This window comes from Aedes albopictus, chromosome 2 (assembly GCF_035046485.1).
Source record: "Aedes albopictus strain Foshan chromosome 2, AalbF5, whole genome shotgun sequence".
Lineage (NCBI taxonomy): Eukaryota > Metazoa > Arthropoda > Insecta > Diptera > Culicidae > Aedes > Aedes albopictus.
The window spans coordinates 223,551,762-223,623,850 of NC_085137.1; positions in this window are offsets into that span (position 1 = coordinate 223,551,762).

The window sequence follows — 72,089 nt, forward strand, 5'->3', positions numbered from 1 at the left end:
TGTATCGTGGAGGTCTATTGCCTCTACTTCCTCTGCCTTGGTTGTAGAATTGGGACTGATTACTGGAATCAAAATTTCTCTCTTGGTAGTGATTCTGGTAGTGGCCTCTGCCACGTCCATTACCTCTACCACGGTTATTCTGATATCCGCGATATCCGCCATATCCTCTACCACCTCTGGCACGAAAATTACCATGTCGTCCGGACCCACTTGATGAACACCACAGTGCCATCATGTTGTCATTGGTGTCAGTGTTAGGCGTTGCCTGGCACTCTAAGGCATCAGATATTGCCTTGTTCAAAGTTGGTGGGTTTCGCGCTTTGAGAAAAAATTTGGTTGATGGATCCTTTAATCCATCAATGAATGATTGAACCGCAATTGGTTCAACAATATTAACTGCTGCCGCCTCATTCGCAAATGTGCCCATAGACACATGTGCGGCGGCTAACTTTGCGAATAATTTTTCCATTTCGGAGCCAAAGTCGGATATCAACTTTTGGCTCTGTTTTAGAGCGTTCATTTCGTTTTGAACCGCTCTCGGTGTAACCCTAATTGCAAATTTTTGTTTTAATGCTTGTAGGGCATCTGCGACGGTTGCAGATCCATCAATCGCACCGTGCGCAGATCCTATTAAAGTTGTCTTCAAAAATTTTAATAATTTATCTTCCGGAACCCCCTCAGAGTAGTCTTGGAATAGTTCTACTCCTTCGATGTAACTGGTCAGCTTTGTGACAGTTCCATCGAAAGGCTGAACCACCTTCATAGCTAAACTGAGGTCAAGTTTCGGGGCCATCCTTCTAAGCTGCTCTTCTAACCCTGATTCTGAGCTTGTTGAATCCTCTGTATAATCTTCACTGTTTGTATAATCTTCACTATTTTGGGCTTCACCCTCTTTCTCTGGACTGAACAACTTTCCCAGAAACGATTCGTCAAGTGGTGAATCTAATAAATCTAAACAATCATGAATAACTGCTCTCAACTTTTTGTACCTAGCAAACAAATGCTGTCCAGATACGTAGTCTACGGAGCTGTTTTTTACGATTTCTCTTAGATTGTTTTTCAAAATTACCAAATTCTTAACTTTCTCATTTTTGGTTTCTGTTTTAAATTTATTGTATTTTTTCAGACTCAAATGCAATTTAAAAATTGCATCCTCGATTCTGAAAAATTCATCCATTCCATTTTCACTATTGCCTAAATCTTTCACTCACCATTTGATTGAATTTGGTGGCCCTGTATGATGTTAGCTCGCTATTCGTGCTGGTTGGCCCGGCCGGTTGGCCTCGCCGAGCGGGCCGCTCGGGGCTTCGTTGGTCTCGCCGAGCGGTCTGCTCCGAGACTTCGTTGGTCTCGCCGAGCGGTCTGCTCCGAGACTTCGTTTTTTTTTTTCACTCGAATAGCTCCATTAAACCATACTAGTCACTATGGTTTCGATAATGTTCACGATGGTTTAGTCTTTATTGATATTCTTTTCACACTTTTGCTCATCACACTTTTTACTGTCTGGTTTAATTGTTCCTCGTTTTTCAACCTTTACGCTTGCTGCACTTTTGAGTTATTTAGCACTATAGAAATGCACAACGTGGCAACAAATTATTGACGATTGCATAATTTTGTCATTGTTCATAGTTCACACAGCGGCTAGTCTTACGGCCCGTTCTGCCACTCGTTCCGTTCTTCTCTTATGTGCCTTTAGCACGGTTCTTACGATGATGTAGCCCACGGCCACTCCGGCTATGACGCAAAGCGCCACGGCTTGAGCCACGTTATGTGGTTCTGTGTTGGTGGTGCTGATGGTTGGGGCAATTACCTCATCAGCGCTGAACCATCCCATTTCGGTAAATTGCTACTGGTTCCTGTGGCACTCGTTGAGTTTTGTAATCGCACAATCACAGTTTGTCGAAAATTCCACTGCACACTAATCACTCTTGTATCGAGCTGGGTGGAACTCAGATCTGTTTGATTAAATTATAATTACTGCACAACTGCACAACTGGCGAGGATCGCCATGCTTTGCTTTGCTTAACGGGCAGTGATCGTCAGTAATGAGTCCGACTTCGTTGGTGACTTAAACGATTCTGAATCTTTATTTCGTTCTTAACTCTATCGCGCTACCGAGGCTTACACGCTGTTTCGCTGCGTATGCATTTCGGTAGGTTATCGTTCTCGAACCATGAATGTTTATGCTAACAAAGCATAACACTTATCGTTCGATTCCACGACCTCCTTCATGCCGCACATAGGCGTAAACAGGAGGTGTAGCTAGGCACCACAGCCTCTTAATCGCTGTAAGAGTCTATTTCGGCCGTAGAGCACCGGGTATGACCTATGAAGCCGGCTCCGAACCCCTGGACCACGTTTTTACCGCATCTAAACTTGCCATTTTCCGAGACGCGCATTCAAGCCAAACTCATCCCTACACATCCTCTGGACAAGATTGTCCGGAGTTGTGTCCACTCCACATGTGGTAAGCACGCGGTCACGCATTGTGCGAAAACGAGAGCACACGAACAAAACGTGTTCCTCCGTTTCTTTCTATAAACCAGTACAAATAGGGCATTCGGGAGAATCCGCATGGACAAAACGGTGTAGATACTGCCGGAAGCAACCATGGCCTGAAAGGACCTGTGTCAGGTAGAATGTTACTTCCCCATGGCGCCTGGTAACCCAACTATCTACCATCGATAGACACCATACCAGTAATGATGCAGAGAGCGTCGTACGACACGGTACGGTACGCGCTTGCAACCCTTATAAGAATGTAAGTGCTTTGCTGCTTACGATGGTAGCATTCAGTACTTAGCGCAAGGACCCACGTCGGGGCACCTTAGTATGGACGTAGCGGCACTAGCCAGAAGCTTGCGCTTACTGGCATACACCGCAGAGCTATTGAACATCATCCGGGACAGTGCCGCAATAGCTGTGGAGGCTGTTTTACAGGAATAATCAATTTGGCTACCGAAGGTGAGCTTATCGTCGATCATCACGCCCAAGTGTTTGACGGAGCACTTCGATGGGATAGTGCAATCGACTACACTGATCATAACTTGCTGCTCTGACTTCCGGTTATTCACAACCGTCACATAAGTTTTGTGGTGAGCCAGCTCCAGTTTCCTGGACCTCATCCACGCCTCCACAACCTTGATCGAGTGGTCGGTAGTCAACTTTCCTTCTTCGATCGTTTCACCGTAGACTTCGAGCGTAATGTCGTCGGCAAAGCCGATAATCTTCGCTCCCACTGGGTACTCTAACCTCAACACCTCGTCGTACAAAACATTCCAAAACACCGGACCCAGGATGGAACTTTGCGAGACTCCCGCGGTTATGTGAAAGCACTTCCGATCCTCTGTGTCGTAAACTAGTACTCGATTCTGCAAGTAGCTTCCGAGAATCTTGTACAGATACCCGGGTATCCCCAGACGAAAGAGCCCATCGGCAATAGCTAGTCAGCTGGCGCTTTTAAACGCATTCCTTACATCCAGAGTCACTACTACACAGTAGCGAATTTCCCTTCTCTTAGGCTCCAGCGCTTTCTCGGCGGTTTTTGTAACCGACAAGATATCGTCTACGGTCGACCTCCCCTTCCGGAAGTCGTACTTGCTACTCGAAAGACCATTTTCACCCTCGGTGTATCTCAATATTCTATTGAGGATGATCTTTTCGTGCACCTTTCCCGCCGTGTCAATCAAGCATATTGGTCTATATACCGACGGGTTTCTGGGTGGGTTCCCCGCCTTTGGCAGTAGAACCAGGCTTTGCCTCTTCCATGCATCTGAGAAAACTCCGTCGTGCAGGCATTTCTGCATAGCAGACCAGAACATCTAGGGAGCCTCTGCAATACTTAGCTTTTTTTAAGGCCAGGTTCGGAACTCCGTTCGGACCTGGGGCCTTACCTACGCTACGGGACTTTGCTTTCCCCGCAAGTTCCACATCGGTGACCCTCTCCTCATCGCCAGCCCCAGTCCCCGGCTGTCCTACGAAAGTAGGCCAAGGCTAGGATCATGACGCGAAAAGCCCCTCGATGATCCCCTCCAACATCTCTGGAGATTGCTCTGTAGGAGCTATTACATTACTCTCGTCTTGGCTATCACCATCCTGTAGGCGTCACCCCACGGGTTCGCATAGGCACTCTGGCAGAGACCCTTAAAGCAGGCCGTTTTGCTTACTCTTATCTCGGCCTTCAGCGCGGCTTTTCCAGCGGCGAACACCACCCGCCGTTTGCTCTTCCTATGATCGTGCTCACCGCATTCGCCGCCTAGCAAGCCGTCGGCCTCCCATTTTTAGGGTGGAATCGCCTTAGCATGGTCGCATCAGAGCACCGCTTCCAGCTCGTCGCCGTCTAAACTAAGCAAGTTTGGCTCACGGAGGAGCGCCCCCCTAAATACCCCTTCGTCAAAGTATTTTTTTTTTCTAAACCATAGGGGGATAATCTGCTCAACAGACACCCTAACAGAAGGTTAGGATAGTGTAGGTTTGAGGCCGTCTTCTACAACAAAAGTAAAAGCCAGGACTACTCTCTCCTCGTACCCACTAAAGACTAAACCATTCCTATGCTCGCCAAAACCCTACGTCTCTCCGGAACCACCAAGAAGGTATTGCTTCAGAGAGAGGCTAGTGCACATCGCACCCTCAAGGTTAGCTGCGTAGCCTAGCAGCAACGAACATCGATGACTCGCTCTGGAGAGTCCATCACGGTAACATGCTGGCGCTTAACCAGTTTCCCGAGTGGTCCTCGCCACTCCCTTTTTCCTCGGAAGGCGGGCAAGGTAAACCCCGCCCGCGCCCAACTGCTTTGCAGACATCAAGAACTGATGCCCACGTGCAACCCGATCTGACCTGCTGAAGGCAAGGGTATCACTACCCTTCAGGCCCTATCAGCTGCACCAGAAGGTTGCTGACAGCAGGGTCTCCACCTGCCTAGACCCTTGCTGGGAAACCCTTTCCAACCGCGGGCTCGGATCCAACCCAGTAGACCGACGCCACGACAGCACCGCTACCGGGACTTCCTCTCCGCGGCCACTTAATCTCTGTAAGGGTCGATCACGACCGCAGGGCACCGTCGAAGTATGATGTTTTCCATCTGTGAGGGCTTGGCCTTGGCCTAGCCGCCTCTTCTTCTACTCGTTGCCTGCTGTTGTTGTAGTCGATACTGTAGCGAACCGCCAGGTGATCGCAGTGAGTGTAGCTATTGTCTTCTCTCCAGTTCAAACTACTTGTTAGGCCAGGATTACAAAAGGTCACGTAAATAATTGACTCCGCACAGTTTCGACTAAAGGTACTCTTGGTACCGATATTAGCCAAGTCGACATCTAAGATGGCCAGTGTTTCTAGCAGAATCTGACCCCGCTGGTTCGTGAAGCGACTTCCTCATTCCACGGCCCAGGCATTAAAGTCATCCGCTATTACCACCAGCCTTCGCCCTATTAGCACGGACGTAATGTGGCGCAGCATTTGCGTGAACTGCTCGATCGGCCACCGCGGAGGCGCATAACAGCTACAGAAGAAGACCCCGTTTACTTTGTCGACCACGAAGCCCTCATAGGTAGTAGACACCAACTCCTGGACGGGGAATTTACCCGTCGTCCATATCGCCGCCATTTTTCTGGACCCATCTGCGACCCATTTGCTGTTGCCGGCGGGTATTCGGTATAGGTTCGCTATGATGGCGATATCCGTCTCCCACTCAGAAACCGCCTGACAAAGCAGTTGCTGAGCCGCGTCACATTGGTCCAGGTTCAGCTGCGTTACCTGCACTGTAATTTGTTCACTGCGGTTTTCTTGAAGGCCGGGCACCTTGTATCACCCGTTGGATGCCCGTTGTTCACGGATTTCCCGGTACAGATCATACAAATAGGTAAACTTGTGCAGCCTTGTGCCTTCTGACCTTCAGCGCCGCATCTGATACACAGTTTGCGCCGGACAGGGCCTTTGTAGTCCCACGACTTGTGTCCTGGTTTAAGACACCTAAAGCAAACCTCCGGTGGCTCGTGGAATGTCAGATGACATACCCACCAGCCTACTTTTATCCACCCTACTTTAACGGACTTTTTGACGTCCGCCACAGGTAGCTGATCCAAAGCTATCTGTGTCCTTTCTCCTTCCGTTGCCGCGGTGCCGTGACGAGCTCTTCCACTTCGGTGACCTCGTCTAGGTCTTTGACTTTCAAGAGCCGCCTCATGTGCGGCCCTCACCTCTACTCCCTCGCTAAGGACCTCTTCTGTCAGCCTCGTGTAGACGGCGCCTTTGCGATCCTAATCGCGCTTGCGCTCCAGGATCATCTCACCCGTACGAGTACGTCTAATATTGCGCACGTCGGCTCCCAGACCCTCGAGCTTGGCGTCGCTTCGCATCGTCTTCAAGACGTCCGAATACTTCGACTGTTCCGTCTTAATAAGAGCGCATCCCCTTTCACGCGCTTGGCACCTGCTTTCTTCCGCCTTGCTTTGGAGACCCTCTCTTCTACTTGCGGCTTCGGCTTCTTCTTCTTACGTTCTACCTTAGTCCATGGGGAGGCCCTTGATTAGCCTTACTCTGTGCAACTCTTTGTTCCCATCCTTCCGGGACGGGCCAGCCCTAGGACCAGCCTTGTCAAGCCCACGCTTCCCAGCTTTCCGGGAACCCTGACTGGGGTCCGACTTACAGGCATTGCTGCCGACCTTCAGGGTTATTATACGCCAGACTTTACGGGCACCGCCAGACAGCTCCTCACCTGACAGCTGCCTCGCCCGCTTCTGCGAGTGCATATCACGAGCATTCACATCCACCACACTTCTTGGACAACCTGCAAAAGCGAAGGCGGGTATTGCGTGTTCCTGCTTGGCCTCATCCATCGACACACGAAGTCGATACAAGGCCGTTTTGAGGTCCTTGTTAATGTTCAGTGCTTTCGTGTGTCCTCGAAATGCAGCGTCGCGAAAATACTTTCCGTATAGATTATGCGGCTATCCCCAAGAAACCCTCATACGAGGAACTTCACCACTTCGTGGGTACCGTGCTCGGCTTGAAACGCGAGGATGTGCAACGTCTGCAGTGCAGTAGATATCATGGTTGTGCCTTCGTTAAAGCGAGCAGTTTGGATGTAGCCGAACGTATTGTTCGCGAACACGATGGGAAACACGAGATGGAGGTCGACAAAAAAATTTATCCGATTCGCCTGTGGATGGAAGACGGTGGGGTGGATGTTAAGCTCCACGACCTATCGGAGGACGTGAATGACGATGTCATTCGTGCGTTCATGCTTCAATACGGTGATATCCTCTCGATTAGGGAGCTGTCTTGGGATTCCAAGTTCACCTTTGGCGATATTCCAACCGGCATTCGTGTGGTTCGCATGGTAGTAAAAAAACATACCATCCGTCATAACCATTGATGGCGAAACCACGTGCGTTTCGTACACCGGGCAGCTGCATACGTGCCGACATTGCAACGAGCTCGCCCACAACGGAGTCAGTTGCATTCAAAACAAGAAGCTACTGCTCCAAAAGCTGCATGCGGACAAAATTTCGTATGCCAACGTGGCGAAGCAGTCCAATTCACCAAAACCTACAGCCAAAAGAACAACCAACACTCCACTCCACAGAGACGCACATACAGCTGAAACCGATCACCCTCACAAACGCAGATCATCGGCCTCGTCAACGAGGAGTTTCCCAAGCTCAACTCTGCAACAACAACAAGCAATGCCGCCTCCGGCGTTCCTCGTTCCCCCAACAGTGCCATTCCGTGCAGAGTCTGACTTTCCTCCACTAGCAAGGTCAGCATCTCAACCAACGATGGAAGATCACAGCGTGCAACGAGCCGATGAACATGAGTCAGACGGTTCAACGTCATCCAACAACAGTCGTCGACTGCGAAGCAAGAAAATGCGCCACGAGAACGACGTCAAATCAAACACCATGGCTTAGAAATGGATCTGATCAGTTACAACATTGCCACTATTAACATCAACACAATCACAAACGAAACAAAGATTAACGCACTCTGCACGTTTGTGCGAACCCATGCTCTCGACATCGTATTTCTCCAGGAGGTCGAGAACGACCAATTGACGATACCAGGCTTCAACGTTGTGTGCAATGTCGACCACTCAAGAAGGGGTACAGCCATAGCATTGAAACAACACATCGCGTTCTCCCACGTTGAAAAAAGTCTTGACGGCCGACTAATCGCGCTCCGGATAAACAACGTTACCCTATGCAACTGTTACGCTCCCAGCGGAACAAATCTCAGACCGGAGAGAGAACGGTTTTTTAACCACACTCTTGCGTATTATTTCCGACACAATACACCCAACGTGATTTTGGCTGGGGACTTTAATTGTGTAGTACGAGCATGCGATGCATCAGTAAATAATCACAGCCCAACACTTCAGCGAACCATACAACAACTCCAACTCGTAGATGTCTGGGAAAAACTACACCCGCGAACTGAAGGCCCAACACACATCTCGCATAACTCATCGGCTAGGCTTGATCGTATTTACGTCAGCCTCAACCAATGCAGACAGCTGAGAACTATCAACACACACGTATGTTGTTTTTCTGACCACAAAGCGGTCACTATGCGAATGTGCCTGCCCAACCTCGGTAGAGAAGCGGGCCGCGGCTTCTGGAGCCTCCGCCCACACCTCCTAACTCATGAAAACTTGGAGGAATTTTGAGTCCAATGGCAATTTTGGACGCGCCAGAAAAGAAACTACTCGTCCTGGATGAAGTGGTGGATCGATCACACAAAACCAAAAATCAAAGCTTTCTTCAGACGCAAGGCGAAGATCGTCCACGATGTCTTCCATCGCGAGTTTCAACGCTTATACACAGAGCTCCAACAAGCCTACGAGCGTTATCAGCAAGATGCGACCGCACTTGCCGTTATCAACCAGGTTAAGGGAAGAATGCTTGCACTTCAGCGAGAATTCACGCATACTTTTGTCCGGATCAACGAGCCATACGTTCCCGGCGAAGCTCTGTCGGTTTTTCACATAGGCGAACGAAGGAAGAAACGAACCATCATCACCCATATTCGTGGCGAACAAGACGAGAGCTACGACACGTCCGAATCGATTGAACGTCATCTCCACGAATATTACCAACAGCTGTACTCTGAAGGGGAAGGAGAAGAACCTCAGACGATCGACAATGCGTTCGAGTGTGATCGAGTCGTTCCTGAAAATGACAGAACAAACGAAACGTGCATGGAGAACATCAGTTCGGCCGAAATATTCTCAGCAATACGAGCTGCAGCGCGGAGAAAATCCCCAGGAAGCGACGGAATACCAAACGAGTTCTACCTGCACCCTAAAATGAAACAACACAGGCTTGTGTACAATGTACACAGGCTTGTGTACAATGTACACAGGCTTGTGTACAATGTACACAGATTTGTGTACTACTAGATCAGCCTCCACCCCTGTGTCAAATGTACACAGTCACTTTTCTGGCTCTAGCGCTGGTATGGGAGCAAAGTTCATAACTAATTTTCTCTGAACGATGACATGCATTATCAGGAATCGATCAGTGCAAAAATAATTGTTAATTTTGTTTTCATGCCAGCGCTGGAGCCGGAAAAGTATCTGTGTACATTTGACACAGCGGTGAGGCTGATCTAGTAGTACACAAATCTGTGTAACTTCTGTAACCGTGTGAGAACATACGGCATCATCCACCGAGAGCTCAACTTAGTGTTGAACGAAGCGCTAGCCGAACGTTTCCCCCGGGAATTCGTAAACGGGACAATCGTGCTCGTTAAGAAAAAAGGAGGTGACGAAACCGTGCGATCGTACAGGCCGATTTCTCTCTTGAACAGTGATTATAAATTGTTCTCACGCATTCTCAAAACCCGCCTCGAGAACGTCATTCGCCCGCATCGCATTTTGAGCAATGCTCAGAAATGCGCTAATCCACCGAACAACATCTTCCAAGCTACCCTCTCTATCAAGGATCGGGTGGCACAGATGATCCGACAAAAACAGAGAGGCAAATTGATCAGTTTTGATCTAGAGCACGCTTATGATCGGGTCCGTCACAGTTTCCTCCATCGGACCATGTGCTCACTCGGTATTAATCGGAATTTCGTTAGCCTCCTCGCTCGCATATCTAGCCTCTCGTCATCTCGGTTACTCGTTAACGGCCACCTATCAGCTGCCTTTCCGATCGAACGGAGTGTTCGGCAAAGCGATCCAATGTCCAGTCTCTTATTCGCTATCTATCTCCAGCCACTCGTCCGCAATTTGGAAAACGTTCGTGGAAACAACCTTGTCGTTGCGTATGCCGATGACATTAGCATAATCTCAACAAGCACTCAAAGTATCATCGACACGAATTCTTTATTCTCTCGTTTCGGGAGAGTAGCTGGTGCAAAACTCAACCTAGAGAAAACGCTCGCAGTGGACATCGGCGACACCAGCGGACCAAATACTCTCAACGTCTCGTGGCTGCGAACAGTTAACACTGCCAAAATTCTCGGTATCATTTTCGCCAACTCCATTCGCTTGATGGTCAAGCTAAACTGGGACGCAATGGTTAATAAGTTCTCCCACATAGTCTGGCTGCACACCCTTAAATGAAACAACACAGCGCACGAGTAACTTTCACGCAGCGAGCAAAAAGACAAAAGAATTTTCACGCAGATTTGTGTAACACCGGATCAGCACATTTTTTGTGTTGATCCGGTGTTACACAAATCTGCGTGAAAATTCTTTTGTCTTTTCGGTCGCTGCGTGAAAGTTACTCGTTGCGCTGTGTACATCGAGTTCTGCGTGCACTCGATTCGTTCTCTCCCGCTCCATGAGAAGGCTTTTCTTCTAAACACGTTTGCCACTTCTAAAGTCTGGTACCTCTCCTCGGTGCTCCCACCCGCAGCAGTACACATAGCAAAGTTAACTAAAACCATGGGTAACTTCCTGTGGAGGGGGGTCCCAGAAAGGATCCCAATGTATCAACTCGCTCGTTCTCGAGAAAAAGGAGGAATAAAGCTACAACTCCCCAGTCTCAAATCCAAAGCGCTGCTACTGAACCGTTGTCTTCTTGAGATTGATGCCACTCCCTTCTACAAGTCCCTGCTGTTCCCAGCGATCGGTAGCCAGCCCCCATGCCCCGCCGATCTACCTGACGTGAAATTGATTCGACAACAACTGGAGAGCGTACCTGCGCACCTGCTGCAAAATCCTTCCACCGAAGTGTTTCATCGCTTCCTCACGGAACAAACCGACCAACCGAGAGTGGAGAGAGTGTACCCAAACTACCGATGGGCCAGAATTTGGAGAAACATTGCTTACAATCGTCTGTCTTCCCAGCAAAAGAGTACCATCTAGGTACATGATAATCAACGAAAAAGGTAACCATCGGAAACTATACCACACAATTGGACGAGCGGATAGCGATGTTTGCACACACTGTAACCAAGCTGTTGAGACAATTGAGCACAAGTACAGTGAGTGCCCAAGGGTCGCGCAGGCATGGAGATACCTTCAACGACGTTTCGCAGCGATCGCACCTGGTAGACGAGAGCTACTCATCGGAGACCTACTAAAACCCACTCTCTATGGCAGGGGTTCCCAACCTTTTTGAGGTGGCGACCCCCTTTACGAATTGTCGAAACATCCGCGGCCCAATGAAAATTTTTAGAAAAAAATATGAATTAAATGAACGAAACCGAGTTTTTTGTGTACAGTGACGAAGCCAGAAATTTACTGTGGGAGGGATTTTCGACGATCAATGACACTAACATATCGTAAAAATGATGTCCTGAACATTCAATTTGAATCATAGCCGAAAAATAGCGGCGCAGCCGAAAATTTTTTCTTCTGACGGCGTTTTATACTGAAAATTTGTTCCTCAAATTGTGGCTTTTGGGGGTGGCGGTATACAAAATTAAAAATTGATATAATTTGCACAAAATAGAATAAAAATTGAGGAATTTTTTTGGTAACATCGCGGCCCCCCTAGACTGGCTTCACGGCCCCCCAGGGGGCCGCGGACCACCGGTTGGGAACCCGTGCTCTATGGGATTCCCTACGCAGCGAGAATCTACACTCTAAAATTGTTCATCTCCTACATTAATTTTGTTAATGCTAACGAAAGGATAGATGTAAATGCTTTAGATTTCTATCTCTCATGTGAAGTTTAATTCAATTTTCAAGGTAATTATTTTATAACTTTCACGACCAATAAACGTTTTATAAAAAAAAATAAAAAAAAAAATGTTCGACTTCGTGGACGCAAAGCGCTTGAGCTGCGTACGAAGATTCCCGCGCCTAATTCCTCACTTCTCCTTACAGGAGACCTCATCAACCCGCTCATTGCGAAGGGGTTGACAGCACCACTACTACCTCCTCCTATGTTCTGATTTTGTTTGTTTTAAATTTTCATTCTAGATCCAATGAGTTGCACGGGAGAGCCCTGCATTAACGCGTTTAAGGAGGAATTACTTTGAGGGGTGCCTAGGTACCCCACAGGCTCCGTTAAGGTGAATATACAGGGGATACTCAAAATAACTGGGACAGGTAAAATTTTCACTTTTCAAAAAAAGTTCAACTAGCTGTAACTTTTCGAAAAGGGCATCAAATATTCTCAAATTTTTACTGTAAGTTCATCACCTAGTTGTGTGTCAGTGGTCCAATTTTGGGAAAGATCGGGCTATTCTACACAAAGCTAGAAAGTTTATAGAAAAGGGTATAATTATTCGATACCCAACTTTGAGCTGTTATATCTCCGGATTCAACAAACCGAATGCATTAAAAATTTGATCGTTTATGACTTATATAATGAGCTATCAAAAACTTTTGACTTAACTTAAAATTCTTCATACGAAAGAAAATTACAACAATTAGATTATTTTTCTAATATAACACCAATTTATCCAAAACATTATCATCGTTTCAAAATTCGAAATAGTAATTATAGTTCATTTAAATTCCCTCTAATTGACTTGAATATATTTATGTTTCAAAGGAAAGCAACCAAATGGCCGGCATTAAATTGAAAAAGTAATGGAATGCATATGAAAAATAGATAAATTTACTAAAAAAAACATAGAATAAATGAAATCACTTAAGTTATAGTTCTTATTAATAATATCAATTTAAGTCAAATGCTTACCAAAGTTCATTATATTAGGCATAAACGATCAAAATTTTATTGCATTTGGTTCATTGAATCCGGAGATATAACAGCTCAAAGTTGGCTATCGGATAATTACACCCTTTTCTAGAATCTTTCTTACTTCGTGTGGAATAGCCCGATCTTTTCCAAAATTGGACCACTAATACACAACTAGTTGATGAACTTACATTAAAAATTTGAGAATATTTGATGCCCTTTTCGAAAAGTTACAGCGAGTTGAAAATTTTTTGAAAAGTGAAAATTTTACCTATCCTAGTTATTTTGAGTATCCCCTGTATGACGAAGCCACAGCCAAAATTTTCAAAAGCACAAATCTGAAGAACCACTGGACGGTTTGCTCTGAAAAGTTGATCGATTGGTCACCACCAGCGGGTAACCAATCGATCAACTTTTTAGCGCAAACCGAAACGTGGTTCTTCAGATTTGTGCTCTTGAAAACTCGGGCTGTGGCTTCGTCATATCTTCACCTTAAAGATCGAGCATCTTTTTCACCCCCTCGATCACCCATTCCTCGACACAGGTCGCTTGGCTACGTTTGACACTTAGCCGGCGACTACGCGGCTGACTCGCAAGCGGGGGGGTTCGTCAGGCCTATAATCCCTGCTGCCCCATAGGGGCACGCTTTGGTACACCTGTTCCGTTATCGCCAGATTATGTGCAGATATGTGCATCAGTCTACATTGATTGCTTTAAGAATCGTTTACTTTTCCTGAATAATGAATCAATAAGGTTGCGTATCATGGAATTAAAAAAAAAACTGTTTAACAGTTACTGTAGTTTTTTTTTTTGCATAAACGAAAAATGTTAATTTCCTTGTCTGACATCAATCTGTAACCTTACGTTTCGCGTCTTTCGTTTGCTCTGGTTTTAAATAAAATCCGGATACGCTCGCATTAGTAACTTGCTCAGCTCGTTCCCTTCGGTCGTCGAACACCAGCACAAGGCACACTTACTGGATTGTGCCATCATCATCGTTCTCAGTTTTAATACATATGTATGAGACTTTAATTCAATTAAATTATCTCGCCAACCCCTTCGTCACATTGCTGTCCTGTCCTTGCGCTACTAACAGCCTCGCAGCTGAGGAAATTTCCGGTCTATGGCTAAGACAGGATGCCACTACCATCTGATAGTGAATATATCCCTGCGAAGTGGTTGTTCAACAACGTCTAGGTATGCGCATAGGTATAGAAGAGCCGTGCCGTGCCGAGTCTTGGGCGCGCGCAACAGAAAGAGAAAGTAAGTTAAGGCAGGCTTCCTTGTTGAGCGCGATGATGTTGAGATAAAAATGTAATTTCTCGAGCTCGCCCTACTACAACAACTGGAAGCGAACGGAAACAGTCGCTTGATTCATAGACTGGCGGACGGGTTTGTCGTACAGATGGGCTACGTATTACTGCAATGTTGCCTGTTCCGAAGATAGACCTCATCATGTTTGCAGAGAAATTTGTCTGCAAATTAAAATCATGCAAATTGAAGGTGAATCGAGGCGGTGGAATGTCCGGGAAGTTTGTCAATTTGGTTCGCACGAGAAACTGGATTGAAAATTATTCACTGGATGAGATCATTTCTCTTCGGGAAGCAAGAAGCAAACGAGACGATGTGAATCTGGGCGTATTTTAATTGCCCGGCCCTATGTAAATGAAGAGTCAGGTTGATAGGTGTGTTCTGTTTGGATAGGAAGGATATCAGTTTGAATGAAGCTGTATGATTTCTGTAATTAAAATCTCAATACGTCCTTTGTTGGTGTAACGACAGAGTTTTGAAACTTTTTGAATACATGTGGAAATTGAAGCAGTCCTTAATGAGATTGTACTTATATGGTAGCTTTTTTTAGTTATCGCAATGTGAGCAGTAGTATAACAGAAGATTTGGTGAAACACAAAAAGTGGGATCAAATCTGACTCCCTTTAAACTCATTTTTTTTGTTAAATTAACGAAAGGTACAGAAATACTTGTGTAGATATTATGTAAGCCCATACTAATAATATCTGGTTTCGTTAACAACACTTGTACCTGCTTCATGATACACGAAATCAAGTGGTCAATTGGTGTAGAAAGCTCTCAACTAATAGCACTTCCACGATCATCAAAATCTAGACAGCGGAGCAGGGTCTTTCTCAGTTGGGACGTTGTGCCAAAGGGAGAAACAAGGAGTTCAAGAACAATAATAATTTTGTCCCCGAAAAGCTTCAAACGAGACGTCACACAAATTCAAAAAGCTACTCTTTGATTGGGTGATTCATGTTCACTACATGTCTACTTATGAAAAGACTTTCACAGAAAACCGAACCTCTTACAAAAGTTAACTGCATGAAGTACCGTTTACCAGCAACAAGCACTAGGATGATGGCCATCATCATCTCAAATCACTATGACTGCACTTCTTACCTGGTTAGGAACCACCTGGCAGATCTACCATTAGAGCGAGTGTCACTTAGTTAGAGAGGATGTGTCAAGCCATTCATTGACGTTAACATATCCAGGAAGCCGAACGACGACGAGACTGCACGGAGAGACGAAACTACCCAAAAGTGAGTTCTTTCCACCCAACTTCGGGGTTGCGTGCGTCAAGCCAATTTTGAGTTGATGGAATCGATGTTTTTGTTGGGTTGTTCCCGCTTGCTTCCATGTGAAAAAAATACCTAATTTTAAGTTTTTTCCACTCAACCGAAATTTTGACTAGGTTGTATTCACTCAAATTTGAGTACTGTGCTAGAAACTCAGTTTTGGCTTGACGCACGGAACTGCAAAAGTTGGGCTGTTTCTCTCTTCACTCTCTGACAACAACAGAAAGAGCGCATGAAAAGGGAGATGAAAAAGAACTCAAAATTGAGTTTAAAAGTACCTAATTTTGAGTTTTTCAGTTTCTCCGTGTGCATGGTTCTCAATCCATTATTTCCCCTTCCGTCCGGTACACGAACCGCACCCCTGTCCATTCCGCCGCTCCATTCAGCATAACGTACGTTCATTGGCAGCACGTCAGCTTGAGCAGAGCACACCCGGTACGGGGAGAAATGCATTCCCGCGAATGATCTACCGACCGTCAGATACCTACCGGTACGGATACTTTCAGCTGGTGCTAATGTGACACTTCGGTTGGAGAATGCGGGCTTTCCTCCTGACGCTGGCTCACACGGTGTTCCAAAGGGAAACTAACAAAGGATAGCTCCCGCTCCCGCACTCCAGCTGTATGATGAGAAAAAATGAAAGTAGAAATTCACGGCTTGGACATGTCATCTGCTATAGCACTAAGGCAAACACTAGGTGTAGATGCTGTTGCTACAGTTCCTGCTGGCCGGCCGATTGAGTCGCGTGTTACGACCAGATGATACAAGCAATACCGTAGTTTCGGGCTATGTTGATCAAAGCGACTACCCAATTATGTTTGTTTCGTCCAGCGGTTGATAGGCCCCACGTTGTGTAATATTTCTCCCGGGGGATTCGAGGAAGACGAACTACTTCTCTGCTACTTCAGTTTTATAACGCACCACAGAGAGGCAGTTCGTTTTCCTCGAATCCCCCAACGAGAGAAACAATGTTGAAAGAAAATATCATTTTCTTAACCCGTAGGCTTACAACAAAATTCAAACCGCTGCCAAAGACGCAAACATTAATATTTTTCAATGAAATTTGGAGGTTCACTTCATTATTTGTTGAAATTTCAATTATGCTGGGAGCCTCATAAATTAGAGCCACGTGGACAGTTTTATTCCGGTGCACGTCTGGGTCAGGAGGGGTAAAAATTGCATAACCTTCCTTTTAGCAAGGCCTCATTAGTTGTAATTCAAATGACTTCATCTGAAAAGTGGTTAGTTCAATGTATTATTGTATATTACGTCAGGCTAGGGGGTTAAGGAATATATAAGTGGTGAGAATTTTTTCAAGGCTTCCAAAACATTTTCAAGTTTAAGTCTAATTTCTATGCGCTTGTAAAAAAAATAAGGCACGCAAGAAGTAGATTTTTTATCCTAAGCTAGGTCTTAAGCATATTGAAATTAAATTTAAGTAAAAATTGATGGTAGCATACTGTTTTTATATATAGGGCCCATATAGCCGAGGCGGTAAACGCACGGGTATTCAGCATGACCATGCTGAGGGTGACGGGTTCGATTCCCGGTCGGTCCAGGATCTTTTCGTAAAGGAAATTTCCTTGACTTCCTTGGGCATAGAGTATCTTCGTGCCTGCCACACGATATACACATGCAAAATGGTCATTGGCAGAGGAAGCTCTCAGTTAATAACTGTGGAAGTGCTCATAGAACACAGCTGAGAAGCGGGCTTTGTCCCAGTGAGGACGTTACGCCAAGAAGAGGAGAGGAGGATACTGTTTTTATATGAAAAATCATGTTTTTTCGCGAAAGTCAGACGTTTTTTAATGAAATTGCCTACATTTAGGCGTCCAAGCCACGACTTTAAGATCATATTTCGCCGACTTCAAAAACATGGCCACACGTAGCACCTTTTTCCGACACAGCCACCCTTCGTTACACCTGGGGATCACCACAGCAGGCGGAATCGCAAATCTTATTAACGGACGGCACTTCTCCGACATTATCGACGTCAGCACCTATCGTGGCGATAATATGGACTCCGACCACTATTTGGTGCCGGTCAAACTGCGCTCAAAACTTTCTGTCATCAATAATGTACCTTGAGCGGCTGAAGCAACCGAATGTCGTCTCAGCATACTCGCAGAATCTCAAGGCTGCGTTGCCAGACGAGGGCGAGATTGATGTCGCCTCTCTATAGGACTGCTGGAGAACAGTAAAAGTAGCCATCAACGACGCAGCCGAGAGCACCATCGGGTAAATGGAAAGGAATGATTAGACGAGGAGTGTAGAACGGTTTTAGAGGAGAAGAATGCAGCACGGGCGGAAACGCTGCAGCAAGGAACCCGGCAAAACGTGGAACGTTAAAAACAGAGGCGGAAACAGTAGATTCACATTTTTCGGGGTAAAAAGCGCCACATGGAAGAAGCGGAGCGCGAGGGAATATAACTGCTGTCCCGTTCTCATGATACACGGAAGATCTGCGAGAAGCTCAAGCATCCCGCAACGGCTTCGTGCCGTGAGCCGAAATATGCAGGGATAAGGACGGAGGCCTTTTGACGGACGAACGCGAGGTGATCGAAAGGTGGAAGCATCACATCGACGAGCATCAGAATGGAGCGGAGGACGTAGCCACGGGAGACCACGACTGCGGAGAGAACGATTACGTCAATGCAGAAGAGGCCGGAAACGAGGCAATTTCCACGTTGAGGGAAGTTAAGGATGCCATCCACCAGCTCAAATCCAACAAAGCAACTGGTAAGAGTGGTACGCAGCTGAACTTATCAAGATGGGTCCAGAAAAGTTAGCCACCTTTCTGCACCGGTTGATAGTCAGGATCTGGGAAATCGAACAGCTACCGGAGGAGTGAAAGGAAGGTGTAAGACCATTTGGAATGTGAGAACTTTAAAGCGATCATAATTTTGCCTATAAAGTGCTATCCCAGATTAGACGTGTGCGCCGAATATTCGGCGTGAACTCGGCGTTCATCGGCGTGGGGCTTCTCAAACAATTATGAACAAAGTCTTCTAATGGTTGGATTACAACAAGTGGACATCTAGCTATGTGCTGCTGCAGAAATTTTATGGTTTTAATGATTGTAGCCTTTCTGAGAAGGCATACGCCGATCGGCGTGCGGTTTTCACGCCGCCGCCGCCGTCGATTGCCACGCCGACACGCCGATGTTTCCTGGATCGGCTTCAAACAACATAACCATAAACTTTTTCCACCAGTGCATGGGTATAACAAACACCCCTTTACCTATCCCCGTTTAAAAAATATAGTGTGTTTGATTCTTGTTGACTTGGGGAGCCGCACGCCGATTCACGCCGATTTCTCATCGGCGCGGCGCGGCGGCGCACACGTCTATCCCAGATCATCTTCCGTCGCCAATCACCTAAAAAAAAATGAGTTCGTGGGAAGTTATCAAGCCAGCTTCATTGACGGCCGGTCGACAACGGACCACCCAGGTAACAATTTGATGTTGATTAAGCGCTGCTCTAACTTATGCTAATCAGCCTTTATTTGAACAAAAGCTGTGCAAAAGAACTGTTATCATTAGTTCAGTTCTTAACAGGGATGGAAACATTCATTTGCAAAGAAATACATTTACTTGCTATTATCTCAGTTCAGAAGCATGCTATCGAAAAACAACACAGTTAAAAAAATAATGTAATTTTAAGTTTATTTTCATGCACATAATTGGAGCATGAAAATGAACGCAAATTTACAGCGCGTTTTAAATTTACAATGATTGAAATGAAAGACGTCACGTGTAAATTTACACGTCGTTGAAAAATTCATTGAATCGCCCCACGCGGGCGGTTCTTTTATTCTGTTTCGCTTTCTGCTGTTCCCAATAGTGCTGCTGTTCTGTCCCGGTCAGGTAGTAGCATATAGAAAACAAAATGATTCGTGCCAGAAATACATTTTATTATTTCATACATATTTCACACTAGTTTTGGGATAATAATTCCATCGTACGCTGCAAGCTGGCCAGAGGGTGTGTGATTTATTTAGCTCCGTCATCATTGAGAGTTGTCTGTGATGCTGAGCGAAACGACCTATCCATTGCGGTCTCGAATGCGGGCTCCTGGAAGGGAACACAATCTCGATACAATCCAAGACAAATTTCGCAAAAAACGCAGCTTACCTGTTGATATTTTTATACACACTGGTTCGTAAGACGTATGGAACACTCGCGATGGCTTTTCTATTCGAAAATCAAGAAAAGAAATGCACAAATTACATCGAAACACCACCGAACCAAACGCCGTAAACAAACCGAGGAGCCACACACCGGCCATATTCTTTTTGTCCTGGAATGATGCACGATTTATTTTTACACGACAGTGGAAATATAAATGTTAATCGCTCTAATAACTTATGTAAGTTAACTCAGTTTTACAGCAGGTGGTAAAATTGGATTGCGCTGTAATATCAAGATAATAAAACCGTATTATTGCGTCTTTTTTCATGCTCTAGTTATGTGCATTGATTTCAATGGAATTTTAAATCGAATTTTCTTTTCAAGTCGTGTAAAGTCACAGTGTTTATTGTTTACATGTAGTTTAAATTTCAACAATTTTTGCTGTGAATGTATGGATGAATTTAACCTTGTAGTTTTATCTGAAAGTTTGCCGAATAACATTAGAGTCGCACACGCATACTAAAGTCGTGAGCGAGCTGTGAAGGCAACTCTCCACGCGGTGAATGTAAATTACATTCACGCCGTGGAGAGTTGCGTTTGCTGCCTTCTGTTGACTTAACTATTGATTCTACGCTAATATATTCTTCTACAAAGTTTCAGGTAAAACAAAAATGAAAAAGTGTTCCATACATTGATTTTTGCTAAGATGTTTCTGTAAAGAGTTATCAGCAAGTGAATGTAAGTGATTGCAAATGAATGATCCCATTCTTGGTTCTTAAACATCCAAATTTGGTGATTTTATCCAGCCATAAGTTGATTTGAGCTCTCCAGGTAGCTGAATTAAGGCTGAAGAAGCGTTTATATCCCTTCCGGGACGGAGCGCAAAAAAGTGAAATCTTCATACAAGTGGCTCAACTTCGGCTCTCTAGAACTCTTAGATATCCCAACAAAACAACAAGTATTTTCACTCATGTGAAAGAGCTATTCTTTATCTTTCGATTTTTTGCTTTGACTATCTAGATAAATTGGAAATAAAAAATATGCGACGCATAAAACTTTTTCGTGTTTTACGGTTTTTGTCCACTTTTTGTTGATGAAAAAAATATGCAAAACTGTTACCGCTCAACAGCACAATTGTGCTGGTTCGTCACGAAAGGGATATCCAGGCGAAGAACGCTTTTCAGCCTTTATCCAGCAATTATTCAGCAAATAGGAATGATTTATGATTCTATTTATAGAACCAGACAAGGAGCAGGTGAAGCTTTATAGCCGCTTAATCATTTTTAGTTCAGCAACTTTTCATCACTTGTGCAGCACTTCAAAATAAAGAAAATCAGAATTAGTCCCATAGAATTTAAGCCAGAACTGTCAGGGCTTTTAGTCTAGATGTAGAATACAGTAGTTCATAGTTGCTGAAATTAGAATATAGAATTAATGATTTTATAATCGAGAATCGAACTTCGGTGTATTGAGTCATAGTCACGTACATACTTTAGCATCTGCTCCACCTGAAATGGTACAATCTTAGTGATTTGTGAAAGAACAAGATAAAGCTGTAGATACCGTCGTGTTTCTATAAAAGTTGAATAGATTTGAACAAAGGCTGTGCTGAGGTTGAATAAGCTATGTTAGTGCTTGTTACGAATGCATGAATTGGCTGTCAAAACATCATTTTTTTGTTTATAGTAGTATAGTGCTACTCGGTTCGGTTATCGTAAAACACCGCTGGAGTCAGGGAGAATGAACTGAAACACATTTACCTGTGTTCATAATTCATATTCTACGGCGTGGGTAACAAGTATCCAGTATCTATTTTTAGCGAAGCTAGTAGTTTTGCCAATGTCGCAACGGTAGAATACGGAAAACCCCTTATCGCTATCCTCAACGTTGGATCAACGAAAAGGTCTGGATGTGTCCAGACATAAATGCCGCGACGGTCATCAAAGACAGATCACCAGCCGCGTCCACAAAATGGAAAAAAATCCCAGAACACTGAAATAAGAGTCCCTCAAGACATTCTCAGAAGCAAAAGCTGAGGTAGCAGAAATGTCTGGTCACACTGATTCGGACTCCACGCAACCACTCCTAGTAAAAAATCCGAACCAAAGGAACTGCGAAACAAATCTCAGAAGTTAGCTTTAATGACATGATGATCAAACCGGATCAAACCATGTAATAAACTGACAACCATTTCCAGATTAAATCAAATACAGCAATAATTACTTTCAGCAGAGCCATCCATATCATCAGAAAATCATCAAATCTGTCCACCGAGTCACGATCATGCTCAATTGCTCAATCATCCTCAGAAGAGACGCACAGCGTGAAGAACCTGCAATTCGAGTAAACCCAACTCAACAATTTCAAACGTCTTATTTTTTTTTTCAAATTCCAATAATAAGTACCATTTCTTTTGAATGTTATTTTATTATTATTACTAGTTGTCCCGGCAAACATCGTACTGCCTGCCTACTGCGTTTTTTGACATAAAGTTCTATAGAGCCGTTCCCCGCGAAGTCATCTGTATGGTAGTGGTACCCACACAGTATCCACGTACAAAATTTCACACCGATCGGTTCTGTTGTTTCCGAATGCATAACGGTCAGACAGATAGACACAGAAATTCATTTTTATATAGATAGATAGATAGATTAATATTTAATGTTATTTTTTTTATTCTTAAGCACTAACCCTATTTTACAGCTCTTTTGTCCACTAGGGCACTACGTGAGCGATTCCAATTGGCGGCTGCACTTACACTTTGTACAGCGCCTAAATGTATTCTATTATATTTTTATTCTACTATATCGAACTGGTTTGCCTTTGTGCTGCTTTTACTTTTCTACCCTGTCCTTGGTAGAATGATGAGCACGATGACGAAATGATGTGTGGCTGTTGTTCCTTTTCCAGTCCGATTGGGGGTCGTCCATTATGGGTTGCCGTTCGCCGATATCCAATTATCCGGGTCCGTTTGAACTATGAGAGCTCAGAAGAGGGTCAAGTGCCAGCCGTTTTCGGGGGGAAGAGCAACTGACGAAGTGCCGGGACTTGGATCGAACCCATGACCATCCGCTTATGAAGCGAACGTGTAGCCACTGCGCCACGGGCCCCGGCATAATGTTATTTTAAATTTTCAATGTGTGAAATAATGTGTTATTACCATTAAAGGCTGAATAAAAGAGACCTAGTGTATATTCTTCAATATTACAGATAAGCTGGATAAATGGATATATAAAAGTTGGATAATCTTTATTGAGTATAATATTCAGCATACGATGATAGGCTGAACACAACATTCTTTGTGAACTCAACAAGCTACTTTTCAACTAGATATTCTGCTTCCGTCTTATTCAGCTATTGGACCCATTAACCAACCATTGTTCAGCTTTGAGTCTCACCGTTCAGCTACCATTGTTACTTGGGCAGATCTTCACCGTACGGCAAATCCTCCAGAAATGCCGTGAATACCAGGTCCCAACGCATCAGCTGTTCATCGACTTAAAAACGGCATACGACAGTATCAATCGCGCAGAGCTATGGAAAATTATGATCAAAAACGGCTTTTCTGGGAAGCTGACTAGACTGATTAACCCTAAAAGGGATACCTTCATGGCCTCAGTTTCGTCACCTCGCTGAGTGTGTTCCATCAAAGACGAGCTCTGAAAGGCGCCTGGGGTCCAATGGACCCCAGGTATCCCATTTAGGGTTAAAGCAACGATGGACGGTATGCAAAACTTCTGGTGAACTAACCAGTTCATTCAAATCTCGCCGGGGACTGCGACAAGGTGACAGATTCTCATGCCTACTCTTCAACACCGCTCTGGAAGGTGTAATGCGACGAGCCTGGCTCAACAGCCGGGGAACGATTTTCACAAAATCCGGACATTTTGACATGGACATTATCGTCAAAACATTTGGAACAGCGGCAGATTTGTACTGTTTCGTGGTGGCTTGTCAGTCTTGACAAAAATAAAACACTATTTATGTTATTTTGTCCGACGTTTCGGTCCGTTTGGGACCTTCTTCAGGGACTCAATAGTTACAGTGTTCTCGTCCAGTGTTGTTCGGTAGAACCTGTAACTGTCGATTTGGTTCGAATTTTCCCGCACAATCGCAGCCAAATTGGATGCCCTATGGAGGAAAACTCGTTCGGAAAATTAGCACTCCGGAATTTAGAACCTACTTCGAAAACGATCACCATTGAAAGCAATGGTGATCGTTTTCGAAGTAGGTTCTAAATTCCGGAGTGCTAATTTTCGGAACGAGTTTCCCCCGATAGCGCATCCAATTTGGCTGCGATTGTGCGGGAAAATTCGAACCAAATCGACAGTTACAGGTTCTACCGAACCACACTGGACGAGAACACTGTAACTATTGAGTCCCTGAAGAAGGTCCCAAACGGACCGAAACGTCGGATAAAATAACATAAATAGTGTTTTATTTTTGTCAAGACTGACAAGCCACCACGAAACAGTTTCGTAAAACAGTCGAACACACCAACGGCAGATATATACAGCTAACAGGCGAAGCTGAACACGACCGGATACGTCTACGTAAATTTGTCAAGATAGACAGTGTTACATTTATAATAAATGTCCCATGTAAATAATAAAGATCACAATTATAAAATTTGAAAAGTGTAGGAGTTAGGTTCTGTTACTCACACTCCGACAACCGAAGTTTCCCCAAAACGCAAATATGATAAGGGGCTGTCCATTAATTACGTAAGGGTTTATGGGGGGAGGGGGGGTTTGGAAAATCTTACGCGTCATACAAAAATATTTAGAGTTTCATACAAAAAATCTTACAAGGGGGGGTGGGGGTGTCGAAAAATCGGAAAAATTGCCTTACGTAATAAATGGACAGCCCCTAATGATCGGGTGGCATCTTCCGCCCGAGGATCGATGATGAGGCCACCGAGGGGGTCGATAGAAGATAAAACGACGAGAACAACTCTGGAGCAACATTTGAAAAGGGCATACAAGCATTGGTAAACAATGACTTCACACGTCGCTCCTGAGCCCCCCTCAACTTATTCCCAAAAACTAAGACCGTTATCAGATAGAGCAAACATCGATCTTTCGGATAACGGTGTTCATTTGCATGGGCGGGCTGCTGTTATGCCCTACGGAGCGTTTTAGAAAAAAGACACAAGACCTCTTGGGCCCTTTTCAAATGTTGCTCCAGAATTCTCTTCTGTGTGAGTCGTCAAGCCGATCGGTCGCAAAACCATAGAAACAGAGTGAGTCGATATTAACGGTGAATCCGTTCCGCGTGTGAATAGCCCAAGAGTCCCCAGGTGTCCAGTAGGGAACCTGGTCAAAATTAGGTGCCCAGTGTGCGTCGTGAACAAGGCCGAAGTGACCTCGAAAACAAAGATCGGGCTGGCGAAAAGAAGTTCCACTCTAGACCGGTTCGAGGAGGTGTCTCAGTGTGGGATCTTGTGGTCAAGTGTCCTGGCGGAATAGAACGGTCAGCTCTGAGAAAGCTGAACCGAGAACCTCTAGTGAAGAGTATCGATTGGTGAAGATTCCGGGGGAAGTGTTACCAAGGGATATAGGCCGAAGAAGGGGTGGCCAATGCGCGAGTGTAAACGTGGCCGCGTGTCTATCACTTCTAGGCCAGCGGAGCGAAGTTACTCCACCTACGGCACGGCCTATTTTGTGACATTGTGAAACCACACGGAACCCCCTTTTCCCACCCTCTGCGCCGAAGAGCATTCGCGAGCGTGACGGGGTTAATAGGGAAAAGTGAGCGTGAGTGGCACGGTGTCGACATCCAGCAGCGGTCAGGAGAGACCCCTCTCCCACCCTAATTACATCTCTCGGCTAGGGAATCTAGGCGCCCCTGAGTTGAGTCCAAGGTAAGTCGCATGCTCTTGTATACCTAAGCTAAAAGCTAACTTACAACAGGGATACCTTTTAGGTGGTGGAGGAATTTACCTACTTCCGAACCTTACTTATGGATCACAACAATGTCAGTCGTGAAATTTGAAGGCGCTTCATCAGTAGAGGTCGTGCCAACTAAGGGCTCCAGACGAAGCTGCGGTCCAAAAAGATTCACCCCCGCACCAAATGCACCATGTACAAAGCGCTTATAAAATTGATGGAATTACACGAAACATGGACTATGTTCGAGAACGACCTACAATTACAAATGATTCAAAATTGACAAAACTGCAGCGAAAACGTGCTGAACGTGTTTCACGTCTCAACCAGAGAAAAGTGCTTAAGGCAGGAAAGTTTGTGAGAATGTAGAATTTGCTGTATTGTACTAAAGTATTGAATGTGGTGGGAGGTATTCCAATACAGTGAATCACTAAACCCCAAAAACCCACCAATTTCCCACAATTCAACGGTACTAATGTTCCGAAGGCGCACCCAACGGGACGACACTTGTGTCAGGTTTCGGATAACCTATGGGAGCGTGGTGACATGAATGGGTGGGGAGGATACATTGCCAAACAAAGCTCGAGTCACCGGGTGAAGAATTTATGATCTTGCTCCGAGAGAGTACAAAAGCACTATGAAATACGCTTTCATATACACCACCAACAACGTAGCTAACTCCGTCCGACCGACAACTATTGGAGTTTTAGTTGGGTGCACTGTCTGGAGGCGGCGGCGTGGGCCTCTCTATTTGGGCAGGCACTCGCTGAATAATTGGGATAATATATGGCCGAATAAATTAAATTAAATACAGAAATAAAGCTGTCCTGTATTACGATGGAAGACTTCCGCGTGACGGCGAAAAAGATGGAGAACTTTATGATGCGTTGGAGCTAGCTTACGTGTCGTTTACGATGTGCTTGTTAATAGTTATGTTGGGTGATGATAGACCAACCATGTAATTGGACAACCGATGCTTGTTAACTGCTGCTGGGTATAACGCTTTTGTAAATCTGATGACACATTCCACGCGTTACGTTTTCTGCGAGAATCAAACTTTTACTTCCAAACATGTTTATGTTGTTCAATATATACTAACCACCATATCAAATGATCCGATTTGAATAGAAGATTCATTTTATGCTTTCTAATTAGGGATTGGACCATTATACTTGGAAAGAAATTCAGAAAAACAGCGTAACGGGACACCATCGCAAAAAATGATGAATTTTGACCGAACGCCAAGAACTTTGCTACTTTCTAGAAGTAGTTTTCAAAGTTTCAGGTACTATTCGAAGAATATAAGTAATTATCTTCATTTTAATGTAAAAATAATCAAACTCGACAGCAGGAGCTCGGAAATATCGTCCAATGAAGTTCAAAAACCGCGGTTTAGAAGTGCGTGGAATGTGTCTGATACTGAATCCGAAGTTATTTATTTAGGAGACTCAGGGGCATGGCGGATGTTTTAAGAAATTATCTGAAGAAGATAGAGAATTAAAAATGCTATAGATCAGTGCCAAAATATTACATCAAAAGAATCTTTGTCAGGGAAATATTTTAGTAAGTCTTTCTGTCCCAGGGCCAGGGGTGTGTATGAAACCGATTCCACTACATACTGAAACTAAATACATACATCGTCATACTTAAATAAGCCAATCCTGCATCCAACACAATTGAAGCGCAATGTTGTATGTTGACCGTAATACCAATTCTCTAACGAACCACAGCCGAATGCAATTCAATTTGGGATCTTGACGCCAATGAAAACATTCTATCACAACCGCCGCGCCGCCATCATTGCAGAGTGAGATTGAGCTTTTGCCCGAATCGGTTCGACAGAGGTAGGTACCTAGTAGGTTTGTTGGTATTATTATCCGACCTGCTTTAGGATCGTTCCTTACGAAGTCAAACATTTGCTCGCCGGATAAGGCAGACTTGGCTCGACGCCTTCTTGTAGTAGCTTCAGCAGCGGTGCACAAACTGTTGACCGTGGGTGGTATGTATTGTTACAAAGTCTCAAATCAGTCAATCATTGTAACATTGTTTGTAGGATTTAAATTTAATTCCCGTCTAATTAAGCACCGACCAATAATGATCGAGTTTACTGTCGCAATTCATCCAATGCCCCAAGGACAGTTTGGTTTCAATGACATATTCATAAAGTTCTTCCTTCTTCCGATCAGGCTAAGGCCGGGGTGGCCTCTGCTGTACATAGTAGCCGTCTCCATTCCACTCGGTCCATGGCTGTTTTTCTCCAGTTCCGCACTCTGCGTAGGGTCCGCAGATCGTCCTTCACTTGGACGACCCACCTAGCTCGCTGCTCTCCACGTCTTCTTGTACCGGTCAGATGACTCTCAAGAACCATTTTAGTCGGGTTGCTATCCGATATCCTGATGACGTGACCCGCCCGATTTTCGCGGTATGGACGATGGTTGGTTCTCTCAGCAGCTGATGCAGCTCATGGTTCATTCGCCTTCTCCAAGTCCCGTCGTCCATCTGCACTCCTCCGTAGATGGTACGCAACACCTTCCGTTCGAAAACTCCAAGGGCGCGTTGGTCCTCTGCATGTAGGGTCCATGTTCGTGTCCATAGAGGACGACCGGTCTAATCAGCGTTTTGTAGATGGTTAACTTCATGTTACGGCGAACTTTATTCGATCGTAGAGTTCTGCGGAGTCCAAAGTAAGCACGATTTCCTGCCACAATGCGCCTCTGAATTTCTCTGCTGGTGTCGTTGTCGGCGGTCACCAGTGAGCCCAAGTACACGAATTCTTGAACCGCCTCGATTTCATAACCGTCGATATAAATTTAGGATGGCGGGCGCGCTGATTCCTCCCTGGAGCCCTTTGCCATCATGTACATTGTCTTCGACACATTAATGACTAATCCGATTCGTCTGGCTTCACTTTTTAGTCGGATGTACGTTTCCAACATCGTCTCAAATTTACGAGCAATAATATCAATATCATCACTCAGCGAAACCAAGCAGCTGAACGGACTTCGTGAAAATCGTTCTACTCGTGTTTATCCCCGCTCTCCTAATAACACCCTCTAAAGCAATGTTGAACAGCAAGCACGAAAGACCATCACCTTGCCGTAACCCTCTGCGAGATTCGAAGGGACTCGAGAGTATCCCTGATACTCGAACTACGCACATCACTCGATCTATCGTCGCCTTGATCAACCGTGTCAGTTTATCCGGGAATCCGTATTCGTGCATAATCTGCCATAGCTGTTCTCGATCGATTGTATCATACGCCGATTTGAAATCGATGAACAAGTGATGTGTGGGCACGTTGTATTCGCGGCATTTCTGCAACATCTGGCGGATGGCGAACATCTGGTCCGTTGTAGCGCGTTCACCCATAAATCCAGCCTGATATTGCCCCACGAACTCTCTTGCAATCGGTGATAGTCGGCGGCATAAAATTTGAGAGAGTATCTTGTAGGCAGCGCTCAGTAGTGTGATCGCGCTGTAGTTCTCGCAATCCAACTTATCGCCCTTTTTGTAGATTGGACACACACATCCACTCTTGCGGTAATACTTCCTCCTCCCAAATCTTGGTAATGACCCAGTGTAGTGCTCTCACCAGTGCTTCTCCACCGTATTTTAGAAACTCGCTTGGTAGTTGATCTGCTCCAGCGGCTTTGTTGTTTTTCAACCGGCCAACCTCCTCCTCAATCTCTTGGATGTCAGGGGCCGGAAGTCTTTCGTCCTGTGCACATACTCCTAGATCTGTAACCACCAGTGAATCAAAATTCAACCATCGCGCAACAATAACAACAATGTCGCAACCTGAATTTGTTGCGACATTCTATTCAATGCGACATAGCTTTGTCCCAACTTGAACAGAATAGGACAAAGATCGTGCACCACACGTTGAGAGATTTTTAAGCCTTGCATTGTGTTTTTCAAGCAGTTACTTCGAGTCGGTAAATACTGCAACGCTGCTGAATGTGTATCATCAAAAAGTTTCGATTTTGGGATAGTAATAATTGATTATTCACGAGTTGAAAAGTACGCAACAAATTTAGCTTCCGTTTTGTCTGCAACAAAAATTTTCGAGATCATGTCATTATCTGTTATCAGTTGGTATAAAGAGTAATCGCCGCATCTTCTTTGTTGCTTGTTTTGTGCCTCTTTTGTCTGACAATTCTCTTCACTGGTTACCATGCCACCTTCGGTACTTGCAACGTCGCCATTGAGGTGCTCATCGTAATGCTGCCGCCACCTTTCGACCGCCTCACGCTCGCTGAGAATATTCCCGTGATTATCTCGGCACATGTCGGCTTGTGGCACAAAGCCTCTGCGCTAGCGGTTCAGCTTCTCGTAGAACTTTCGTGTGTCCTTAGCGCGTTACAGCTCTTCCATCGCATCGCGATCTCGTTCTTCCTGCTGGCGCTTCTTCATCCAGAAGACTGAGTTCTGCCTGTTTCGCGCCTGTCTGTAACGTGCCTCATTCGCTCTCGTACGGTGTTGCAGCATTCTCGCTCATGCTGCATTCTTTTCTTTTTTTAACTGTTCACATTCGCCGTCGTACCAGTCGTTTCTGTGATTCGGAGTCGCGAAGCCTAGTGCTGTAGCCGAGGTACTACCTATGGCGGATCGGATGTCCCTCCAGCCATCTTCAAGTGTAGCTGCGCCAAGCTGCTCTTCCGTTGGTAGGGCCACTGGTTTTTCTGAGATGGCCAAAAAAAGTCTACGTAGGCGCGAGACCGACCGCCAGTACATCGTCTACGTTGAAGTGGCAGAGGGAATGGGATTCCTCCAGCAAGGCTAGATGGATATACAGGTTCATATTGAGTGGACAAGCTGGCCCCATGGCGAGGTGAACCTTCACTTGACATAATTTCTGTCAGGCCATGGGTGATTCAGGTGGTATTTGCACAGATTCGGACATGCAGGCTCCCCCGCATTCCCAGGATGCGCAGACTGTGACGAGATCACGGAGCATCGTGGAGCAAAGGTCGAGCATGCAGGAGATATGCAGCAGAGATATCACTTCGGACAACATTGTTGAAAGGTAAGATTGGAGTAGATATTGTCAGATTTCATGAAAAGTAAAGACGGTCGTTGAAATATTCCGAAAAGGGGCTTTGCACGAAAGTTCACGCAGTCTATCGTTTTCGAAAGGAACAACCGCACCGTAGGAAACGCCGCAATGTTATTTACCATATGGATGAAGTAAACAGGGAGTGAAAACCGCGGCTGTACATTTCGGAACCGATAGGCCGCGTGCACTTTTGTGCAAATTCATCAATACTGTGCTCTGATCCACTTCCAACCCAAATTGAAACTGAATTAAAAACAGCAATAGAATTTCTTGTATTACAGGCTTCCATAACAAAACCTTAGAGCTTAGAAACTGGCTTGAAAGCGGAGTATGTATAATTAAACATTTAAATTACGACATGTGGTACATCGTACAGCACAGTATAACTGGCTACTTGGAGAACCCCTGAGTTAGCGTTTACACAGGGATTGACTTTTCGGGCTACCATCCGAAGCAATCGGTTGTTCTGCTTGTCTGCCTTAGCCATCGTCGTCGTCGTCGTCGTCGTCGACGACGACGACCGACATCGTGTTGGTTGAAGAGATTCCGAACATGCATATGCTGTCGCAGTCTTATGTATAGGTTTGATGGAAGGTAAACAATGCAAGGCAAATATTGGTTCTCTGGGAAAGTACTCGGCTTATAGCGGGAAATCTTGCTTCAAAATCTGCAAGATGATTCTTTATCAGTTAAGAAGTGTGGAGGGGCAAGTTAAAAAAAATGTGTGTGTGTGAAGTCTTTGTTATGGGTATAAATGCACTACTAACAATTACCCAAACTTTATGAGCAGAAAGTGGCAAAATGCAAGTTTTAGTACGGAAATGTTTTATTGCATAAAATTGCTACACACTTGATTTTGACTGCCAATTAGGGTGACTCGTACTTATTTGAAAACATGGAGTTCGGAAAGAAAAATATAAATAATGAAATGCTTCACCTCACTTTGCATAGAGTGTAACTTTTACACCTGAGCGATTCCAAGCAACAGCATCAAAATTAAGGAAAATTTTTAATTCATGATTTTCTATTGAACTGAAACTTTGCACAGTTTTTCAGTTCCATCTAAATCGCCATTTTTCGATATCAAATTTTTATTTAGAGCCACGATTAACTTTTCAAAAGGGTGTATGTGAAAATGGTTCAAAAATATTCAAAAATATGCACAGCAAAAACGGATTGTTCGATTGTTATGAATTTTTCAGCAAAGTTAGATAGCTAAATGGTGATTTCTAAGAAAATATACACTGTGAAAAAAAATCTATTTTATCATTGAAAAACATCATTTTTGTCACAAAAACTCAAATATCTCAAAACCCTATCTTTTTACCAACTTGAATTTTTTAGGGAAAACGGTCCATTGTATTAGCAATCTACCATAAAAATTTGGTGATGGTAAACTAATAAACAAAAAAGTTATAACATTTCAAAAATTTCACAATTTTTACATTTAGTAAAAAAAATTTTTCTGTGTAAATTATTTCGGCCGGGAATCGCGATTTGATGCTGATTTTATTGTTCAGCAAAGTTAGATAACTAAATGGCGATTCCTAAGAAAATATACACTGTGAAAAAAATCTTTTTTAACATTAAAAAATATCATTTTTGTCACAAAAACTCAAATATCTCAAAACCCTATCTTTTTACCAACGTAATTTTTTAGAGAAAACGGTCCATTGTATTAGCAATCTACCATGAAAATAAACAAAAAAGTTATGACAATTCAAACATTTCACAATTTTCACATTTAGTAATAATTTTTTTTAGTGAAAATTATTTCGGCCGGAAATTGAAGTTTGATGCTGATTTTATTGTTAATGGCCTTGCGTGAGTAAAACAAGTTGTTTTTATTATATATTATATATACATATAATATAATATACTATGTACCGTAATGTTCCGATTTTATCACGCCCTCCGCGCATTAGTCGTTTATTCATTAATTTGCTGTTACATTTGAGGACAAGTGTTTTCCCTCTTCTTCAAGATTAATGTTGAAAGCGTGTTTTGCAACGTTAAAAATATTGAAATGGGTATAGATGTTGAAGAATATTACAGGGCATTTTTGAAAAGGGGCGTAATTAAATTGTTTAAACAGATGTCGCTGATGGCAATTTCTCAGTTGTTGTCGTTTTCGAACTTCCTGCGCCCTGCTTTACCGATGATATACAGATGGCTCGTTTGTCAAATTCTAGACGGCAGGACGTGCAAATGCGTAATTTTGTACACAATGTGGACATTTGGGCATAACCAGTCTCTTTCAGTTTATCTATGGTGCTTTCGGTGAGATTTCGTAACTCTTTTGAACATTTTTTTTCATCAAACGGTCTACAAGAGAGCGTTGAGTTGAAGACCTTTGAGAAAGCGACTGTTCATCTTGTTCGTTAGATTATAATAAACAAAATCACTTATTAATTTTAACTTACTTGTTTGGTGTTGGTGGCTGAAGAAAAAAAATACTATACAATTTTTAATATTCATAGCGGTAGTATTTTTTTGTTTTTTTCGTGAGCATTGTCAGGTATGTATACAGACAAACAAACGTAACACTGGCGAAATTTTCATTGACCACGCCTTCAACGATCATTTTGAATCTTGGTTGTGGCTTTCATAACAAGAAGAGCGCCCATCGTTTTTCTTTGCGTTTGACGTTTCACACTAGCGCCTTCTGATGACGATATTGCACAACGCAGTGTTTCGTGAAACATTTCCACCAGGTGGTGATAGTGTGAACTGGGCGATGAATTTTCACTAAAATTGTTCTAGGCGTTTCGTCTGTTTGTCTGTGGTATGTACCTCTTATGCATTTGTTGTTGTTGAAGTTACTCGCATTCTTCCGATCATAAAGTCTGTTTTCTAAGAGGGATTTTTTTTGCGGATAAACTAGGCGTATACGCGTATAAAAAAACTTTTATTATACAGCTTTTGTCTTAAAAATAAATTCAATTCCATTTTTCTTATAATCAACAGCTTTTCAACACTATCAAGGGATTTTTTCACCAGTCACGTACAATAAAAAGTATGACAATCTCAATATTTTTGATCACAACACTGGATCGCGTCTAAGTTTCAAATAGATACTATAGTAATTACGAATAATCAAACTAAAGTATCATGAAAACAACTTGTTTAATTCAGGCGGTAGCCTTTACAATAAAATCAGCATCAAAATATAATTCTCGAAATAATTTACACAGAAAAAATTTTTTTTTGTTACTAAATGTAAAAATTGTGAAATGTTTGAAATGTCATAACTTTTTTGTTTATCAGTTTACCATCACCAAAATTTTATGGTAGATAGCTGATATAATGGGCCATTTCCCCTAAAAAATTGAAGTTGGTAAAAAGATAGGGTTTTGAGATATTTGAGTTTTTGTGACAAATATCATATTTTTTCAAAGTAGAAAAAGAAATTTTTTACAGTGTATATTTTCTAAGGAATCATCATTTAGTTATCTAACTTTGCTGAAAAATTTATAACAATCGAACAATCCGTTTTTGCTGTACAGCTTTTAGAATATTTTAGAACTATTTTCGCATACACCCTTTTGAAAAGTTAGTCGTGAGTGAATATGAAGGTTTAATATCAAAAAATGGCGATTTATATGAAATTGAAAAACTGTGCAAAGTTTCAGATATTTTTGAAATGGTCGCTCAGGATCGACTGACATGACTCCGTGGAATTCCTCACCTACAAGAATCTCAAAGGATGCCATTCATCAACTAAAAATCAACAATGCAGCTGGTAAGGATGGTATCACAGCTGAACTCATCAAGACGGGCCCAGAAAAGTTAGTAGTCAGGATCTGTGCAACCGAACAGCTACTGGAGAAGTGGAAAGGGTAATCTGCCCAATTCACAAGAAAGGCGACCATTTGGAATGTGAGGACTTCAGAGCAATCACCATTTTGAAGACTGCCTATAAAGTGCTATCCCAAATCATCTTCCGTCGTCGATTGTCACCTAAAACGAATGAGTTCGTGGGAAGTTATCAAGCCGGCATCATCGACGGTCGGTCGACAACGGGTCAGATCTTCACCGAACGGCAAATCCTCCAGAAATGCCGTGAATACTGATTAATGCTACGATGGACGGTGTGCAAAACTGCGTAAGGGTTTTGGGTGAACTATCCAGTTCATTCGAATTTCGCCGGGGACTGTGACAAGGTGACGGACTTTTATGCCTACTCTTCGTCATCGCTCTTTTTTTCTAAACCATAGGGGAAAAAATCTGCTCAACAGACACCCTAACAGGAAGGTTAGGGTAGTGTGGGGTTAAGGCCGTCTTCTACAACAATGGTAAAAGCCAGGACTCTTCTCTCCTCGACCCACTAAAACACATTCCTATGGTCGCCAAACCCTTCGTCTCTCCGGAACCACCAGGAAGGCATTGCTTCAGAGAGGGGCTAGTGCACATCGCACCCTCAAGGTTAGCTGCGTAGCCTGCAGCAACGAACATCGATCACTCGCTTTGGAGAGTCCATCACGGTAGCATGCTGGCGCTCAGCCAGTTTCCCGAGTGGTCCTCACCACTCCCTTTGTCCTCGGAAGGCGAGCAGGGTCAACCCCGCCCGCGCCCAACTGCTTAGCAGACAACTGCGGCTTTTCGGGCCCGTATGAAGTTGATCACCAATATTAAGTTCTTTTCCCAATCAGCCTAGATAGCTGTGTAGTGTCGGTAGCGGTTGGTTCAGCTGGCTAAGAATAGCACTACGGATCGCCTGTTCCAGTGATAGGAGTCCACTAATCAGGTGATCCCTAATGCAAGGTGTTATGCGGCTTCACGCTTAACGTGCATAGAAATAAGACCCCCCAGTCTTATAAAAACCTAATCGCAAACGGAGCCTGTGGAATACCAGGGTACCCTCCACAGCATTTGCCCTTACTGTGATAAGCGGAGCAATAGCACGGTGGACCTTGTGTTTCTCCGAGACAATCAGCTGCCCTTGTGTTTGACGTATTTCTCGTCACTTGCGTGTGTCTAGAGTATTTTGATCAATTGTCAGTTGCCCCAACGAACAAACATGATTCGCTAATCGGGGCTCAATTGTGACCCAACCAGCGAATCCAGACTGTACTAGAAAAATGCATTTCATTAAACGCACTACCCCTGTAAGGTATCCGGTGGACTATGATGATGGTTGGATTTTCCTACGATGTTAATAGCATTTGTGAGCTAATCTTGAACACACTTCTTCATGAATCAACAACTGGTTGAATTGTTTATCTCTACAACAATGTATTCCTTGTACTATATGAGTTTCGTGTCTTGTTCTTCAAGAATATTTACTCAATACTTTTGCAAAGATCCTTTGCAATAAAATGAATTTTAGGTTTTATGGTTAAAACTTGCACAAACAATCGACTGTTTTCTGATCCACAATTCCATGGAACCAGCTCATTTCACCAGAACAAAAATGTTTCAAATTTTTCTCACCCTCTCAGAAGCGATGTTTTTGTGTAACATTTGCATCGGTACCCACGGTTATCGTTTTCTACCAGGAAACCGATTCGAAAGCATTCCAACGAGCGTGCGAAGATTTAGAAGATGATGTGCGTTCCAATGCGAGGGTCATTTTCGGCACAATCCCTCTTTCTCGCTTTATGTCCCCATTATTCTTCATTTGCAATCCGCGTGGTGAGTTCAGTGTATCCATCCCATGTGGCGTAAACTCCTAAATGTGGCTCATTAAATAAACTGTTTGTTCATTTTTCGTCCGCGGCGGGCCGGTGTTGGTCGGTCACCGGATGGGTAACAAATCCACACACATATGTGTGAGAGTCAACGCTCGTTAACCTGTTGTCCCACATTCATCCGAAGCCATTAGTCATTCCTCTCGGTCTCGGCCTCGGCGCACATACCGTGCTGCATAAAACCCGCGAAAGTACCTTATTTATGGGCCTTGTTCTGTCCGGGGGTGACCTATGCAAATGACTGTGACCATTTTTGCTACATCCGACACCGTTTCCGGGGGTTTCCTTTTTTATTTTTCTGTTGAAAAGAATTTTCTTTGGTTTAGCACTGCCATGTGGACTGGAGGATTTCAATGGCCAAGTTCGAAGAAGCTCTTTGCAGCTGATCCGATTTCAACTGCGACCGGGTGAAAGGAGCGCGTAAATCTGTTTTGCTTGCACACGCTTTTGTTGAGTGATTCCTTTAGAGAACAAGTTGAGTTGTGTACGTTGGATTAGCATTTCATAATGGAAAACCCAGGTAAATCCAACTGGTAACCTTTCTCGTTATTGCGTTATTGTTTCTATAAAAAAATGTTAAGTGTTGGTTAACTAAAAACCCATTATTGGTAAGGCAGTATGCATTTGTTATGGAACTCCAAAATCGGCTTTGTTTACCCCCTCCTGCCCCACCGTAACGTTTTTTTTGTATAAAAATCTCAACATTTGCGTATGGACCGTACTCTCCCACACACCGACTGGAAGACGTTGCGGTGAAAAGGTCCTTCGTCGAGGAGCTAGGGAACCGTACTGCTGATATCCCAGCAGATGGAAGCGTATAATATCAATGGAGCGCCATCAAGAACGCCTTCATCACCACACCGGTGAGAATAGTTTTGTTGAGCATTTGAACTGCTTGCTGCCCTACATGAGGAATTCGAATGCATAGCTGCATTGAATGCTTTGCTTCTTCGTTTTTCCCTTACTCATCCAAAAGCTCAGCACCAAACATTGCTGTAGCTGTTTGAGATTGGGAAATTGAAACATGGTCATCGAAAAAGTACCATTTCTCATTTCGTCGGAAGATATTTGCAGAACCAGATTATGCAGAACGGATTATAAAATTATTCAGAAGAGGGAAACATATGCTGCAGATCGAAGTGGGAATTGAGTGGGAACGAAAATGCTTTATACACTATGAAATATCTCTTTGAAAACAATTTTCAGGTGTTGGAACTGAAGCTGGCTTCCAATTATTCTTAAAATTGAAAATATGTAAATAAAATCAACGCACGCCATCGGAGCAGCAGAACTTAAGCAGCAAACATGATTCAGTAGTCTTTGGAACGTACGTTCAAACCCCAAAAACTACTAAAAATTGCAAAAAATCCACCTTACATCAGCTGGAATGTGCAAAGACGAAGAAGCGGGATGGTTGGGAGAGCCGGAAGCAGATGTAATTTTTTTTTTGTCTTGTTTTGCTCGATGAGGCGTTACGCTTCTTTGATATTTTGGTACGACGTTCCTGAAGATGCAGCACTCGGACAGCCCGTTATTTGCCAAAACCTGCTGTTTGGTAGCACTGTAGCCGCATATACGATCAATAAGCATTAAACGCCGTAAGGACTACTATAATGCAGAATAGATGCTTTTTTAAATGCTTGCTGGTTACTTGGGGATAGTTGAGCGAAGGAACGCCAATACCGCGATGGAGCGACCGAAAACATGAGGAGCCAATGCCGTAGCCCGAAGCGCTATTCGGCTCTCGAGAAGGAAGTGAAACGCTCCTGTACCCGGTACAAAAAAATGTCACTAGTAGCTTTAGCTTACTAAGATAAATGCTATGATGTTCGTGAAAGATATTTACATACGTCTGGACATCTGTTCACCGACCCGACTGACCAGCTGAAACACTTTGGAAACCATCTTCAAGTGCCGGCCACGCCACCAACATCTCAGCATTACCCGCCAAGAGTTCGATGCATTAACTCATTGATTACGTTTTTTTTCGGCCGTCTCAACCACGAAAATATATGGGGAGCCCTCAGACGCAAGGGCATCCTTAGCCTAATTCAAGAACAGACCGTGGGATTTTCGGGAAGAGTACTGCCTAGAGTACTGCACAACGGTGTGTCTTGTCTGGCCCCATCCGGGTCGTCGCTGGAGGCAAGGATGTATACTATCACCACTACTGTTCCTCATCGTTATCGACGATATTCTGGTAGGTGCGATTGATCGTTTGGTTCACGCAGTATGGAAGAAAAAAAATACTACACGCAGTACAGTATAAAGATGACAAAAATACAAAACTTAGTGACGAAAAAATCTAAGCTAGAACATCAGAACCTAAGTTTGCGCATTAGATGGTTGCACTCATTTCACCCGTGTCCACCCGGGATCTTTTATTTATTAAACGTTTCCTGTTGATTTACATTGCGTAAAATTGAAAAAAAAAAACTATTTCTAATTTGAGGTACTATAGCCTTTGGGTTCTTTAAGGGTGTCCATATTAAATCATAATATAGGGATTTAGGGCTGCAAAATGGTGAGTCGATAAGGAGAGCGTCCAACATAGCTCTGGTCCTCACAAGTTCCTACCTCATACTTCCACGGGTCAAACGATGACAAAGACTGCCAGCCAGTAGCGGAGCCAGGATCCTGATAATGGGGGGGCAGCGATTATTTGGCGTATCCAGTGTTATAGTAATTTGGCGGCAAGGGACATATTAAAAGAACTTAAATCATGGGAAAGTTAGTTAGTTAGGTACCGTGATTTCGGGTGAAATTGATCACTTTTCGCAGTTTTTGGCGTCTAATTTTTGAATGTTTGTCGATATGGTTAAGTTCAATGCTTTAAAACAAGTACGACCATGGTTTTCATCAGTCAACGAGGTTGAAACTTTTACAGCAAATCATTTTATTAGGGGGATTCACTTAACATCGTAAACTGATTAAACTGATTAAACGTCGCGATCACCAAGGCAATCTTCGATTATTTAATTCGCAAAATCATGAAACATTTCAAATAAGCAGAAAATCATGGCTTACGCAGTAATTTAATCTGTTTAGTGAATACCCCTATTATAATAAATATCATTTTTAATAAAAAATCAAAAATTTTACTTTCGGGGTGAAATTGATCAGTCAGTGAAATGTTTTTATAAGTGCTGAAAATATTTTTTCCATCTGAATTAACTACCCTAGAATGCGAAAAGCTATGCAAAACTGCTGCAAGTTTACTAAATTTTAAATTACATAAGTTTAAAGTTTAATAAATCAAAAGAAAACGCCTGAAAGTATGCAATTTTCTCACTAATTATGTGTTTCAATAGTGTACTTCCGAAAGAGTACAATTTTATACAAAAATTACAATATTTATAGAACTTTTGATGACGAAATCGGGTTTGGCGAATACTTGGCAGTTACAAACATTCATTCGAATATTCATTACATGTGCGATACAACTACGGTAACAAAAGTTTGAAAGTGTCTATGAAGATCGCCTAATACGCATTTTCGAAAAATGTTGAATTTCATACCGAAATATGTGACTAATTGGCCGTAAAATATGTAAACTCATCATTCAATAACCCTTGAGCCAGGTGATGGCCATTTTCCACAAATTGCTTTAAGTTTAAAACGTTATTTTTAACAAATAAAAATGGACCTCTCGTCGATCAATTTCACCCGAAATCACGGTAATTTATTTTCGACACTTTACACATTAGTGTGCAAAGAAATTCGGTTCATAATTTGGCGGTGGCACAATGTTGGTCATAGTCATTAGTTGGTACAAAATGTGCTTTTTAAATACTGTCGCATCATGGCGGCGCTTACTTAAGACGTTTAACATTCCGACTTGTTTTTTTACATATCCAAAAATTAATCTCTGTGTGGGGCCGTACACAAATTACGTCACGCTTGTAGGGGGGAGGGGGGGTTTTGCAGAGCGTGACAACCCATACAAATAATTTAGAGGGCCCATACAAAAAGTGTGACATAGGGGGGAGGGGGGGTTGAAAAAGGTCGATTTTTGCGTGACATAATTTGTGCATCACCCCTGTGCTATAATGTTGATCAAAAGTTTCATAGACTATTTTGCGCAAACAGTAAACTTTTTGCAATATCATATTCTTGCGTTTTAATAGACTGGCATTTGTTGATATTAAACCAAGTTTCGAAACTTTCCAAATTAATGTTATTTTTGATCGCGTCACTAAAATATTTTTTTATTATATTCAGCAATGTTTCATATCAGTGCATTCAGGAGATTTCATATTTCAATATGCAACTGGCAATTGGGTTGTTTAGTGAATAACATATTGCTATTTTCTATATTGCCATATCGAAAGAGCTCATTTTTCTGAGTATAACGTAATTTTATTGAGTTCCAATACCCTTGTTTTGATGGTTAAATTAACGAAACAATTTTAATTTCTGTGGATAGAATGACAGTTCAATCAATAAAATGATAGTTCAGCCCGAACAAAAAAATTTCTCCATGCACAATGCATTTAGCATTTTAAAAATACTTCCCAGACTCCGAAAATTATAAAATTTTGGATTTCGACTATTTTTGGGCGGAGATTCCAATTCTAAAATAATTTGGATACCCCTGAAGTACACAATTTAGTATATAAGAAACAAACATGGTTTGCATTACCAGTGGTGTCATAGAGTTTACACCAAGCTAATCACTGAGTAACCAGCTCTTAAGAATAATGAAAAAAGTAGCCAAGAACGAAAATATGCTTCTTGTAAAAAGTTAACCAATCCTGTCGTCCAAACATAATTTAACTCAAGATTTATTTAGTTTGTTCTCTTATAAACATAAAAAGCCTTTGTGGAGCAACTTCTCCATTTCTCATTATCAATATTACCACTATACCTTACCTACTTGCTACTTCCTATTTAATGTTAGAAAGCCGCCTATACTTTTTTTAAAGAAGGTTCTTCCCTTCTTGTTGCTGCAAGAAAATCGCCTATTTGATTGATAATTCTGTGTCCACATGAGAAAAATTTCCTTTTCGATATGTTTTTTGCGCCCCTATTGGGGAAAGAAAAAAAATCCTTTGTGATTTTGGAAGAGCTGTGAATTTTCTCGAAATTTTGAGCGCCCTCATACATTTAGGAAAAGTTACACGATCATTTTTCAAAATATTTTGCTTTATTTTGCCCATATTGTAAGGAAAGTCTTTTTTCCGGTATGAAGAAACATTTTATTCCGCCTTCTTGAATTTAATAAAATGATTTTTCGAACTAAATTATTCTGCGCCCTCACACACTTTGAGTAATTATTGATGTGAATAAATATTACAACTTTTGTGCCTCCATACGTTAAAGTATATTCTTTATGATATTGGAAATTGCTTCTCCTGAATATAAGAAAATCGCGATAATTGATAATTTTTGCGCCCTCATATTTGCAAAACAAAAATCTCTGTGATATTGGGACTACTACCTGGGTTTATTTCAAAAATTCGTCCTCCGATGTCTTCAGAAATTCTTCTAGTTATTTCTTCAGAAATTCCCTCACGAATTCCTTTGAAAATGCTTTCAGGGATTCCTTCAATAATGGTTCCATGAAATCTATTAAGCAATCATTCGGAAATTTCTTTGGAAATTCAATTAGAAACTGCAAAACATTCTTAACGGTTTATTTTAGAAAAAAAAAAATCCTCCATAAACTTCATCAGAATTCCTTCAGAAATTTTTCGAGAGCTTTCTCCAGAAATTTCTCGAAGGATTCATTTAGAAAACCATTCACGAATTTCTTCAAAAATTCCTTCTTTGATTCCTTCTGAAAATTTTACATGGTTTTCTTCAGAAATTCCTCCAGTGATTCCTTTAGAAAGTATTCCATGAAATCATAGGAAATTATGCCAGGGATTCCTTTTAAGATTTCTCTGAGAATTTCTTTAAGAATTATTTCAGGAATTCCTTTAGTAAATGCATAAATTCATTCAGAAATTTCTCTGAAATTCCCAAAAGATTCATCCAAAAATTAAGAACTAAAGAAAACAAAGAACTCTGCCATAAATCCTACCATGGATTCCATTCGAAATTTTTCCATGGATTGCTCTAGAAAATCCTCTAATGAATTCTTTCAAAAAATCTTGCACGGATTCCTTCAGAAGGTTCTCCGGGGATTCTTTTAAAAAATCATCCATGAACTGCTACAGAAATTCCTCCAGAGCTCCATAAGCTCCCAAAAAAAAATGCTCCATGGATTCATTCAAAAATCTCTCCTGAGATTCTTTCGGATAATCATCCACGGATTACTTCAAACATAGTTCAAGTAATTTCTTTCAGAAATTCCAAAGTTCAGAATTCCTCCAGAAATTTCACGAAGAATTTCTTCAGAACATCCTTCTGAGTTCCCTTTATTTTTTTCTCGAGATTCATAATACATTTCCACCAAAGTTTCCTTTAAAAATTTTTCCAGGGATTCTTTCAGAAATCTCTCCAGAGATTTTTTTTAGAACACCTTCTATGGATTCCTTACAAAATTGCACTATGGATATCTTCAGAAATTACTCCAGGATTCATTCATAAAAAATCAGAGGACCCTTTCAAAAATTGTTCTAGCTGAATGGAATCATTAAGAAATTTCTCCAGATATGCCCTTCAGATATGCCCTTAAAAATTTCTTCAGAAATTTATACAAGAATTTGTTTAGGAAATTTCCCATGGATTCCTTCTGAAACTTCGCCTGGGATTACTTCAGATAGAGGACTTTAGAAAATCCCTCTGAAGGAATCAGAAGTTTGTCCAGCGAATCCAGAAGTTTTATTTTTTTTTATTGAGAATTCCAGCCCTATGCTGGTTCATCTTCGCATTCTGAAGTTCTTTTAAAGATTGTTTCAGAAAATATTCCGGTGATTCCTACAGGAATTCATACAGGATTTCTTCACGAACTCCTCCAGAGATTTCCTCGGGAATTTCCCCAAGGATTCCATTGGAAACAGTAAAGTCTCCAGAAATTACTTCAGGGGTTCATCCAGAAAAACGAACAAGAATTCCCGCAGAGATTCTTGCATTATTAACTCCAGTGATTCTAGCGGGAATTGATCCAGGGATTCCTGGATCAATCCTCGCTGAAATTCTTCCAGCGTTTCCTCCAAGGATACCTTTAGAAAATTTTCAACGGATTCAGAAAATTTCCAGAAATATTTACTTGCCATTTCAACAGAAATTCAATTGGAAATTTTTTATGAGATTTTTCGGCTTTTTCCAGGAATATTAAAAAAAAATCCTCCTGGTACTCTATTGAAGGATTTCTTCACGAACTCTTCTAGAGTTTCTCAATAAATTCTTCTTGGAGTTCCACCAAGCGTTTTCCAGGAAGTTTTACTTGTTATTCCTTCAGAAATTTCCCTCAGATATTCCTCCTGAGATTCATTCAGGGCTTTTCCTGGAATTCCTTCAAATATACCTTCAGGGATTTTTACTGGAATTAGACTGGACATTTTTTCAAAATTTACTTCATGCATTCTCTTAGTAATTCCTCCATGGATTCCATTTGAAATTTCTTCAGGGATTTTTTTCGGAAATATCTCCAGAGACTCTTTCAGTTTTTTAAGGATTTCTTTAGAAATATCAGTAAAAGTTGTTCCTTGGATTTTTCTTCGTAAAATTCTCATAGAAATACCTCCTAGAAATACCTTTAAAAATTCTGCGGAAATTCTTCCAAGAGTTCCTTTAGCATATCCTTGAGAAATTCCTTCAGGGATTCTTGTAGAAACCCCTACAATGGTTCTTTCTAAAATTGTTCCTGCGATTCCATCAGAAATATCTCCTGTGACTCATACAAAGATTCCTCCAGAGATGTTTTTTCAGCAGTTCATCCAGAAATTTCACAAAAAAATACTGGAGGAGTTCTAGAATTTCTTAAGGAATCCCGCTTAAGGATTTTCTGAATCTATGAAAGAACTCCAGAAGATACCTGTGGAGATTCCTAGAAGAAGTTTTAGAAAAAAATATGAAAGGACAAAAATTCCTGAAATAATCATTGGGGGACCTGAAGGAATTCCCTGAGATATCTTTAAAGGAATTCCTAAAAAAAAAGTCATGATAAACTTCTGGAGGGATTCTGAAAATAATTCCAAGGAAACACTCTTGGTGGAGTTTATGAAGAAATTTCTGAAGATATTTCTTAAGGAATTTCTGGAGGAGTTTCCTCCAAAAAGGACATTTTTTATGGATTTCTGAAGAAATCCCTGGAGAAATTTCTAAAGTACATCCTGAAAGAACTTGTGGAAATACCTCAGGAGAAATGCTTTGAAGAATTTCTTGTACAGTTTCTCTAGATATGTGTGAAAATCCTGCTGAAATTTTTGAACACAAAAGCTCTAGTGGAATTCTTCAAGGAATCGCTATGAAAATTTCTGAAGGTAAAGAATATTTTGAAGGAAACTCTAAAAAATGCCTGGAAGAACTGAAGAACCCTCTGCAGCTACTCCTAGAAATATTCCTTGAACAAATGTCAAGGAATAAAGTCCTGTAAAAACTCCTGAAGATTTCCTGAAGAAAGGTCTGAATAAATTCTAAAATGAATTTATGAAGCAGTCTTTGTATGAATAGCTAAAGAAACTTTGGAGAAATCCCTCGAGGAACTGCCAGAAAAATAACTCGTCGAGGAATTTTGAAAGAAATGCCTGAGGGAATCTCTGGAGCAATTCCTGATGGTATCAATCCACCCCCAACCATCCCGACCCGCCCGAATACCTGAAAGAATCACTGGAGAAAAAAAAATCTCCATAGAAAAAATCATATAGGAATCGCTGAAAGAATCTGTGAACGGTCTCCTGCAGAAATCTCTAGAGATAGTTCTGATGGAATTTCTAGGTGTAATCCTACAAGAAACTGTAAAGAAATGTCTGCCGGAACGGCATTTTTGAGAAATCTCTGGAGGAATAACTGAAGGAATTCCTCGAGAAACCCCTTGAGGAATTCCAACAAGAATTAATGGAAATAATCCTGGAGAAATTTCTAAGAAAAATTGCTGGAGGATACTTTAATAGAATCCCTGAAAGAATTCCTTCAGAAATTTCTGAAGTAATACATGTACTAATTTCTGAAGCAATCTTTGAAAGAATTTCTTAAAAATTCCAGGAGGTTTTCTTGGAGGAGTAGGGTAAAAAAATGTAATTTTGACAATGGACATGTATGTAATTTGGACAGGCACTGTGCTTTCTATTGATTTAAGTTGAAGACACGATTAAAAATTAAGAATTTACTTCAAAATCTTTCCAACCTTTTTGAGGTGGCGACCCTTAAAGAATTGTCAAAACATCTGCGGCCCAATCAAATTTTTTTGAAGTAAAGCAATATGATTTAAATGAACGAAACCGTGTTTTTTTCGTACAGTGACGTAGCCAGAAATTTAGGGATTGAGGGATTTTCGACGATCAATGATACTTTTTTTTTATTCGACACTCACATTTCGTAAAAATTATGTCATGAATATTCAATTTGAGTTGAAGCTGAGAAATAGCGGCGCAGCCGAAAATTTTTTCTTCTGAAGGCGTTTTATACTGAACATTTGTTGTTCAAGTTGTGGCTTTTGAGGATGGCGGTATACAAAATTAAAAATTGGTATAATTTACACAAAATAGAATAAAAATTTAACAGGTTTTTGGTAACATCGCGGACCACCGGCTGGGAACCCGTGGACTAGATGATCAACTTACAGTACAAATTTGTGATTTTTTGATGCACTTAATGAAAAGTTGACCATTTTTTTTTAAATGAGAAAATGTTGCCTGTCCAGATAATTTCATTTTTCGCTGTAAACTTATGTACGTTTGCGAAGTACTGATTAAAACTCGTTTAATTTAGCTATCAAAAACCATTATCTGAGAAACATTATAATGTTTACAGTTCATAAACACCTCAGACACGAATGCCACATAAGTGGTAAAGTGTCTTTAATAAATATTAATAATAATAATAAGTTCATAAACATTTGATCATGCTACGCATAGTAGGTTCTGATTGATTGGATTTTGTAACATGTTTTGAACACAACAGTTTAAACTAGATGAAAATCCAAGGGCATTGCATACTTTTAGGCATTTATCGGTGTATGGGGGTTTCTGTTCCAATTCACAAAATTGCTTTCAATTCGTAAAACACGCTTCGCTAAGAAATTCAGGGACGTAGGGGTATTAGGGGCATAATGGACACCCTAAGCAAATGATTATGTTAGGCCTGTATAACAGACAAAAACTTAACATATTATCAGTTGGCTTACAACTTTAACTTGTTTCCTACGTATTTCAGTCATTTACAGCTGGTAGAATGTCATTATTGTGAAGAAATAATGAATTGAAAACCGTGTGTTTTTTGGGGCTGGCAGGAAAGGTACGGGGCGAAATGGACACCCATCGGGGCATAATGGGCACCCCTGCATATTTTATGCTGTATCTTTGAGAATATCGACCGGTTAAGTAATTTGCCAACGGAGATCAATACCACAGATATAATACTCCATTTTAGACGAGTTTACATAACTTCAAAGTTAATTAAATAAATTTTAGACTAAAATAATCGGATTGATTTTTTTCAAACTCTTTAAAACGCCTAACAGTTTGCAACGCGCGTACATCCTTTCATAATTGCCAGTGTTCATTTCGCCCCGAATAGACTACAACATTGAAATTGCTATTTTCAGTTTGTTCTGATCAAAAATATAATACTTCATCCATTGCTAAATTTACGTATACATGTAGATAAGCTAACAATACACTTGTTTGTATGGTGGACACACTCAATCACTCGTAATACCTTATTTGCTGCTGCTTCGAAATTATAAGAAATCCACCATATGAAAAACATATTTCAATTTCAATGATATTTTGGTTATTTTGAAGGAATATAAATGATACTTTTGAAAAGTAGAACAATGACTTGTTCATTTACACCTTAGCAATGAAAGTTTTACATAAAAGTCAACAGTTTCGGCAAAAACAGGGGTGTCCATTTCGCCCCGGGTGTCCATTATGCCCCTAATCCCCCTATTTGGATTTTACTATGCTTGATCTACCGAGAATAAGTGGCCATTCTTTGAAAAAATACTCAAAAAGCAGTTTTAGAGCAGATTGTTTAAAGGCGTTGATAAATGACAAAAATATCTACATTTTTTTGTCTAAAAAGTTTCATATAAACTTAATTTGCATCAAAATACCTTTGAGACGGCTCTTCATATGTATTATTTTGAGCTACGTATGCTTTTTGCTTAACTGATTGACAGAATTTATGTTATAAAAACCAAAATACAATACCTCCCGCACAATCAACGTTACCCGCATTATCAAAGATATCCTGTTTTACGGTAGCCAAATGTTAGCTGCATGTAATTTGGACATCGATTTGTTTTTAATGCTGAACTATCGGCGAAGTAATTGTTAACCAACTGAAAGAAATTTCCTAATTCACAACTGGAATTTTTCTTCTCTTATTATTCAAGTGAAATGGTATTAACAGTGCATTGAATAGTGAAAGAAATACAGTAGCATGATCGGTTTTATGATTTTGAGCAAAAAACCATTTTTATTTTTTGCACAATGCTGGTGAATGCTTCATCTGAAAAGCAGCATGGCCTAGAGTGCAGCAAAAACCTGATAAGAAAACGCCAAATAGTAGGCAAAGTTCAACTCAAAAGAAATCATACTCCAAACTTAAAACGTCTGTTATAGTGTTCTCAATCAAATGCCAACGCGAAAGAGTGAAACTGCTATTACCCTATCCTATGCATAAGCGATCATGCTATCGCTAGAGAAACATGCCTTACCAGAATAAGTTCAAAGAACGTCTGAGTCCCTATATAAATATCTTCAGTTCAGTTCAGTGAAGTGAAGTGAATTTTTCTGAAGCATTTTTTGGCGTATCTAGTGAAATTTAAACGGAAATTTAGAGTTAGGAGGGTCAAGTGCCCCCCCTTGCCCCCCTTTGCCTTCACCAATGCAGCCGACCAAAAAGCAAATATTTTCTTTAAGTTGGAAAAACTACTTTGGCAAATCTAGTTCAACTTCCAGACGCTCAAGTGATTTTATCTATTTTATTAATTTTTATGAAACATTTTTTGGCGTATCTAGTGAAATTTGCTGGCGCCAAATTGATTCTATATATTTTATTAATTTTCTTAAACATTGTTTGGCGTATCTGGTGAAATTTGCTGACGCCAAAATGATTCTATATAATTTATTAATTTTCTGAAACATGTTTTGGCGTATCTAGTGAAATTTTCTGGCGCTAAATTGATTCTATATATTTTATTAATTTTCTGAGACATTTTTTGGCGTATCTAGTGAAATTTGCTGACGCCAAAATGATTCTATTTATTTTGTTAATTTTTTTGAAACATTTTTTGGCGTATCTAGTGAAATTTAAACGGAAATTTAGAGTTAGGGGGGTCAACTGCCCCCCCTTGCCCCCCTTTGCCTTCGCCAATACAGCCGACCAAAAAGCAAATATTTTCTTTAAGTTGGAAAAACTACTTTGGCAAATCTAGTTCAACTTCCAGACGCTCAAGTGATTTTATCTATTTTATTAATTTTTATGAAACATTTTTTGGCGTATCTAGTGAAATTTGCTGGCACCAAAATGATTCTATTTATTTTGTTAATTTTCTGAAACATTTTTTGGCGTATCTAGTGAAATTTGCTGGCGCCAAAATGATTCTATTTATTTTGTTAATTTTTCTGAAACATTTTTTGGCGTATCTAGTGAAATTTGCTGGCGCCAAAATGATTCTATTTATTTTTTTTAATTTTCTGAAACATTTTTTGGCGTATCTAGTGAAATTTGCTGGCGCCAAAATGATTCTATTTATTTTGTTAATTTTTCTGAAACATTTTTTGGCGTATCTAGTGAAATTTGCTGGCGCCAAAATGATTCTATTTATTTTTTTTAATTTTCTGAAACATGTTTTGGCGTATCTAGTGAAATTTGCTGGCACCAAAATGATTCTATTTATTTTGTTAATTTTTCTAAAACATTTTTTGGCGTATCTAGTGAAATTTGCTGGCGCCAAAATGATTCTATTTATTTTGTTAATTTTCTGAAACATTTTTTGGCGTATCTAGTGAAATTTGCTGGCGCCAAAATGATTCTATATATTTTATTAATTTTCTTAAACATTTGTTGGCGTATCTGGTAAAATTTGCTGACGCCAAAATGATTCTTTTTATTTTGTTAATTTTTCTGAAATATTTTTTGGCGTATCTAGTGAAATTTGCTGGCGCCAAATTGATTCTATATATTTTATTAATTTTCTTAAACATTTGTTGGCGTATCTGGTAAAATTTGCTGGCGCCAAAATGATTCTATTTATTTTGTTAATTTTTCTGAAATATTTTTTGGCGTATCTAGTGAAATTTGCTGGCGCCAAAATGATTCTATTTATTTTGTTAATTTTTCTGAAATATTTTTTGGCGTATCTAGTGAAATTTGCTGGCGCCAAATTGATTCTATATATTTTATTAATTTTCTTAAACATTGTTTGGCGTATCTGGTGAAATTTGCTGACGCCAAAATGATTCTATATAATTTATTAATTTTCTGAAACATGTTTTGGCGTATCTAGTGAAATTTTCTGGCGCTAAATTGATTCTATATATTTTATTAATTTTCTGAGACATTTTTTGGCGTATCTAGTGAAATTTGCTGACGCCAAAATGATTCTATTTATTTTGTTAATTTTTTTGAAACATTTTTTGGCGTATCTAGTGAAATTTAAACGGAAATTTAGAGTTAGGGGGGTCAACTGCCCCCCCTTGCCCCCCTTTGCCTTCGCCAATACAGCCGACCAAAAAGCAAATATTTTCTTTAAGTTGGAAAAACTACTTTGGCAAATCTAGTTCAACTTCCAGACGCTCAAGTGATTTTATCTATTTTATTAATTTTTATGAAACATTTTTTGGCGTATCTAGTGAAATTTGCTGGCACCAAAATGATTCTATTTATTTTGTTAATTTTCTGAAACATTTTTTGGCGTATCTAGTGAAATTTGCTGGCGCCAAAATGATTCTATTTATTTTGTTAATTTTTCTGAAACATTTTTTGGCGTATCTAGTGAAATTTGCTGGCGCCAAAATGATTCTATTTATTTTTTTTAATTTTCTGAAACATTTTTTGGCGTATCTAGTGAAATTTGCTGGCGCCAAAATGATTCTATTTATTTTGTTAATTTTTCTGAAACATTTTTTGGCGTATCTAGTGAAATTTGCTGGCGCCAAAATGATTCTATTTATTTTTTTTAATTTTCTGAAACATGTTTTGGCGTATCTAGTGAAATTTGCTGGCACCAAAATGATTCTATTTATTTTGTTAATTTTTCTAAAACATTTTTTGGCGTATCTAGTGAAATTTGCTGGCGCCAAAATGATTCTATTTATTTTGTTAATTTTCTGAAACATTTTTTGGCGTATCTAGTGAAATTTGCTGGCGCCAAAATGATTCTATATATTTTATTAATTTTCTTAAACATTTGTTGGCGTATCTGGTAAAATTTGCTGACGCCAAAATGATTCTATTTATTTTGTTAATTTTTCTGAAATATTTTTTGGCGTATCTAGTGAAATTTGCTGGCGCCAAATTGATTCTATATATTTTATTAATTTTCTTAAACATTTGTTGGCGTATCTGGTAAAATTTGCTGGCGCCAAAATGATTCTATTTATTTTGTTAATTTTTCTGAAATATTTTTTGGCGTATCTAGTGAAATTTGCTGGCGCCAAAATGATTCTATTTATTTTGTTAATTTTTCTGAAATATTTTTTGGCGTATCTAGTGAAATTTGCTGGCGCCAAATTGATTCTATATATTTTATTAATTTTCTTAAACATTTGTTGGCGTATCTGGTAAAATTTGCTGACGCCAAAATGATTCTATATAATTTATTAATTTTCTGAAACATGTTTTGGCGTATCTAGTGAAATTTTCTGGCGCTAAATTGATTCTATATATTTTATTAATTTTCTGAGACATTTTTTGGCGTACACTCATTGCACAATTATGGGTCACTCAAGGAACAACCATTTCATAATATGAATCGTTTTTTATACAAAAATAACACTTTCATTATTTTTATTTTATATTCTAATCATTGAAATCTCTCTTTATTGTTTTAAATAAAAATCTGCTTGTAAAATTCACTTTAGGCGGTGAAAATTACTAAAATGTTGGTGAATAATGAAAACCACAATAATGGGTCAAAATTGGCTGTGTAACAATTATGGGTCAATTTGTTGCCTATTATGGGTCACTTAGGAGAAATCGGCTCAAAAATAATGTTTTGTCTATTTTTTCAATGAATGATCACTTATTCTCGATAGATCAACTATAGTAGAATCTAAAACTGGTCTCAAACCTCTTAACGAAGCATGCTTTCACGATTTGGAATCAATTTTTCAAAATTGGGTCAAAATCTCCAACACAACCACCGATAAACGCCTAAAAGTATGCAATGCCCATGTACGCATAACTGTCAATATTATGCTGCACAAAAAGTGACCCATAATTGTGTGATTTTCGGTGTTCCTTGGCACAATAATGAGTCACTTAAATTTTGCCAGAAATGAGCTTTAATTGGCTGCAGTCACATGAATTTCTACATTTAGAACGTTAATTATACCTTTGTTCTGGTGACGATACCATTTCGCACATGAAAATCACTGAAGCTCGCTTTTATAGAGCTTACGAAAGCAGCGCACGCACTGTCCGATATTCACAATCGAAGCGTTACTTTGACAGCTAGTTTTGCGCCGAACAAAAAAATATTGAAAATATGTATGTTTTGATGTATAAGCCCGTGTGCGGTACGTATAGTGACACAAAACAAATCAACTTATGTGCGAAAAATAATAATAGCTAACAAAAGCTTGCAATTAATTAGTATTTATCTATTAAAGTGGAAAGTGACTAATAATTGTGTGTGACCCATAATTGTGCAATGAGTGTATCTAGTGAAAATTGCTGACGCCAAAATGATTCTATTTATTTTGTTAATTTTTTGCCTTTCTCGTACACCAAGTGTACTGGAAAGGCTATATGTTCACTCCAAAAATGACTTTTTGATAGAAGGCCCGGAGGGTCGAGTCACATATACCAATCAATTCAGCTCGACGAATTGAGGTGATGTCTGTATGTGTGTATGTATGTGTGTATGTATGTGTGTATGTATGTGTGTGTGTATGTGTGTGTGTGTACAAAAAAACTCACATCACTTTTTGGCAGTAAACCTCAACCGATTTTAATGACCGACGTTTCATTCGACGCAGAATCTGGGCCCATTGTATCCTATTGAAAATGGTTCGGATCGGTCCAGCCGTTCCGGAGTTATGGCCATTTAGGTTTTCCGGACCGGTACCCCAGGAAGGGGCCATATATGAAAACGCTACAAACCACGGTAAGCAGAAAAATGGTCTCAAACCATATCTGATCCGGTAGTGTCCCGGAACCGGTGCCGGGTGTCCCGCCGGAAGCGGCAAAACATAAAAGTGAACTAAACCCATGCGTGCGACATATCAAACCATGGTTTTATCGATAACCTGATGAACAGTAAGAAGGAAAACATTCTCAGACCATTTCGGAACCGGTAGTATTCCAGAACCGGTTCCAGATGTTCCGCTGGAGGTGGCCAAGTATAAAAGTTAACCAAACCCATGCATGTGACATGTCAAATAGTGGCTTTTTTGATATCCTGATGAACGGTAAGCAGGAAAATTTCTCAGACCATATTTGGACCGGTTGTGCCGGAACCGGTTCCGGGTGTCCCGCCGGAAGTGGCCAAATATAAAAATGAACTAAAACCATGCATGCGGCATATCATACCGCTGCATTTTCAATGAACTGATGAACAGTAAGCAGGAAAGCATTCTCAGACCATATCGGAAACAGTAGTGTTCCGGAACCGGTTCGAGATGTTCCGTCGGAGGTGGCCAGGTATAAAAGTTAACCAAACCTATGCATGCGACATATCAAATAGTGGCATTTTTGATATCCTGTAAGTAACAGGAACAGTAAGCAGGAAAATATTCTCAGAACATATCTAAGCCGGTAGTGATCCGGAACCGGTTCCGATTGTCCCGCCGGAAATGGCCAAATAAAAAAGTGAACCAAACCCATGAAATCGCGGATGTTTAGGCATCTTGATTTGGAAAAAAGTTTTCGGCCATATTTGGGACAACCGGTAGTATTCCACAACCGATAACGGGTGCCCCATCGGAAGTGGTCAAATGTAAAGGAGAACCGAACCCATCAATGCGACACATTAAATGACTTTTTAGGTAACCTGATGAACGATTAACAATAAGAACAATAGACCACACTTTGGAAAACCAATAGTGTGCCGAAACTGGTTCCAGGTGCCCAGCCGGAAGTGGTCAAATCTAGAACGGAACTAAACGCATGCACGCAGCACAATTAATAACGGCTTCTTCGATAACGCGAAGAACAATCAGCGAGAAAATATTCTCAGGCCAAATTTAAGACTACCGGGAGTGTTCCGGAACCAGATTCGAGTGTCTCGCCGGAACTGGCAAAATGCACAAATGAACCACACGGCGCAGTATCATAACGTCCGAGGCCATAATGTCCCAGGACTTTATGGCGCATTTTTTCGGGGCATAACGTCCAAACATGTAAGTGTGTCACAAAGTCCACACCCATGCATGCAGTACATCAATTCGCGACTTTCTAGGAAAACTGATCAACAATTTGCATGAAACTAGACTCATCAGGGACAATCGGTAAGTGGTAAAATGTGTACCGAGAGTGACTTGGAAAGTGGTAAAATGTGAAGTTGAACCAATCCCATGCGTGTGGTACCATAAAACCACGCTAATTCGAAATGATTGCTGTCAAATTACCTGGGTAAAATTTTAATACGATAAACTAACTCTATTTTAGTTTTTGTTTACAATGTAGGATTTGTTTTTGAACACAAATTCTACAGATATGGTGGTGATACGAATTGATAGCTTGTTCAACATTCATCATTGAGATCTGAAGAATTCAATTCGGCTTTTACCCTATGACTTCATCCCTGTGAGTAATGCTCCACAGCGCGGAGAACCTTTTTCGAAAATTCTCCATAGTAATTCCCATATAAACCTACTTTGCTTTTGGGCCACCATTAAATCACCACCGAAATGGCTGAAAATTCGACAGGACTCTAGTTTTGCACCAAAGATTGCAACGAACATATGGGAGCATTGAATTTTTGACATGTTTAAAGTCTGAACTGCCCTATTGGTTCTTCGCCGGAACTAAGAAAGTACATAAAATCAATGCAAGCGATAAATATGTGTAAGAGAGTAAAATCTTGACAAATTAAACCCACATACAAACAGACGTCTCACTATACTCAATACCTATCGTTCAATAAGTTTTAAGTCAATTCAAAGATGGCTTTGATAAAATGCTTCCTTTACTTCAAAAATACTTTGACTAACGTCGACGGAAAGATTGTAAGAACATATTCGACGAGAAAGGCACTATCACCACTAGGTGGATTAATTTAGGTTTTTGAAACATTTTTTGGCGTATCTAGAGAAATTTAAACGGAAATTTAGAGTTAGGGGGGTCAAGTGCCCCCCCTTGCCCCCCTTTGCCTTCGCCAATGCCGCCAGCTAAGAGTTGTGTGCTTAGCTGGTAGTGCAGCCTGGGCACTGTTGTCCTTCTGACTTCAGCTAGATTGAGGAGGTACGACTCGAGCGTCTGTTCACCAAGGAGGTGCGGCTCAAACAGCGTCTGTTCTGGCATCCAGCGGCTGAGTAAGAAACGCTGCACCACGCCCAACGAGATCCAAGGTGGTAGCCCCATCAGCGTGGTCGTCCCAGTGTTTGTTGGGACGTTAAACAGAACTGGCATGACAGGAGTGTTGGCGTAGGCCCAATAAGCCACCCGTAAAAATCCCCATTGCGAATAACATAGGAGAAAATACGACTCGATACAATCGGCAAAGACCCACGCGACGAAATAAGGACTACGATTAGAAACTTGTAACATGGAATTGCAAGTCACTAGGTTTCGCAGGATGTGACAGGATAATTTACGACGAACTACATCCCCGCAACTTCGACATCGTGGCGTTGCATGAATTTTGTTGGACTGGACAGAAAGTGTGGAAAAGCGGGCATCGAGCGGCTACCTTCTACCAAAGCTGTGGCACCACCAATGAACTGGGAACAGGATTTATAGTGTTGGGCAAGATGCGACAACGTGTGATCGGGTGGCAGCCGATCAACGCAAGGATGTGCATGTTAAGAGTTAAGGGCCGTTTCTTCAACTACAGCATCATCAACGTCCACTGCCCACACGAAGGGAGACCTGATGACGAGAAAGAAGCGTTCTACGCGCAGTTAGAGCAAACATACGATGGTTGCTCGCCGCGTGACGTGAAAATCGTTGTCGGCGACATGTACGCGCAGGTAGGAAGGGAGGAAATGTACCGCCCGGTAATCGGGCGAAACAGCCTGCACGCCGTATCGAATGATAACGGCCAGCGATGCGTAAACTTTGCAGCCTCCCGTGGTATGGTAGCCCGAAGCACCTTCTTCCCCCGCAAAGATATCAACAAAGCCACCTGGAGATCAGCCGACCAACAAACAGAAAATCAAATCGACCATGTCCTAATCGACGGTAAATTCTTCTCGGATATAACCAATGTCCGCACATACCGCAGTGCGAATATAGATTCGGATCACTAATTAGTCGCTGTATGCATGTGCTCAAAACTTTCGACAGTTATCACCACGCGTCGAAGTCGAACGCCGCGATTCAACATCGAGCAGCTGCGTAACGTAGAAGTGGCTCAATACTACGCGCAGCAGTTAGCAGTGGCCCTACCAACGGAAGAGCAGCTTGGCGCAGCTACACTTGAAGATGGCTGGAGGAACATCCGATCCGCCATAGGTAGTACCTCGGCTACAGCACTAGGCTTCGCGACTCCGAATCACAGAAACGACTGGTACGACGACGAATGTGAACAGGTGAAAAACGAGAAAAATGCAGCATGGGCGAGAATGCTGCAACACCGTACGAGAGCGAATGAGGCACGTTACAAACATGCGCGGAACAGGCAGAACTCAGTCTTCCGGATGAAGAAGCGCCAGCAGGAAGAACGAGATCGCGATGCGAATGAAGAGCTGTACCGCGCTAAGGACACGCAAAAGTTCCACGAGAAGCTGAACCGCTCGCGCAGAGGCTTTGTGCCACAAGCCGACATGTGCCGAGATAATTACAGGAATATTCTCACGAGCGAGCGTGAGGTGGTCGACAGGTGGCGGCAGCATTGCGATAAGCACCTTAATGGCGACGTTGTAAGTACCGAAGGTGGCGTGGTAACAGATTTAGGAGTATGTGCACAGGACGAAAGACTTCCGGCCCTTGACCTCCAAGAGATTGAGGAGGAGGTTTGCCGGTTGAAAAACAACAAAGCCGCTGGAGCAGATCAACTACCAAGCGAGCTTCTAAAATACGGTGGAGAAGCACTGGTGAGATCACTACACTGGGTCATTACTAAGATTTGAGAGGAGGAAGTATTGCCGGAGGAATGGATGGAAGGTATCGTGTGTCCCATCTACAAAAAGGGCGACAAGCTGGATTGCGGGAACTATCGCGCGATCACACTACTGAGCGCTGGCTACAATGTACTCTCCCAAATTTTATGCCGCCGTCTATCACCGATTGCAAGAGAGTTCGTGGGGCAACATCAGGCTGGATTCATTCGCGCTACAACGGACCAGATGTTCGCCATCCGCCAGGTGTTGCAGAAATGCCGCGAATACAACGAGCCCACACATCACTTGTTCTTCGATTTCAAATCGGCGTATGATACAATCGATCGAGAACAGCTATGGCAGATTATGCACGAATACGGGTTCCCGGATAAACTGATACGATTTATCAAGGCGACGATGGATCGAGTGATGTGCGTAGTTCGAGTATCAGGGGCACTCTCGAGTCCCTTCGAATCTCGCAGAGGGTTACGGCAAGGCGATGGTCTTTCGTGCTTGCTGTTCAACATTGCGTTAGAGGGTGTAATAAGGAAAGCGGGGATTAACACGAGTGGTATGATTTTAACAAAGTCCGTTCAGCTGCTTGGTTTCACTGATGATATTGATAATTTGCGTAAAAACACGCGTAAAATAGTCAGGACCACATCTAACGTAACTTGACGTTTTTACGAGGTTTTTTGAAATAACGCGGTTTTTTAACGCGGTTTTTTCTTACGCAGGACCATTACCGTCGTAAAAAAACTTCAGTGTACAGAGTTCGCAGGGCGAAACCCTATAGATACACTGTGGTGCATATTTGATCGGACAAACGACGATTTTCATACAAAATGGTCAAATTTGAGATGCTGTAACTATGGTTTGCTTTGATGGATTGAGCTCAATTTTTGACACGGAACTACAAATATGCTGAATTTTGTGTATACAAAGTATAAAATGATTTCGTTCACAGGTCTGGGCGTGGCAAGGCGTTGAAAATATTGCAAAAGTGATCGGACAGCGGTACCCCTTTGATTTACACGCGTGCCGCTGTCCGATCACTTTTGCAATATTTTCAACGCCTTGTCACGCCCAGACCTGTGAACGAAAACATTTTATACTTTGTATACACAAAATTCAGCATATTTGTAGTTCCGTGTCAAAAATTGAGCTCAATCCATCAAAGCAAACCATAGTTACAGCATCTCAAATTTGGCCATTTTGTATGAAAATCGGCGTTTGTCCGATCAATTATGCACCACAGTGTAGCTGTTTCGGTTGGGCTATACAAAAAAAGCTATATTTTATTCACTAAACAACCTAATTGATCCTAACCAGAAAATGTTTAGTTGGTGCATAGCGCATTAGAATAGCCTTCTCTGCTTAATGTCTACAAATTGATAAAATAATAAGAGCTTCAAAGATTTGCGAAAAGGATTAATACTTGGTTTATCCATATATTTGTTCGGTTTTATGATGCATTGCAACAGCAAACAACACCAGCATCGGAGAGAGGATTGAGAGGATTGCAGGCGACGACAAATGATTTACCGCAGTTTGGAAAGTTATTTCGCACATAAATGTTCATCTGCTGGAAAATCAGGCCTCGGATGCGGGAGGAATCAAAGGGCATCGAGGCGTGACGACAAGCATGGAAATACATATTCTATGTCGGACATACTGCTAATTAGATCATACAATCAGTCCGATAAAATCGCTTCTGCTGCAAACGCTACGAGAAACCCGGTTTTCATTAGGATGATTCAGAGAAACTGCTCACTGCAACGGGAAAAATTGGTTGTACTCAGTAGCATCCCACACTTCCATAGTGGTAACGACAGGAAATTGACGTGTTGCTATCGGTAAAATTTATCTCGTGATTAATGGTTTTGTTTTTCGCTGCTTTAGTAGAGAAGGCGTAAACCGGTGAACCGGAAAATTGATTCAATCGGTTAATGTAACGCGCAACATATGAGGGATTATACGGTGGATGCGAGGAGTTTCCTTCGCCTACGATGAGTGTAATCTTGCAACTTAGACCGGAAATGAATACTTTGATTACCATAACTAATTTAAGCTCATCCTTGTTTTTTTTTACGTGTTGAACAAATTAGTCCTGTTCAACAACGCAAGTTGAACATGCTCGAAAATGCTGCATCCTGCTCTTACCCATTTGTCAAAAAACGGGTAGGAACAGGATGCAGCAACTTCGAGCATGTTGAACATGAGTCATTGAACAGGTCTATTGTGTACCAAGGGTGCAGAAAAGCAGACAAGTTCAATGAAGTAATTCAAATATCACAATATTGATTCAACAACTCATGCCAGTAAGTTGGAAATCAGCTTGACAATATATCTTTAGCACCACAAACCATCAGAAGTCAAAATTCCAAACCTCTTGTTTCCATACTTAAGCACCCGCATACTTACTTAGAACTTCAATACTCAAGACAATGCCTTGCCAACCAAGCTCAGGAAACATCACTCTGATCCGAGTCACTATGCTGGAACAAGGCGCAGTCGCTTCAACCCACCACCAGCAAATAATTATGGCACATAAAGTTTAGATTTATCGTACTAAAGTTTACCGCAAATTTCCTGGGAAAGTTTGTCTTCCTGTTTCGATGTGCGTTCCGTCGTAAGAAGGAATTGTTGCGGCTGCATCCCAGCCAGGGTAAGGTAGGACACAGACCGCAAGTAGAAGAACAGTAACTTATCGGCTATCCGGAGGCGGCGTGTTTGGGACCGGTTCTGGGAACGTATCGAAATGAATTCGATTTGCTCCGATTATCTGGCGGATATTGGAATTTGAGCGTTCAGGAAATGATGTACGATAAATGTTTTCGGAACAGCGGCGGCGGCGATCGCAATGGTTGCTATTTGCTAATCATGCTTGAAGCGCAAAAAGATTAAATTAGCAACATTCATAATGGTTATGAGACTTTGAAAGCGATAAGAAGAAATGAGATTGGTCAATAGCTGGAACAATGTTGCTTTCATAGGAGTTCTTGTTGTGTAAGATTTTCAACATGCCAGGTTGTTTATTATTATTAGCTGGAGTAAATTTCCTCATGATTATCTTGATTTTTACATGATATTGTTTGCTTAACTAAAAAAATCCGGAAAAAAATCATTCGTTTCTCTTAAAATATTGATAGTACAGACAAATTCAGTAAGTTGGTTTGAAAATGGGCTGCAAAACAGTGAGTCAATAAGGAGAGCGTTCATAGCTCTGGTCCTCACAAGCTCCTACCTCATGCTTCCACGGGTCAAGCGATGACATAGACCGCCAGCGTAAAGTTGTGTGCTTAGCTGGTAGTGCAGCCTGGGCACTGTTGTTCTTCTGACTTCAGCTAGATTGAGGAGCAACGGTTCACCAAGGAGGTACGGCTCAAACAGCGTCTGTTCTGGCATCCAGCTGCTCTTCCACCGGAAGCTACACCTAAGATGGTAGCCCCACCAGGGTGGATAGAGGCCAAAAACCTACTGTTTCTGAAAACCAAAAACCGCAACAGAAACCGAAAATGAAATAGGTATTACGAACTGATTCAACGACAGCCACTTGTAGCGCGATACAACGAACAAGAATTGGAACTTGGAATACGTAATAACCCTAGCCCAGCAGAGTAAAGCATGAGCATGAGCATAGATTGTTTTTCCAAAAACATGTTTATTTTTCAGTTACAGGTTACATATTAAAAATATTAGTTATCTAGTATAAACTGCAAATCATTCAAATGTCTAGTCAAAGGAGGAGTGCTTTCTATATACCTATAGCTATTGAATTGTTGTGGCTTTCTCAGTCTAAGAGCATTGAAACGGCTAGTTTGGCATAGCCCGACGTTTCGGTCCCGTGTATTGGACCTTTTTCAAGGGATAAGCAGGGGCTATGCCAAACTAGCCGTTTCAATGCTCTTAGACTGAGAAAGCCACAACAATTCAACATTTCCTCCCAGTCGTATACCTCCTCCAAATCCTATAGCTATTAACACAATATTTTTATCATCTCGGCTAAATTTACCTAAACTAGGAAATTTCAAATCATTGAACTGAATACTTTTAGCAACTGCTACCCTTCTCGACAACATATGCAACATATACGCCCACAAATCTCTACTCTGTACACAGTTTACGTATTTATGCGACAAATCCTCAACCAATCCTGGACAAAACGTACAGAGAGGAACTCGTCCATGCCAATGAAATTGTTCCAAATTTGGAATATTTTCATTCACGAAAAGGTATAGCGCATTTAGTTCACCACTGGACTATAGAAGTGCGCGATTGCATCCAATCAACTTGGTGTCTCCAGAGCACTTATTCAGCATACATCGAAGAATAGTGCGCCGAAGACATCAATTTGATTTGATGCAATCGCGCAGTTTTATTTACGTTTTCGCACTTATGAAAGCTCAGTGCGCAGTCCAGTGGTGAACTAAATGCGGTATACAAAGAGGAAACCTCATCCGAACCGAGCCCTCGGTGATGAACATGTTTCCAAATGATTATCCATTGCTGTTGACGATATTTTTTTTTTTTCAATTTCTGAGCCTGGAAGTTTTGCTATATAATGAAGATACAATGATTTTGAACACATTTGATCAGAAACTGACGAAGGCAGGATTGCAAGCTCAGTGGCTATGAGTTTTATGTACCCGAATATAGAAGGAAAGTATAATCTTTGTGCTGATTGATTGTTTCGATCGAAATACGAATTCCTCAGATATCTATTCCCATCATTGAAAAGCTTAGAAAATCTATTGATAATTAAAAATTTACTTTTCCCTTCGACCCCAGTTTTTTGGTAAAATTAACGGCAAATATGCTACTCTTAAGGGTCGTGAGTTCAAATCTCACCTGAGCTGTGGATTTTTTCCCAATTTAACCAATAATTTACCCATCTGTACATATGTACGTTGAGTTATTTGAATTTCATTCTACTCTTTGTTCATAATTTTTCCACAGGAAGCTTCCTACTAATGAGATAATTTTAGCTCTATATTCACATGGTAATTCGAAAATAGATCCTATGTACCACACTTTTGATAATTCAAACGTATTCAAAAATTGTACTTTCTGTATTTTGTTCAGATTTCTTGTTTTGTGTAGCCACAATAATTTTGACAGGCTGTCCGAAACATGTATCCAGTTTTTTTCTATCATTTCTTTGAACTCGTTAGAATAAAAGACTCCCAAAATTTTGATATTTTGTCTAACATGAACCCAATCCGGCTGAAATAACAGGTCAGTTCCATGACCTATGATAACACATTCTGTTTTGGAAAGATTCAACCGAGCTCCTGAAACTTATCCAAAATTATTGAAAATTTGTTTAATTCTCTCAACTTTTTCTATGGAATCAACTACTACACTTATATCGTTTGTATACGATCCTAAGAAATCTGAATCACCACCGCAAATATCCCTCAATTTCTGTATTAAAGGTTCTATGTAAATAGCCAATAAATGCATAGACACAGGATCTCCCTGTCTAACCGATCTTCTGATGAATTCGGATGAATTCCGCAAGTAATGTGGAACAATTTCCGAAAAAAAATACTTCTCTTAGTGACCGGTTGTTAGATCCTGATGGTGCATATATGTTGCCAACTGTCAAATGATTTGATATTTTGATCTTAATCAATCTTGAATCTAAACTTCTTTCAACTGAACTATATCCCAGGTAACCACCAAGCATTTGAATAAGCCGCACAGCAGACCGTATTAAGCATTTGAACTGCTTGCTGCCCTACATAAGTAGTTCGAGCGCATAGCTGCGTTGAATCAGCATAAGCTGTGCTACTCGAAAGCTTTCAGCTGTTAAGTAGCATTTCAACTGCCTGAGGTGTTTTCGTTGAGAAGCAATCAGAATGCTTTTTAACTGCTCTACAAAAGCTAAGAGCAAAGAGTATGGGAGATATGTTATGCATTTGATAGCTCATGCTGTATTCCTTGACTTCCTTGGGCATAGAGTATCTTCGTGCCTGCCACACGATATACACATGCAAAATGGTCATTGGCAAAGGAAGCTCTCAGTTAAAACTGTGGAAGTGCTCATAGAACACTAAGCTGAGAAGTAAGCTTTGTCCCAGTGAGGACGTTACGCCAAGAAGAAGAAGCTCATGCTGTCTCTTTCTTACAGAGTCTATGCCTCTGTTTACAAATTTGGTCATCTGAGTTGCTTATTCATTTTTCCCTTATTCATCCAAAAGCTCTGAGCCACACACTGCTTCAGCTGGTTTGGATTGGGAACATTGCCATCGAGAAATTACCACACCTAACGGCGTCGAAAAATGTGTACTAAATAGGTGTATCGTCGGCGGATTATAAGATTATGATCATCGGAAGAGCGAGTCATATTTTATTGATGGAAGAGGGAATGAAAACGCTTTACATGCTGTGAAATACCTCTTTGAAAACGTGTTTTGGGTGTTGGAGCTGAAGCTGTTCTCCAACAATTCTTTATATTGACGATAAAATTAGCGCACATCATCAGACCAACTGTAGCGTATCCTGGAGCGTAGAGCAGCAGCTTGAACAGAAAACATAAATGAATAATCACCGGACCGTAAGTTCAAACCCCGATAATACTAAAACAAGCAAAAAAGTACCACATAAATCAGCTGGAATGTGGAGAAAGCGAGATCGTCGAGAGAGCGAGAAGCAGGCGTAAATCTATTTTTGTTTTGTTTTGTTCGACGAGGCGTTACGCTTCTTTGACATTTTGATAGGATGTTCCTGAAGGTGTTGCATTCAGACAGCCCGTTATTTTGCCAAAACCTGCTGTTGGATAGCACTATAGGTGTATATACGGCCAATTAGCATTAAATGCCTTGTCATAAGGGCAACTTATAATGCTGCAGGAATGCTATTTTAAATGCTTACTGGATACTTCGGTAGTTTATATGATATTTGATAGCAATTGCTGTCCCTCTTTTGCTCTGATCAATATTGTAAATCACATCGAAACCATACATTTCAAAATATTCCCCTTCAACTTCTTGCATCATGACAATGACAATATCTAATTCCATTAAACGCACAAATGTCTTGAATGATTCAAATTTAGTTGCATTAGAAATGCCATTCAAATTAATAGTGGCAACGTTGTACGAAACAACTGACCTATCTATCTCATTTGAATTCATTAAAAAAAAAGAAAACTATATGATCAAACTCGAAATATCTACTTATCCTGCTTTGATGGCTTACGCCGAAGTCGCTTGCGACTTGCATTACTCGTCACAGAGTTCAACGACGAATCCGTGATATTTCCATCCTTCTCTGCTTGATCCATCCGAAGCTCGTTGAAAATGTTCGTAGAAACCACGATTGATCCAGCGGGCGCTGGGACCGTGGTCACTCTCGTTGAGCTGCTTCCGTGTTTGGATGTACCGTCGATGGGGGTGACAATGGGTCTGGGGGGTGAGATTGGGTCAAAACGGAGAAACATAAAATTTGAAATATTTCATCAATTATCGCTAATTTATATTGAAAAGGAGATGTTTTTACACGTCATGATGCAGAATAAGATGTTTAGCAATAATAGTTTTTTTTGTTAAATTTGTGGTTAAACTTATATGATGAAACTACTAGAAAATCACTCTGAAAAAATTTCTCCTCCGTAATGTTTCACACAAGTATCTAATCATAAATTTTCTTATTCGTGATTAGCTGTAGGTATTGCCTAGTAGATGCAACGAAAAAAGTGGGCTGTCATTGCTCTTTTTACTTAAAAATTCAATATTTTCGACCCGATGTCTAAATATCACAGAGAACAGACATCCAAGTCCAGTTCCGAAACTGTGTAAGGAATTTAACGGCCATTTGAAATCGGCAACACAAGTGGCAATAGCGTGGCGCTGCAATCGATTAATTTCCCATACTAATTAAATTCACCACTTGAAATGTTTCAATTCACCACTGACTGTGGCAATATGGTGTTTGGTGGCGTTAGTGTTGTCATCGTGTATTGGTTTGCAACCTTACTTAAGTAAAGATTCAAATCTTTACACAAATTTCCGAATGAAATTTGTTCTTGCCTGGATGTCTGTTCTCTGTGTAAATATTAAGAATGGGGGTGAGATTGGGTCAAGCAAGTTATTGAGTGCACATAATCTTCACTAAAAATTCAGCTTGTTATTCGGTCCCCATTTGACGTTAGATTGGTACCATGTTTACGGTATCTTCATAAAAGCACTTTTTTCGAAAATATGTCGAAGAAGTGTCAAGCGAGTGTGTTCATACGTTTAGTGCCTAATATCATTTATAACAATAAGCCCATGCGTTTGGACAGTTCCTCTAATCATCAGCTAATCTTCAGTGTACTGCAATATCGTAAGCTCACAAAATAAACTTAATAGCGTTCATCTTCTCTATTCATTTTTGAAATTTTAAGGAAATATCGTGAAACTACCAGACGGTAGTGGTATCCAGGAAACACCGGGGCTGTAAAACCGGTAGCATAGCACAATGTCGGAAAGCGAACGAACGTCGAATTGAGGCATACGAGATTGGCACGTTTTTTTTAAATCAATCTTTCAATGCGCCTCTCGTTCATTGTAATCCCCCCTCCTCTCATGGAGGTTGAAATTTTGAATAAGGATGATTGTGGTAGTTAAAAATGCCGATACAACATACAAACGTTATTTTATGAAAATTCAACCATTTTTTTGGTTGTATTAGCCCTTTTAGATGGATTAATCATTTCTTTAAATTACCTAAGATTTTATTCGTCATGGTTACATTGTATTTTAAGTAGGTTTACTAGATATGATCAATGAAATTGAATTATATTCTTGGATAGGCGATTTCGAATACTTTGACCCATTCTCACCCCCTCTAAGGGGTGAGATTGGGTCAATTTTCAAACATTTGTAGTTTAGTAAGCAATTCATATAATGTGATATTTTCTTGCCAAACTATTATTACCACCTAGAAGAGTATATATACCAAATAAAAAGTTATTCCGACTTCAATTGCATTTGTTATTTAACAAACAATCTTTGAGTATCCTTTTTTGAGCCATTCTCACCCCCAACGACGGTATTGCTGAGTTCCCATTTAGTAGTGTCAGTTGATGAACTGGATGCTGTAGTGGCTCTTCTCTCCTTGTTCAGATCGTTAAGATTGGTCATTGTCATTGGCTTCACATTGTTCGCTCCGCTGTGCACACGTATCGGCTGTCTATTACCTACCGGTCCTCGTAGCTGGTTGGCATACGATGAACTTCCTCTGTTCAATCTTTCGTTCACGATAGTTCGATTTTGAAGTAACTGACCCACACCCTTAAATGAAACAACACAGCGCACGAGTAACTTTCACGCAGCGAACAAAAAGACAAAGGATTTTTCACGCAGATTTGGGTACGACTGGATCAACACAAAAAAAGTGCTGATCCGGTGGTACACAAATCTGCGTGAATTTTTTTTTGTCTTTTCGGTCGCTCCGCGTCTCCACCCCATTAGGGAGCAGAAACTTTAGGCCCATTTCACATAGAAATAAACTGAACGCGACAAAGGACAAACCAATGATCCAACCCACATGCATTCACTACAAGAAACAAAACAAAACTAAGCGCCCGCGCATCTATTGTTTTCATTTCCGTGCGAGGCGATGGCGAACGCCATAGATTATGCTGTAATATTTACTGACTCCATTAAAAGCGATGCATGTACAGCAAGGAACAACACAATACTCTAACCCTAGCCCACCATGGTAAACTGGCAAAACTAGCCAATAAGGCATGCCGTATGAAGCTTGAGGTCCTAGGACTGAGCGAAGTCCGTTGGCCGAACTTTAGCGGACACAGATTGGCGTTGGGTCAAATTCTGCTATACTCTGGCCTACGAGGTGAACACGCTCCTCCCCACCGTGGAGTTGATTTCCTGCTTAGTGCTCACCCCAATGCTGCGCTCATGAAATGGGAACCTATCAATGAGAGGATAATTGTAGCCAGATTCAGAACACAGTTTCGAAATCTTACCATGATCCAATGTTACGCGCCAACCGATGCTGCTGAATTGCAAGACGCAGGGAACTGTTACAGCCAACTAAATGCTGTTGTCGACAAGATTCCAAAATGAAGATCCTCATGGGCAACTTCAACGCGAAGCTTGGTTCCAGCAACTCGTACTATGAGCACGTCATGAGACGCCATGGTTTCGGAGAAATGAGGGAAAACGGTGAATTATTTGCAGAGTTTTGTGGCAACAATGATGGTGATTGGGACTTGGGAGATCACTCTGTCCGCATCGACAAGTGCACACTGCGACATGGGTTTCCCGTGCCCGAGCAGAAGAAAATACCAACAGCATAATAAAATATGTTATTTTGGCCTAATAACTGTATAATGGAATCAGTAATTTTTATGTTATTAGCATAACATATTATGTTATAAACATGTCTGTCATAAGCGGCAAAATAACAAATATCATAACAAAAAAATGTTCCTGGAAGACTAACTCAATAACTTGTTAGATAAATCACAACTTAATAACAGGAAATTTGTAAACTTGTTACTGTTGTGTTATTCTTCATCACATATTTTGTACATTCTCTATAGCAGAATAATAACTAAACATGTTCTACAACAAAATATATTATTGAAATGATATCTTGTGGATATAGCGTTAGCGTTAGCGTAGTTACGGTAAATTGAAATGTTATCTTGTGGATATATCCTAAAAACTTGAATATAACAAAATAAGATTGCCCAACAAAACATGTTATTGAAAAGATATATTTTGATAAGTTAACAATAACAAATTATGATATAAAAATAGGCTATGTGATTCTGTTGTTATCAATTTGCTATTCTCCTCTGCTCGGGTGATGACCACATCTGCATCAGCTGGAAATGGACGCGGATTCATCGGTAGGAGGAGAAAATCTGGTGCTGGTTCAAAACACGCCGACTGCAAGATACTGCGGTGAAAAGGTCCTTCGTTAAGGAGCTAGAGAAACATGCTGCGGATATTCTAGAAGATGGAAGCGTAGAAGATCAATGGAGCGACATCAAGAACGCCTTCATCGCCACCGGAGAGAATAATATAGGTTAGCTACGCACCCGAGAAATGTAGTGGACTACAGATGATATCTGAAGGAAGATAGATGAGCGAAGGAACGTCAAGGCCGCAATAGAGCGAGCTAAAACACGAGGAGCCAAAGCCATAGCCCGTCAGCGCTATTTGGCTCTCGGCACGAGTTTCCAATCAAAAAGGATTCCCCAGCGACATGCTGTGGGACGGTATTAGACGTTCGCCACATTATCCTGCAGTGCATGAGGTTTGAGGAAACAAGGAGAAGGCACGGAACGGACCCAACGAGCTTACGACTGACATTACAAAACGACGAAGACAGTGAGAAGAAGTTACTACAGTTGCTGCGGGAACTCGATATCTACCGAAAATTGTGATGGATGAAGAAGAAAAGTGAAAAAGTGATACAGAAGAAGTAACTAAAGTGAACATCGAGAATATTTATGAGAAAAAAAAAAACATGTGCGAAGAATTGAACAAAGGCAGAGAGCAAATACGTAAATGTGATGAAAAAAAGAACAAAAACAGGTGCTAAGCTACATGTTCCACATAGATAATCTAACAAACTATGTAAAATGTTGTTATGATATTTTTGGATCAATCAATCCCTGACACGAATGCACTTTTAATGTAGTGTCATTGAATAAAAGAAAAATACACCGGCGAGAAAGATTTGGGTGAGCTAAACACTGTCATTTAACATCACGACGTTACAATAAAACTTTTTGTAGTATTTTCGACATAATTTACAGGGATGATATAGTTTATTGAGACTATTATTATAACATCACATGTATTTGAATGATTACAATAAGGAAGTTCACATGATAAATTTATACTTAAACTCTTGCACTACTCTTCTATAAAATTTAATATTATTGTATATAAACTTTCCCAAATTACATATACAGAGACCTCAAATAATTTCAAGCTTTTCTTCCATGATTTGTTAATGAATTCCTCTAGGAATATTATTAGAATTCTGAAGGAAAAATTGTAATTCCACCTGGAACTTTTTCATATTTTTCATTGCTGAATTACAAAAATTCGAGCATATATAAGATTGAACTATTCTAAAGTAATTTTAAGTTATTTTGCAAATATGTGTTATAAAGCAACATTGAAACATATTCAGCCTTCAATCATTCATCCCCAGTACTAAAAGTAAATCCAACCTGTGAACAACCACTACCTCCCGCATAGCTCTATAATCCCTATTCCAAGAACACGTAAGGAAAATGCCGCAGGAGCAGCAACAACAGTGCACGTTTGCATTGCAATGGAATTCAATAATCTATCTTGTGTCAAGTCACCGTCTTGGCTTTAGCACCACATCTGCAGGACAAGTTGTCAGTAGGTTCGTGTGTACTGTGCATGTGAATGTGTGTGTGTGTTTGTGACTTAGGTACAATAGCAGAGAGCAAGTATTAATCGAGACACAGCAAAGCACTTTCCTGAATGCATGCTCGGCAATGTTGCAGAATAGCCATCGAGCTATTTGCAATCCTGAAGGAATGCTTTCTCCCTTAAGAAGATTTTCTTTCTGCCAGAAGCTTATTTATTGCAGCCAGATTTATCAAATGCATTTCTGTAAAAGGCTAGGTGTTTATTGTAGCAGAATGAGGTATTTCAACGTAGATGGACCACCATCAACAGAACCCCATTCACCATCACTGTCATTATTGGCGATTTTAAGATGGATCACCTACAACCCATTTGAAATTAAATCATCAAACAAATCTGGAGGTGGAAAGCTTGATTAAGAAGCGATATGATCCATGTTTCAATAAATTCACTGTTCAACACGCTCGTCCAAATAAACATTAAGGAATTGTTTTTACTCTAGATACCGAAAGCACAAAAAAAACAGTTGTACAGGATTTTCTCCAACTTTGATTTGCAGCAGGGGTTGTAAATCATGTAAGCGCCACTTTTTTACACAGTTTCGCCAGTACTCCGTTCCAACTGAACCTACAGTTTCAAGTCCCACGGGCTCATGATAAATGGTCATCTACCCACCCTTCATGATAGAGAGCTTCAAGCGGGACTCAAACTACCGCACCATCACCACGGATGGACCACGCTAGAGAAACGGAGTAGTTGCGTATTTTGCCTTCTCGCTCGGTGACGACTATATTTCAACGCCAACAAAGGAATCGTCGCTTCGGCTCAGAATGGTGTCGTTGGTGGCTTGTGGCTCGCCAAGTCGCCGCGGCTGTCGATAGAGAGAATGACAGGAAATAGTGATAAAAAAAATCAGCTTCACTTGCTACCATCACTGACCGGACTGACTGCTTGAAAGAACAAATACCTAATTATTTATTCCAACAATAGCCTTCGATTGCGGTAGCTTAATGGGAGTTGAATGCTGTGGTTGATCGCTTGCAGCTGGTCAGTGCATTGCATTGACTAATTCTATTATTTCACAATTTCTGCTAATTGTTTCTATTGATTACCTTGGAATCAAATTTCAATAATAAATACACTAAACTGAACGAACGTAAATTTATTACATCAGCGGTTTGTGAATGTCATTGAAGCTGGCTTACCACTGATGTGGTGTAACTGGTTCAAGATTAGTAAAAAGATGAATATTGCGAAATAAAAACAAAACTGTGGGGGCCTGCGTTAATCTTGTCACATTTTTCGCATGATAAGTGGCATTTCAAAGAAAATGAAAAAAAGCACCTGGATGCACAACTTATACCTTTACTACACCATAATCCTCGCTGGAGCCACCTTCCGGTATAGCTTTTTTTTTAATCCGTTGGCTACGGGGCTTACAACAAAATTTCAAACCGCTGTCAAGGATGCAAACATCAATATTTTTCAATGAAATTTTGATGATCACTTCATTTTTAGTTGTAGTTTCAATTATGCTGAGAACCTTAAAAATTTGAGTCACGAGGACAGCTTTATTCCGGTGGACGTCCGGGCCAGGAGAGGTAAAAATTGCTTATCTTTTCTTTTAGCAAGGCCCCATTAGTTGGAATTCAAATGACTTCATCTGAAAAGTGATTAATACAATGTATTATTGTATGTTACGTGAATCCAGGGGGTTAAAAAGTATGTAAGTGGTATGAAGGAACTTTTTCATGGAAGCCTTGGTTCTATAAGGTACAAATTAACTTTAACATCTAATTAACTTTGACATCTAATGGAACTGTCAATGGTGAGGAGGGCAAGACTGCGCCAGTGTCCGCTATATGCTATGTTTGTGAAGGTTATTTGGTGGAAGAAGCACTTCGATGACTTGTTAACTGATAGCAAACAAAGGTGTATCGAGGAAATGGGAAGTACCAAGATTATGGCTATTGGGAAGAATTAAAGATGTACAATAAGAGAGAATGTCCCACTGGCTTCTTGGTTTCCGTCATACAAATAAATGCGTAATAACAACAATTGAGAAACTCGGGTATGCGGAAAAGTTAAGATTTTTGGTATGGCTTGTTAGCGCTTTTCAATCATGAACTTACAACATTCAGACTTCTTTTACATAAACTTTGCCGAAGCATGGAATATTAATTAACTTACCTCACGATGGAAGAACTTAATCAACTCAATTTCCAACGGTGTTCATTTCAAGCGAAAACTTTCGAAACGAGCTGAACTCCATCCTCGTTGCGCACTTCCTTTCTCCCAGAAGGAATCTGTCCATCATCTGGTGCACTATAAAAACATGATTAGCTGGTGTTCGCCTCCCTGTCACTTCAGATTAGACCATCCGGAAAGTTTTTCCCTCGGTTGGCCCATGAATGAAACGGTTCACCAGCTCACCATTAGGAGCTTTTATATTTGGACAGCTTTTTCTTACACAACAGTCCCACATTGGCCAATCTGACCGACCGACGGCAGGACGGTACGACTGAGAATGAAGGCGTTCGTTGTTAGCTGGTGTGTGACTATTACTGCTGTGTTGGGATACCAAACCGACCGAACCCAACCATCATATACCCTTGTTCTCTAGTTGTTGTCTTGTTGTTTCGATTCCAACAGTGTCGAGGTTGGAGATGAATGTCTTTCAGTTTGTTCTTTTTTTTTTTTTTGGCGAGCTAGACAGGCTATGCGGACGCGTGCTAATGGCATGTTGTTCTATGTTTAGAGGAGATAGCACTGTTT